Raw genomic sequence first — 72089 nt, forward strand, 5'->3', positions numbered from 1 at the left:
TGGCTTCTACAGGGGGACAACAACTCTGCTTTTTTTTCATAGAGCTTCTAATGGATGCAGGAGGAAGAGGACAATCTTCTCCTTAAACAATGGTGATTCCATTGTGCAAGGTGATGCTGCTTTACTAGAGCATGCTACTTCCTTTTATAAGGAATTGTTTGGCCCTGTAAATGATTTAGATATTAGACTGAGGGATGAGCTTTGGACAGAGGAGGAACAACTCAATGATTTTGACAGGATGGACATGGATAAGTGTTTTTCCTTAGAATAAGTCAAGGATGTTATTGACCATATGGAGAAGAATAAAGCTGCAGGTCCTGATGGTTTTCCCATCAAATTTTATCAGCACTGTTGGGAGATAATTAAGTTTGATATTATGAAGGTTTTTGAGGACCTGCATGACCAAAAAATTACCCTTGATAGAATTAACTATGGGATCATTACTTTAATTCCCAAAACTGATGATGCTGATATCATTCAAAAGTATAGACCTATTTGCCTGTTGCAAGTCTTTTTTAAGATTGTAACTAAGGTTTTGACTGTTAGAGCAAATCCTGTGATGAACAAATTGTTGCTTCCTTGCGAGACTGCTTTCATCAAAGACAGATATATCACTGATGGTGTGATGTTACTTCAAGAAATTCTGAAGGACTATAAGTTCAGAAAAAACTAGGGGGTGATATTGAAAATTGATTTTGAAAAGGCTTATGATCAGGTGAATTGGGAATTTCTGTTTGATTGCAGTAGACAGAAAGGGTTCAACAACAGTTGGTTGTCTTGGATTAGAGGAGTGGTTACTGGTGGGACCCTTAGTGTCAAAGTTAATGACAAGGTGGGCCCATATTTTACTATCCATAAGGGAGTGACACTAGCAGATCCCTTTGCCCCTTCCTTTTTAATATGGCAGCAAATAGCTTGGCAAAAATGATACATCTGACCCAATCAAATGGTTTGATTTTAGGACTGGCTGATAATTTGATACATCAAGGGATAGCAGTTTTGCAGTATGTTGATGATACCATTTTGCTAATTCAAGATGTACCTCAACAAGATGTCAATCTAAAGTTACTGCTGTACATTTTTGAATCCATGTCTGGATTAAAAATCAATTTTGAGAAAAGTGAGGTGTTGATGTTCCTGGAGGATGATACTAAACAAAAGTTCTATGCTGAGTTATTCAACTGTCAGAGAGGTAGCTGGCCCATCAAGTTCCTGGGAACACCAGTGTGTTCCAGAAGAACTTCTGTTTCTGAGATGAGGTTCCTGGGTGAAAAAACTAAAAAGAAGATGAGTAGATGGATTGGCAATTCCATGTCTATTGGTGGAAGATTAGTGAAGATTGATGCTTGTCTCTCCAGCACTGCGGTATACCAGATGTCTCTGAGGTTGTTACACAAAACAAATATTGAGCAAATAGATAAACCCATCAGATCTTTTTTTTGGGCTGGTAGTGCTGACAGAAGGAAATATCACTTTGTGAAATGGAAGTGGATTTGTAAACCAAAACAGAAAGGTGGATTGGGTGTTAAAGACTTGCTCAAGTTCAATATCAGCCTGATTTGCAAATGGTGGTGGAAATTGGAGCATGACACTGGCCCCTGGCAAGATTTCATGAGAAGGAAATATTTTAAGGGTAAAGGAATCTATTACACAAAAAGAAGACCCAGAGACTCTGCATTGTGGGCTGATATGATGCAAGTGAGAGATATTTATCTTTGTGGTAGGTGGATGAGAGTTGGGAATGGGACCCTAACTAGTTTCTGGGGTGATTCTTGGTGCAGTATTAGTCCCTTGAAGGATATGTTCCCTGTTCTCTTTGATATCTACAATGATCAGAAAATTACTGTGGCTGAAGCAGCTATCCTGGGATGGAGATTCACATACAGGAGGTGGCTGACACCTGACCTTATTATCCAAGAAGCTGACATACTTCAGAATATGAACCAGGTGAGGTTGTCCCAGGAAAAAGATTCACCTCGCTGGAAATGGTCAAAAAACGGCATATTCACTATGAAGTCAGTTTACAAGCATCTGTGCAGGAATGGGAGAGACAGATCTTTCAGGCATCTCTGGAAAAGCAAGTTCCCTCTCAAAATCAAAGTCTGGCTATGGATGATCTGGCATAATGCCATTGCTACTAGAGATAATCTGATTAAGCGCAACTGGTCAGGGGATTCTACCTGTCAGTTTTGCAACGAACAAGAAACCATCAATCACTTATTCTTTGGTTGCTCAGCTGCTAAATTTGTCTGGAGCGCTGTCACCACTGCTATCAACTCTCCCACTCGCCCTGGGAGCTTTTCGCAATTTTTCTGGTGGTTCCCACAATATGTCCCTAGGAGCCGTAACACCCAAATAGCTGGTTTGACAGCTATTTGTTGGGCTATTTGGAAGATTAGGAGTAGAGCTTGCTTTGAAAAGAAGCTCATTAGTTCTCCTTTTGACTTGATCAGTTACGTTGTTGTCTTCATGAATTATTGGGCAGGGCTCCACGGGGAAAAAGATGCAGCAGATATTCGTGCAGGAGCTGTTGGCCTCATGCGACTGGTTGCGGCTGGAGCTGGAACTTCTTCATCAGGAAATGCTGGACGTGTTGATCTGCCTCGCTTGGGTGACAAGAATCCTGAAGATGCTGATGATGGGAATGCCTCCTGAAAAGATGAAGCTCTCTCTGTTGCTGTTTCAAGAAGCAAGTTGAAAATTTGGAAAAAAGCTCGTTTTGTTGTTGTGTGCCTCTTGTTCTAGTTTGATACTTAGCTCTCCTTATCTTCATGCTGGAGGTGCTTTTTCTGGTGTTGCCGGGTCTGTAATTAAACTCTCTGAAAGTTAGCATTAGGCGGCGCTCCTCCCCTTGCTTTTCTCTTTTGCTGAACACTTCTGTATTTTCGTTATCTCTCTGATAATGGAAATTCGATCCCCCTGGTGGATCGTGTGGGAAAAAAATAGGAGACTCTGGAAAATGTCTTTGTGTATAGCTTTCCCCCTCGCAGTCCATATCACCCATAGGGTGACTTTCAACCTCGTAATTGGTCAAGTAAGACTTCCATTTGCATGAAAAAAGATTTTGGAGAGATGGGTATTCCAAACCTTCAAGACCTGAACATTTGTTTGATAGGATCTTGGATTAAGAGGTATATCCAGACTGAAGGAGCGTTGTGGAGAAAAGTTTTAGATGTTAAATATAATACTAAAAACCCAAACATCCTGTCCTGCCATGATCTTCAGCCTTCCACCTTTTGGAAAGGTGTGATGTGGGATTCTAAGGTAGTGAAATTTGGATATAAATGGCATGTAGGAAATGGTAAATCCATAAAGTTTTGGGAGGACATTTGTTTTGCTAACTCTCCCTTGGCCACTCAATTCTGGGACTTATATTTTTTTTCTAACCAACAAAACAAAACTATCATTGACATCTAGGATGGTCATGAGATCAGAGGTACGTTTAGGAGAACTTTTACTGAGGATATGATAACTCAATGGTATGAGATGCTAGAGATTGATTAAACTATTTCTTTCTCCCAGGATGAGGATCAGCTTATCTGGCAATATAACTCATCTGGGGTCTATTCTTCTAGTTTTTTATATGCTATTATTAATTTTAGAGGTGTTACACCCATTTATCTGCCTGCTGTTTGGAAACTGAAAATCCCTCCTAGGATCCAAGTTTTTCTGTGGCTTTTCTCTCAGAATAAGATCATGACTAGAGATAACTTGAGAGCTAGAGGTATCCCAAAACCCATGAATTGCAAAATGTGCTCTGAATTTGAATCAGTTCATCATCTTATGTTTGAATGTGTGGTAGCTAAATCCATTTGGAACCTGTTTGAAGAAGTTTTTGAAGTGCATGTTACTAGCTTTGAATCCATTGCTTCAAAATGGCTGTGTAATAAAAAAATCATGCATTTTAATGTTGATTCTTCTGCTGTTCTTTGGGGATTATGGCTTAATAGAAATAGTCTTGTTTTTAATAAAACTACTTGGATAAATGTGAAACAGGTGTGGCGAAGGGTTCTATTCCTCCTTCGAGATTGGATGAAACTATTCAAAGATCTAGAGTCTGGAAGAAACGGTCAATTTTTTGACCTGCTGCTAGTCAGTTTAAAAGCTCCTCTCTGCCTCCCAGTGGGGTGAGATGCCCTTCTTTCGACTGGATTTCCACCTGGAACTCAAGCTACGAAGGCAGGGCGACGCTAACCTACCTCCTAGACAATCCTGGCGAATCCCACAAGATCCATGTGGTCACTTGATCGCTCTCAGCGTGGGAGGAAATGAAAAAGGAAACCAGGATTGATGAAGGAGAAGTTTGGCGAGTGTCGAGAAGAAAAGTTTCTGCCTGTTTAGGGCTTCAGTAGTCCTTTCTTCCTTCTGAAACCTATAATGGAACTAGTCGGCTTTAGTTTTACTTTCCCTAGTCATCGTTTTCCCGTTTTTAAAATCCTTCTCAGGTTTTGCTGGTATTTCGGAGCTGGCTGGGATGGCAGCCATACTCCCCAGCAAAACCTGTTTCGTTTTCTTATCTTTGGTATTGTTTTCTTTCATGTAAGAACTTGGCTTCTTTCTATGAAATGGAGCTGGGGGTGTGACCCCTGTTGATCTAAAAAAAAGTAAGAATTCTATAAGGTAGCGCTAATGCCAAGAACCGGCTATTCCACCTTTGGAAACCTTACTTCATGACCAATTTACGAGGTTGACAATCACCTTTATTGATTTTTCCATATTTTTTTAGTTAGCATTTTATGAAATAGTAGTTATTGATTCCACGGCCCAAACTGATGAGCTTATATACCGGGCTGAATTTACTTGTTGTCTTAGCAGCTCCAATCTTTCTACGTTTCCTTTTTAATCAAAGCTCGTGTAACCAAATGGTCATGGAGTGTGGGCCAAGGAAAACCTAACATTTTCCTTTTTTTCTGAGGAAAGCATAAGGTTGTTTCGGAAAAAGGAAAAAGAAACTGTGCCAGAGGAAACAAAGGAGCGATCACACAACTTACTGGTAGTCGACTGAGACCCATACATTAAAACACATATATCTACTACCTATATCAAACCTGCAAGGAAATGGAGCAACACACTGAAAATTCTCTACCGTATTTTTGGCAGTAATTACCCAATAATAATTATTTAAGGGTAATTTATTGATGGTTAATAACGTGATGAACAGTGACCCCGTGAACATTAACAACGCACTAGAAGTTTTTTACAGTATTTTTTTGGAAGTAATAACCAAATGAACATTAACAAGGCACTAAAAGTTCTCTATGGTATTTTTTGGCAGTTGTTAGACTAGCCCCAATAGAAGTATCATAAGTAGTATCATGCATGCCATATTGACAAAAATCTGATGTGTCACATCAATTAATGAGGTGAGAGATGAGAGTAGTATCATAATATGATACCGTATCATGACACATAAACCTAGAAAACTTCATGATAAATACATCATATACACACATTTGCATTGAGATTCAACAAAACATTAAATATGACATAAGCATATTATGATATTATGCATTGTGGAGGTGGTATCACAAACTAGTATCATATCATAATATGCTTATGTCATATTTGTTGGATCGGAGGTATTCGGTCGTGGGCACCCATGTTTTTATTTCGACCGATTGGTTCTGGAGGGAGCGGCGCGAAGCTCTTTTTCTTTGATTGACATCAAGTGACTATGGATACATGATGAAAATCGAAAGAAGAGAATTTCATGAAGACCGGAGGGGAGGACTAGCTAAGGGAGGTTCAAGTCTCTGCGATGTTGAGGGACTTGCTTGGTGTTCCGGACTTCACAGCAACGGTATGAAAGTGGGGGCGACAACACAGGTGAAGTGCAGAGTCCTACCTTTCAGGGTGAAAACCCAAGGTCTGGCCTTAATTGGTTGTGTCTGGCAATGTCCTTGGTGGAGGCATTGTTTTGAGAGCGGGGACTAGCCTGTAATTCAGGTGTTGTCTTGGCGGTGGATGTATTGTTGTTGTTAGGCCCTAGATACTGTAGCGGGACTTTTGTTTCTTAGTTTTCTTTTCTTGTTTTTGGTTGCGTGCATCCGTAGTGCCACTAGGGTGGTGCGTTGTTGCAGAGGCTGGGTGTAATTGGTATATTCTTGATATTAATATATTTCCTTTATCGAAAAAAGTCTTTACTGGTGGCAATTTCGCAATATTAATTCTTCAGCAGTGTACAAACGGTATCATTTCGCATGAACAGTACCCCATGAACAATAAAACCCATTCTAAGTTATCTATTGTATTTGTTGGAGGTAATTACTTGATAGTAATTATTCGACGGTAATTTTTAATGTTAACTAACGCGATGACGACCCTAAAATTCTGAAGTAGTTTTCGATAGTTTTTTCTCCAGTCCATGGCATAAGGTGCACTATTACAATCGTCGGCGGAGCCTTCCGGAAATCACCACGTCGGCCAAATCAAGAAGAAACGGTCTCAGAAAGTTCTCCATCTTCGCACAAGACAAACCCTAGGACAACCACTATTATTAGGCAGATCGGCATGCCCCCACAGTGCCGCCCGCTGGCCAACCCTCTCCGGCGGAAGAGGAGGCAAGCCATAGCACGAAGCACGCGCACGCTCTGGGCCAAGGCCGGCGTTGTGCACCACGCCACCTCCCCACGCACCTCCGGGCGACCAGGTAGCCGCACCGATGACGGATCTAGACGGGAGCCTAAACCTGTGACATCGACCTCCTCCCCATGCGTGGATGCCCAAAGGAAGCTGCCGCTGCAACATGGCATTGCCCCATCTACCGCAAGAAGCCATCCCACACGGGTGTCACGCCCGAGGGAACGTCGACGTCATCCCATGGCTAGGGGCGCAGCCCCAGCTAGCGGGCGCAGCCGACACCTTGTGTCGTCTCCAGCCGCCGCCAAAGGGACGGCCATGCACAGTGAAAACAAGTGACATCATACATCTACCGGAGTTGACCATTTGATTAGGGAAGGCCATGCACACTGAAAAGAAGTGACACCAGGCATATACCAGAGTTGATCATTTTATTAGGGATCTCATCGTCATCAAGTCTTATCGTTTTCGTTGAGACACTATTTATGCTTATGTTTAAGTTGGCAGGTTTGTCAGGGGGACGACCCCCAGTGGGTCGAGAGCTTGACTAAATGGCTAAGTCATGTGGCTAATTACCGGCTTACACGGATAAGCCGGATGAGCTTGCTTATCACTTAATATGAGGTTGATCGGATTAAAGGTCATTCGGTTGAGTAATCCGGAATACCGGCGTAGCCATGCCGGAATAGAGTTGCCAGCACACCGTAAGCCGGAAAGGTCAAGATATGCCAGATCATAGAAAAATGATCGAAGGATGAAGATCCGGCTTACTTTATGCGGAACCGGAATAGCGGTCCGGCAAAGGCCTAACAGTCATGTGTCTATCCCCAAAGTCCAAGATCCGGTCGTTTCACTATGGACATGAAGGAGATACGTAGGATCTCTTCATGACGAAGGCGAGCGCTCCATTCCAAAGGAGGCCAGAGCACGCAGATGAGGAACTGCTACAGTGGCTAGCGCCAAAGTGGTCAGCGCTACAGTGCTAGAAGGCCAAGTCAAAAGGTACCTCATGGGAGAGGATATGAGCTACAGGCCAGAGGCAACGTAATCAAAGATCCTCGCGAGATGCTCCTTCAGCACATGCTAGGGTTTCATCCTTGTAACCTGCCTCCCTCCTATATAAGGAGAGGCAGGATTCCCTTGCACGTGACGATCCCATCATCCCCCTTAGCGATAGGAGTTCATCTTCTACATTCGCCATACAGCTTATGGAGCGTCATTGTAGCTTTCATATACTGCTCTATACATCGCAGACAAGCGGGAGTATGGGCTTTACGTCGTCACGAGGACCCTGAACCTAGGTAAACCTTGTGTCGTATGTGTGTTCTTCCATCTCCCCTCATTCAGATCCACCGGGGCACATCGGCCCCAACTTAAGCCTACCTATGGCATATGTTTGTTCACCACGACGATAAGGTTGAAGACACAATTCAATCTCATGTGCATTTGGACATTCACAACTTATGAACAAGATTGATCTGACCTTTATTTGGTCGGCTAAGGATACTACCACTAGCGCCAAATATAAAGTGAACTGGGAACTGGTGTGTCATCCCAAAAAGCTTATAAGTTTAGTGTGATGAACTTGGACTAAGTCCCGATGGAGTTTCGCTTGTGGTAGCCATGGCTTGACTGGAAGGACCCTGGATAGGTGAGATTAGGAAATCTTTTTCCCAATGAGGATATGAACATTTTCTACGCCGCCACAACCACTGCGATTGGGAATGGTTGCAGAACCACTTTTACATGCGCCATGGTTGGGTGGAAATTTTGGGGTTTCCCTATTATATTGTGATCAAAATTCATATAAAAGCTAATTTCTAAGGAGTTGAGCAAGAGGCCCACCGCTGGAGGCTTGGACCGCTCGAGTTCCTGTGGTATGGATTGTCATCTAGGTCACAACCACTATATATACTTTGTAAGCTGCTACACGAGATAAGTTGAATATGTGAAATTTTCGGCGGCGTGTGTAAACTCCTCCCACAATAGTGAAGTTTTTTTGGTTGGCACCCGTGGCTTTCCTCTTCTTGTTTGAGGGGGTTTTCACGTTAAAAATCTCTTGTCCTTTGCGTTTGTTCGACCTACCTCCTCACTTTTTCTCGGCCGTGGTTGTAACATTCTCCAAAATGTAGGTCTTGATGAAATGGAAGACTACAATAGTTGGAAGCTGATGGAGAATGGCCAATATTCCACAAGCTCGATCTATGAGATCCAATTCTTGGGCCCTACCACCTCCATTGGGAACAAGATAGTTTGGAAGGCCTAGGCCTGTCCAAAAGTAAGGAAAAATCGCTTGGCTTTGCAACACAAAATAGAATTTTGATTTCTGATAGGTTGAAAAAAAAGGTGGCAAAACTGCGGCTTGTATCCACTTTGAAGCAAACGAAGGATTCGGCCAATCATCTATTTGTCGCTTCTCAATCCACATTTTGTGCTACATAAAATATTAAATAGGTACCCACGATGTTCACTCAGACAATTTTTACACCTCTCAATCAAGAAGTGGTGGATTATGATGACGGACAGCTCAATCCATAACCCGTTTAATAATCTTTTGAAAAATTTGGAACGAGTGCAAAGCTTAGAGTGTTTCACAATAAACATGGCCCGTCCGCTGAAATATTAGAAAAAATTAAATGGGAAGCCACGTTGTTGTGTTATCGACAAGTACGCCATAGAGTGTACCTCACGGCGTGGAGAGAGAGTGGTGGGCAAAAGGCGGGGAGCTACCGGGACGGTGAGACACGAGCTACCCACCTTCAGATGCTTAAATAACAATGTCAAAAGGTTTATGAACTGAGATGTTGTTCATGTGCGGCGTCCGCGGCGGAGCAGGTTGCCGGCGGGCGGCGGCGAGGGGGCCTGCCATTCTGCCTAATAAAGGTGGCAGTCCTAGGGTTTCTCTCGCGCCAAGTGAAGATCGTTCGGAAGCTTCTTCCCACCGAGGTTGCTGGATTGTCGTGTTCCGGAAGGTCCTGCCGGCGAAATTCATTGTGCGATCAATGCCTGAAGATTGCTGGATTGGGTGTTTTCGGTCGAGCGCACCCATGTTTTTTATCTGACCGTTTGGTTTCAGATGGAGCGCTTCGAAGCTCTGCTGGCTGTTAATATCATGGAGCTTGTTTTCTTTCCATGGTGCTGGCGGAGAAGGTCATGAAAGTCAAGATTGGTGGAAGAGCAATAGTGGTGGGATCTTGGTGGTGAGATGGAACTGGCTTGGTGTTCTGGGCTTCACAGCAGCGGTATGAAAGTGGGGGCGACAACACATGTGAAGTTCAGAGTCCTACCTTTCAGGGTGAAAACCCAATGTCTGGCCTTAATTGGTTGTGCCTGGCAATGACCTTGTTGGAGGCATTGTTTTGAGAGCGGAGACTATCTTCAGGGTGAAAACCTAAGATCTTTGATCGGGCGACGACGGTGTTAGAGCACTGTTCCCTTCTTGAAGCCGTCGTTTTTGGAGAGTCTGTATTTCAGGTGTTGTCTTGGCGATGGATGTATTGCTGTTGTTAGGCCCGAGATACTGTAGCGGAACTTTTGTTTCTTAGTTTTATTTTCTTTTTTTGGCTGTGTGCATCCGTAGTGCCATTATGGTGGTGCGTTGTTGCAGAGGCTAGGTGTAATTGGTATCTTTTGATATTAATATATTCCCTTTATCGAAAATGTAGAGGGGAATACGAGGGCATCTCCAAGATTATGGTTCTCACTTATTTTCAATATTGCTCAGCGTGGCGCTCCTTCATTTGCTGAAAGAAAACTTCACCACTAAAACACCCCCATTTTTTCTAAGGATACATTAGTGCCATATAAAATAGGCCTGTCTTATTTAAAAAAGAATGATAAGGGTTTGTAAATCTTTTGCGTTCGTTTTTTCTTTTTTAGGATGCTGGTCTCATGTTTGATCTAAGCGACTGCTGAAAGCTTCAAAACAATTATTTTGAAAGTACAGAAGTATTCACTAGTAGAAAACCTCTCATCCATCTAAGCCTTTAGTACCGGTTCCCTTACGAACCGGTACTAAAGGGGGCATTAATACCGGTTCCGTGTGTGGGACATCAATACCGGTTCGGTATGGACCTTTAATACCGGTTCGTAACACGAACCGGTATTAAAGGGTTTGGGCCCGATTTTCAGGTGGTGGTGGGGCCAGGGTTGCACCTTTAGTACCGGTTCGTGTAAGGAACCGGTACTAAAGGGTCTGTGCCCTATATGAGCGCGCGGCAGCGCCCGAGCTCCCTGCATATCTCATTCTCACTTCTCTCACATTTCCAAATATTTTGCACCTCTCACACTCCAATAATCTTTATTTTTTTCCACCATTTTAACAAGATTAACGGCATACATCTATCCAAGGGTTAGCAATATCATCCTTCCTTCCAGCGTTCCTAATTTAGCTCAGTTCTTTGGTAGTTTTAACTCGTACTATTTTTGTAGTGCAAGCAAGGTGTTCGATGAAATGCCTAAGTTAGTGATTTTATTTTTTATATGCAATTTGAGCTGAAATTATGGTATGTTTTGTAGGTTTTAATTGTATCATCCCCGTCCTTACCGCTGTCGATCGCCAGCGTTGTCCCCTAGCCGGCACGGTACCACCTCGGTGTGCCCCTCTTCTTTTTTATAAAAAACAATTAGTTTTATGTGATGAACTTGAATATTAATTAAGTTGGTCACTCATATATCCATGATGTTGTGTATTTAATGATTTTTGATATACATATAAAATGCAGATGAGTCGACAATGGATGTACGGTGACCGGTGCCATCCCGAGTTCATTACTGGCATGCATTATTTTCTCAACGTGGCTGAGGCAAACAGGCGGTCGAATGGTTTCATGTATTGTCCATGTAGTTCCTGTAAGAATATGAAGGATTACTCTACCTCGAAGACCCTTCATGTCCACCTGCTGGAGAACGGTTTCATGCCCAGCTATAATTGTTGGACCAAGCACGGAGAAAGAGGGGTTATATTGGAAGACAACGAAGAAGAAGAGGATAGTGACAACTATCCCTTATTCACTGAAGACGGTGGTAGTAGAATGGGGGAAGACGAAGCTGAAGAAGAGCCCATTTTCGATGAGCCGATTTTTGATGACCCGGATGACGATTTGGGTCGGGCCATTCTTGATGCGAAGATGAACTGCGGAAATGAAAAGGAGAGGTTGAAGTTGGAGAAAATGTTAGAGGATCACAACAAACTGTTGTACCCAAATTGCGAAAATGGTCAGAAAAATCTGGGTACCACGCTGGAATTGCTGCAGTGGAAGGCAGAGAATGGTACTTCGACAAGGGATTTGAAAAGTTGCTGAAAATAATAAAGAAGATGCTTCCGTGGGAGAACGTGTTGCCCTCTAGCACGTACGAAGCAAAGAAGGTTGTCCGCCCTCTAGGATTAGAGGTGCGAAGATACATGCATGCATCAATGACTGCATCCTCTACCGCTGGGAGTACGAGAATTTGAATGCATGCCCGGTATGTAGTGCATTGAGGTATAAGATCAAAGTAGATGACCCTGGCGATGTTGAGGGTGAGTCCACCCCGGGAAGAGGGTTCTGCGAAGGTGATGTGGTATGCTCCTATAATACCACGGTTGAAACGTTTGTTCCAGAACAAAGAGCATGCCAATTTGTTGCGATGGCACAAAGAGGACCGTAAGAAAGATGTGATGCCGAGACACCCCGCCGATGGGTCGCAGTGGAGAAAATCGACAGAGAGTTCAAGTCATTTTCGGATGACGCAAGGAACTTAAGATTTGGTCTAAGTACGTATGGCTTTAATCCTTTCGGGGAGCAGAGCTCCACCATAGCACCTGGCCGTTGACTCTATGTATCTATAACCTTCCTCCTTGGTTGTGCATGAAGCGGAAGTTCATTATGATGCCGCTGCTCATCCAGGGGCCCGAAGCAACCCGGCAACGACATTGATGTGTACCTGAGGCCATTGGTTGAAGAACTTTTAGAGTTGTGGCGTGACGAAGGTGTACCTGTGTGGGATGAGCACGAACAAAAGGAATTTAACCTACGAGCGTTGTTATTTGTAACCATCAATGATTGGCCTGCTCTTGGCAACATTTCAGGGCAGTCAAACAAGGGATACAATGCATGCACACACTGTTTAGGTGAGACTGACAGTAATTATTTGGGAAACAAGAATGTGTACCTGGGGCATCGTCGATTTCTTCCAAAACAACATCACGTAAGAAAGAGAGGAAAGCATTTCGGAGGTGAGGCAGATAACCGAACGAAGCCTACCCGCCCTACTGGGGAAGTTATATATGATATGGTCAAGGATTTAAAAGTGATCTTTGGAAAGGGTCCCGGCGGACAATCTGTTCCGCATGATGTTGACGGACACGTACCCATGTGGAAGAAGAAGTCGATATTTTGGGAGCTACCCTACTGGAAATTCTTAGAGGTTCACTCTGCAATCGACGTGATGCACGTGACGAAAAATCTTTGCGTGAACCTGCTAAACTTCTTGGGCGTGTATGGGAGGACAAAAGATACACCGGATGCACGGCAGGACCAGCAAAGTATCCACGAAGGAAACAACCTGAATCCAGAGAAGTATCAAGGTCCTGGCAGCTACGCTCTTACCAAAGAGGAGAAGGAGATATTTTTTGAAGTCCTGAGTAGCATCAAGGTCCCGTCTGGCTTCTCGTCGAATATAAAGGGAATAATAAACATGTCGGAGAAAAAGTTTCAAAACCTAAAGTCTCATGACTGCCACGTGATTATGACACAATTACTTCCGGTTGCATTGAGGGGGCTTCTGCCGGAAAATGTTCGAGTACCCATTGTGAAGCTATGTGCGTTCCTCAATGCAATTTCTCAGAAGGTGATCAATCCACTTACTCTACAAAATTTACAGAAGGATGTGGTCCAATGTCTAGTCAGCTTCGAGTTGGTGTTCCCACCATCCTTCTTCAATATTATGACACATCTCCTAGTTCACCTGGTCGAAGAGATTGGCGTTCCCGGTCCTGTATTTCTACACAACATGTTCCCCTTTGAGAGATTCATGGGAGTCTTAAAGAAGTACGTTCATAACCGTGCTAGGCCAGAAGGAAGCATCTCCAAGGGCTATGGAACAGAGGAGGTCATTGAGTTTTGTGTTGACTTTATTCCTGACCTTAAGCCGATCGGTGTTCCTGAATCGCGCTATGAGGGGAGACTGCGTGGAAAAGGCACGCTAGGAAAGAAATCAGCAACGTGTATGGACGGACATTCTTTCACTCAAGCACACTACACAGTTCTACATAATTCCATCTTGGTGGCTCCGTACAAAGAGGAACACAAGGAGATCTTACGCTCTAAATACCCGGAGCAACGTGAAGATTGGATTGATGGAGAACACATGAAGACTTTCGGCGGTTGGTTGCAAACACGTCTCATGAATGTCACCGATGAAGAGCAGCTGTACTTGTTGGACAAGCAACCATCTTCTACTATATCGACTTTTCAAGGGTACGAGATTAATGGGAACACATTTTACACTTTCGCCCAAGACAAAAAGAGCACCAACCAAAATAGTGGTGTCCGCTTTGATGCAGAAGATGGCAATGGGAACAAGGTCACATATTATGGGTACATAGAGGAGATATGGGAACTTGACTATGGACCTAATTTCAAGGTCCCTTTGTTCCTGGCAAATGGTTCAACCTGAAAGATGGGGTACAGGTAGACCCGCAGTACGGAATGACTACAGTGGATTTCAAGAATCTAGGGTACGACACCGAACCATTCGTCCTAGCCAGTGAAGTGGCTCAGGTTTTTTATGTGAAGGATATGTCTAGCAAACCGAAAAAAAGAAAAGAAAGGCAAGAGGACACATCATACGATGAGCCAAAGCGGCACATAGTTCTTTCAGGAAAAAGAAACATCGTGGGAGTAGAGGACAAGACAGACATGTCAGAAGATTATAATAAGTTTGACGATATTCCACCCTTCAAGGTAAAAATTGACCCAAGCATCATCTTAAACAATGAAGATTGTCCATGGTTGCGTCGCAGTAAGAAGAAAGGGAAACGGGCGAAGAAAACTCAGAAGACTAGCTAGCTACATATAGGGATCATAACTTGTGTATCTCAATATGGAAATCACTTTTGTGTAATGATGTTACTGTATGTAAGATATTAACAATCGAGATGGTTGGCTTGTTTTACTAGTTAAGTAGCTTTCACGGGCTTGCAGGGAAATTTTTCCGAGGCGGAACTTCCGAATATGCCATATATAGGGCATGTGCACCAAGGGCATATTCGAGAAGTTCCGCCACGGGAGATTTCCCAACCCTTTCCCCAACATTGTTAGAGGAGATGGAGTCTTCCACGGGCTTGCAGGAAAAAATTTCCGAGGCGGAACTTCCGAAGATGCCATAGGGCGTGTGCACCAAGGGCATCTTCGACAAGTTCCGCCACGGGAGATTTCCCAACCCTTTCCCCAACATTGTTAGAGGAGATCGATGGAGTCTTCCACGGGCTTACAGGGAAATTTTTCCGAGGCGGAACTTCCGAAGATGCCATAGGGCGTGTGCACCAAGGGCATCTTCGACAAGTTCCGCCACGGGAGATTTCCCAACCCTTTCCTCCATCCATGGTGATGAAACTCTCCATCCATGTTGGCTTGTTGAGCTGCTTCCCATGGTGTATAGATGCTCCTTTTATAGGCACGGCGCCGCTTCTACTTTGTCTTCTTCTTCCTCCGACAGGGCGTCATGCGCTACATACTTTAGCTCATCGAGCAGAGCGTCCTTATCCCGCAGACAGCTTTAGTACCGGTTGCACCCACCAACCGGTACTAAAGGTTACCCACGCGTCCTTATCCTACCGACAGGGCGTCATGCGCTACATACTTTAGCTCATCGAGCAGAGCGTCCTTATCCCGCAGACAGCTTTAGTACCGGTTGCACCCACCAACCGGTACTAAAGGTTACCCACGCGTCCTTATCCCACCGACAGGGCGTCGTGCGCTACATACTTTATCTCATCGAGCAGGGCGTCCTTATCCTGCCGACAGCTTTAGTACCGGTTGCACCCACCAACCGGTACTAAAGGTTACCCACACGTCCTTATCCCACCGACAGGGCGTCGTGCGCTACATACTTTAGCTCATCGAGCAGGGCGTCCTTATCCTGCCGACAGCTTTAGTACCGGTTGCACCCACCAACCGGTACTAAAGGTTACCCACGCGTCCTTATCCCACCGACAGGGCGTCGTGCGCTACATACTTTATCTCATCGAGCAGGGCGTCCTTATCCTGCCGACAGCTTTAGTACCGGTTGCACCCACCAACCGGTACTAAAGGTTTGCCTCTGTCTTCCCGCCTATTTTTCTTCCCGCACTTTCCACCGGTTCCCGCCTCTGTCTTCCCGCCATTTTTTCACTATATATATGTAGGCTTGGCCACCATTTACATATCACATCTAGACTCATATCTGCAAACCTCATCATTCTCTCCCATGGCTTCCATCGCATCTCTAACCCCCCGGGAGGCGGAGGCGCTTTGCGCCTCGAACTACCCCTGCCCGCCGGGCTACCGCGTCCCGACCGGCTGGTTGCTAAGTGTCGGAGGCGTACCGGTCCCTCCAGTCCCTCTAGGTGTGGCGCGCGAGATGGCCATCACGAACCACTACTACTTCGAGCTCACGCCAGAGCAGCGGAGGAATCCCCAGTGGCATCCCGACTACAGCCCGACTTGGGAAAGCTTCTTCATCAATCAGCGTGAGAGGGCGCTTGCCAGGCACGAGGAGGGCGGCCCGCCTCCTCCGAACTTCAACGAGGCTGGACGTCGGCTGTGGTGGCGCGGCCGGACTCTCCAGGGCGTCATGGCCTACCGTGGCCCCCGCCTGCGCTACCCTCAGTCCCAGCCCACGCGTGCTCACCCGCCGACGTTCGAGTACCGCGACCCCGATGCCAGCGACGATGATGACGGCGACTACGACGATTACAGTGGCGACTACTACAGGGCTAGGCACGAGTATGACTGAATGACTCCAATAGTAGAATTTGGCCATGTATCTTTAATTTTCAGTTAAGCTATGTACTTTTAATTCGAGTTCACTCGTAATAAAATTTTATTCCCGCCCTTTCTTTCCCGCCTTTTTTCTCCCACGCGCGGCGTCGTGGCGGGAAAGTTTCCCGCGCGACGTCGTACGTGGCGGGAAACTTTCCCGCGCGGACGTCGTCGTGGCGGGAGTAAAGAAAACAAATAGAAAAGAAATATAAAAGAAAAGGAAAGAAAAGAAATAGAAAAGAAAAAGAAAAGCAATAGAAAATAATAAAAAGAAAAGAAATAGAAAATAAAAGAAAAAGAAACAGAAAAGTAAAAAAGAAATAAAAGAAAAAAGAAATAGAAAAGAAAAGGAAATAAAAATAGAAAAGAAAAGGAAAGAAAAGAAAAGAAAAAGAAACAGAAAAGTAAAAAAGAAACAGAAGAAAAAAAGAAAGAAAAGAAAACAAGAAAAGAAAAGAAAACAGCAAAAGAAAAAGAAAACAAAAAATACCTTTGGTACCGGTTGGTACCACCAACCGTACGAAAGGCCTTTCGTACCGGTTGGTGGTACCAACCGGTACCAAAGGTCGATCCCCTTGTTTAGGACTTAGCGCGGGGCAATTTCCCCAAATTTCTTCTTCTTCCGCGCGCCGCAGACCTCGCAGACGCCGCTCCCCGTCGCCGTCGCCGTAGCGGCCGCTGTCGCCATCGCCGTCGCCGTCGCCCTCGGCGTAGCCGCCGCCGTCGCCCTCACCGGCCGCCGCCGTCGTCGCCGCGTCGCCCGCGCCGCTCCACCTCTCCCCGCCGCCGTCGCCCTCACCGAGGTGAGCACCCCTCCCTCCCTCCTCGCCTCGCCTCCTCGCCTCGCCTCCCCGGCCGCCGCGCGCTCGCCGGGAGGAGCCCGCGCGCGCTGCCGCTGCCGCGCCGCGGTCGCAGCCGGCCTCCTCACGCACGCGCGCTAGGTGTTCGAGGAAATGCGGTGGAAGAGCTCGGCGACGAGCATGCAGGCGGTGGCAATGACGGCGTCCTTGGCGGCGCATCGCTTGTTGCCGAGCGCGGGGTCGTCCGTCTCGGGGCCATTGGACCAAGACACGTAGCTGAGCAGCTTCTCCCCTTCCTCCCCGACGAACCTGTCCGCACGAACTCCTCCGGCCGGTCGAACACCGCCGGGTCGCGCATGGCCAGCGGCTGGTACCCGCACAGCATCTCCCGGCGGACACCGCAAAGCCCTCGCCGCCGTGGGAGCGCAGCACGAAGTCCTGCCGCGCGCGCCGAACTGCAGCGGCACGGGCGGGCGCGTCCGGAGCACCTCGTACACCGTGGACCGCACCAGCTGCATCCGGCCCTTGGCCACCGCCGCGAACCCGACCTCGCCGCCGGTCTCCTGCAGCGCGGTGCGGACCTCGTCGCGGAGGCGGGTGCGGAGGCCGGCCGCGTCGGGCTTGCCGATCTCGAGCACGAGGAAGGGGAGGAAGACGGAGAAGCCGCCGAAGGCGTTGAAGCCGAGCACGAAGAGGATGTTGTTGACGGCGTCCTTGACGGTGAGGCCGTGGCTGTCCACGCCCACGGGGACGGCCTGATCTTCGCCTTAAACTCAGCCTCGAATTGCTGTTCTTATTTCAGTAATCAAGTATATGTTGTGTTAGCAGCTCCCACACCCAAATGTCGATTTTAATATTCATTCAAAAAAATTGACCGGCTAATATAAAGTCAGATGTACAAAGGCCTTTGGACCTTCACATTCGTACTGATGAGATATTTTAAAAAGATCATTATTTGATACTTTAGGAATTTTAAATTTCAAACTTCCGGAACAGGATGAAAAACATGCATGAAACTCTTTGGACCTGTGAAAGATATAGCGACCACGTATAGTTCAGAAGGATGTTTCAGTAAGTTCTGTTTATGGGCAGAACAAGTTCCAGGATTATATTTCATTTGGTTTCTTCATGTTTAAAAGGGTATTACAGTACATTGTTTCATTATGTGCAGGTGCGCTTTAAACTGGTTTCGGTAGAATTTTAAAAGCTGCATGACGATAGGGTTAGGGTCGAGAAGAGCGAGAGGGGCGCGCCGCCGAGTAGTGTTAGGGTCGAGAAGAGCGAGAGGAGGAAGGGGAACGCCGAGTAGTGTTAGGGTAGAGAAGAGCGAGAGGAGGAGGGGAACGCCGAGTCTGTGACCGTGGCGCCGCGACATCGAGTCAATTGTTATCCATCTAGCAATCTGTTATATGATCATTACATGATGAATGAAATACAATTGCTTTCTTAATTTTGTAGTGACATTGAGGTATGGAGGACGGCAGCTTCGTCCGAGATGAGGAGGGGGAAGAAGCGGTGCAGAAATTGATCTATGAGAGTGCCCGTGGTCCGGAACCCGACGATGGAGATGACAACGAGTACCAAGACTTTCTGAATGATTTTGGCGAGGGACTTGAGTCTGAACAAGTTAGAAAAGACAATGAAGTGTCCATCACAAACTCCGGCGAGGTGTATATCTATGTATCAATTAGTCTGTGTTCATCCCTAGATGCATTCATTTATTTGTATTGCACTTATTAACGAATAATTTTTTCTTTTAGCCTTCTGGATCATCGAGCAAGTCTGTTAGAACAAAACGAGGCCCGACGCGGGTGCTAAAGGGCGAGGGCAGGTTAGCCCTCACGGCATTCAAGGATAATGGTGAACCAGTTCATCCCAAGGAGTTTTGCCGCAAATTTACAAGTCAATCCGGAGTTATTGTTAGGGACCATGTACCGATCAGCATTCAAGAGTGGCATAAGCCGAAGAACCCAGAGAGTGGTGCTAGTTATGTCAACGACACGATGAAAAATTTTCTTTGGGACACGCTACTGACAAAGTTCAGCCTACCAGAAGACATGACGGAAGGCCAGAAGAATAAAGTCAAGGAATGGACATTGAAGAAGATGACCATACAATTCCAGAGCTTCAAGAAAAATTTATGGGACAAATATAAGAATGAAGATCCAGTATTCGATGATAATCTAGTGAAGATAAAAGATCACTGGGCCGCATTTAAGGAGTATAAGAAATCGTCTACTTTTGTGTCCCGATCGAAGAAAAATACCGAAAATGCTGCAAAGAAGAAACTTCCGCATCATTTGGGGTCAGGTGGCTACAAGAGTGCCATTCCGAAGTGGACATCGTTTGAGAATAAACTGATGGATCATGGAATCACTCCACAGACATGGGACTGGCCCGAACGGTCCAAGTTCTGGTTGTTCGCTCATGGGGCAGGGTTGGACCCAAAGACAGGGCTGATCGTTGCGAAGGGAAAATGGAAGGAAAAAATTGAGGCAATTGTACCGAAGCTTGTAGATGCAATTGAAAAGGTCAGAAAGGGAGAGTACATTCCCGATCGAGAGAATGACGAGTGACACTCGCTCTGGGAACCCCGAACATGTTGGACGGGTACGAGCTCGCCTGTGTCTCACCATGAAGGAAGCGTGGCCGGACAGCGCTGACACTTATAGAAGCCGTTCGCGAAAGAAGAAGAAGGACGCCGACATTGTAACGGAATTGTTAACTAGGGTGGAGGCTCTTGAGAGAAATCGTAGGGCACCCGATCAGCCGTTTCTACAGATCCACAAGCCGATGCTGCCCCATCTCAGCGAAGAAGCAGTGTCGGTTCCTCGCATCTTGACGGATGTGGAGGAAGCTACCCCGTGGATTATGTCACGGAGAAGACAGATTGCGAGCTACATATGTTATTCAGGACCGCGTCCGTTAAGGTGGCGGTCGGCTATGTGTACCCAAGTGAAGATGGAGCAATGCACCATCATATGCCCATTCCACCTGGCTGTGTTCGTGTCGGGGTGGATGAAGTTGTTCCGGGTTTTGAAACAGTGGAGCTTGATATTCCTAGAGGTGAAGATGAGAGGACACTGGCCGATGTCAAGCACGGTTTCGCCCTATGGCCGAAGAAGTACGTCGTCCTTTTGCAAAGGCCACCGACTCCTACACATGAGCAGCAAATGCCATCGACTCCTCCTGGTGGCAGTCCTGGTGAGCAGCCAAGTCCACACCTACATGAGAGGGACCCCAGCGTGAGTCCACCATCTCGAGATCCTCCGCGACGTAAGACAGCGTCCGTTAAGCGGAACGGTACGCCGCCTAGGAAGAAAGCTAGAAAGGAGAAACAATCGCCGCCATCGAGAAGTTACCTTGGGAAAAAACTCCAGAGGAAAACGCGGAGGCCGTTCAGGCCGAGTTGAAGAAATGGTTTGCACCGAAAGTGCCAGAGATACCTTTCAAGAAGACACTAGATCCGGTGAAAGTTGTGCGTACCGTTGACAATCTATATGACCCTGTACCATCGCCGCCATCTGACTATGCGCGTTCTATTGAAAGGTCGTATGACAAGATGATCGAGGCAACAAAACCCGTTCAATCGGGTATCAGGGAGATAAAAGAGATACACAGTGTCTACCAGCTCGGACAACAGCCCGTTCAATCGGTCGCCCCTCTCAAGGTGTTTGACGGGAAGACCGTTCAAAGTTCTCGACAATACGCAACTGATTACGCCTTCGCTGAACGAGCATATCAGTTTGTTCAAGGGAAAGATTTGGTCGAGAATCTCAGGAAGGTACCAACATGTATGCGTAACTTGCATTCGTGCTACCTAAAGGCATCAAAGGAAGGGATCGAGACTAACATGGTGCGAGTTAGGGAAGAGCACAACTTCCAGGAGTACTGTGTGAACGTTGACTTCGACGAACTCTTTCAGTTATACAATCTCCGGGCCCTCGACAAATCAATCATCAGTTGCTATTGTCTGTAAGTGATTTATTTATTTAATTTGAGAAGTCTTTAGCTCAGCTCGTTCATTGTCTGCAGATTATAATCTTTTGTGCGCTATATTATGCAGATCGAAGATGCTCGAATGCAAAAGGGACGATATCACAGACATTGGGTTCATTGACCCGCACACAATGCATGTTAAAACCATAGAGAATCCCCTCTATAACAAGGATACACCGCAGACTTTGCTAAGGTTTTTGAAGCGACAACGTGACAAAAAGCTAATAATTTGGCCTTACAACTTCGAGTGAGTCTTACTGTCTTATAACACATTATATTTTGCTCACCGTATGTCAAAATTTTAACTAATGACTTATATATATGACACTACATATTGAAACGTGCGTAGGTTTCACTTTATTCTTCTCGTCATCAATTTGGAAATTGGAGAAGTTGAAGTCTTTGACTCACTAAGCAAAAAATCGGAACTATACGTGTCTTGTTTTTTAATGCTCAGAAGGTAATTTTAATTCTTATCGGTTTGTTTCGTTAATTTCCTGCTTTGAACTAATTGATGACTCTTTTATGCATTTTCTTTTGTCGAGCAGCGTATGGCAAACTTTCATCAAGGAAGATACGTCCCGTGAATGGACACCGAAGCTGCGATGGCGTGCGAAAGTAAGTAGTACTACCTAGGTCCACACACCTTTTAATTATCATACTTGACTATTGTTTGATTGAATTATATTCTTGTAAAGAAATGCCCGCAACAACCTCCGGGGACCGATCTCTGTGGATTCTTCGTTTGCGAGTACATCCGCAGAATTGTCAGCGAGAGAACGAATAATGAAAGAAATAAAGAGGTACAAAAACAATCTTCACAAATTTGTTTTGTTATCATAAGTTGTGCTGAGTTTCAGTAATAGTTGTTTCATGAATTCATTTGTATCTTATTCTTTTATAGTTGGCAAGAAAGCGGAACAAGCTCTCAATCGATGACCGCTTCATAGCAATAGGCGAGGAATTGGCGGGATTTTTCCTTCGGGACATCATACCACCACTCGCAGAGTACCACTATGAATGAAGATGCACATGTTACATATATAGTTGACTCGAAGAGTACCACTATGCTACATGTAATAGACATATATAGAGTACGCCTCGGAGAGTACCACTATGCATGAAGATCGATCTTCATGCATAGTGCTACTTAATTTGCGATCTTATGCAATAACATGTGTGTTATATTATATGCACCAATTTGCTATGCATCATCTTGATCTTCATGTACTACCTAAACCCAAACGCGTTTCTGGTGCATCGACGCGATATGAAACAAACCGATATCCCTAAACCCCTCCAAAAACCCTAAAAAACCAATTCTCTGCCGCGGCCGAGATTTGGGCAAATTCCCTGCCGCGGGTGGGAACCTTTGGTACCGGTTCGTATTACCAACCGGTACCAAAGCTCCTTGGCCCTGAGCTCTCCTGGTGGCCCACGTGGAGGGCCTTTTATACCGGTTCGTAAGCAACCGGTACGAAAGGGGGGGGGGGGGCTTTAGTGCCGGATAATTAATACCGGTTGCTCAACCGGTACTAATGCCCCTCTGGAACCGGTACTGATGAGAGATTTTCTACTAGTGATTGCACCAGTGGGTAACATCCAAAAATATATAATAAGATCCAAAAGATTCAAATTTAATCATCAAAAACCGTCTGTTGCAACAAAATACATATTTGGTTTTAAAAAGCGATAGCTAGAAAAATGTTTTTTTTGGAACATAATAATGTCAAAGAATCTGGGAAAAATTGCATGCATATGACAAAAATATGTTCATCCCGTGTTTTCTAATGATTTTACGAGCTTCTAGAAAAATGATAAATCATGCAGTGAACAGTAGCATGCTAAAAACAACAAAACCAAATATTGCTGAACATCCAATAAGACACAAATGGGTGCAACTTGGCACTTTATTTTTTGAAAACGGTAAATGAAATATAATCCTTATATTACAACAGATAAAAGAGCTTGGAAAATAAAGTGCTAGAAAGAAACAAGAAGAAGCAATGCTTTTTTGGGTGTTGTATTTTTCTTTAACAAAACAACACATCGCAGCGCTCATTCCCCCCCTTCTCTTCTCTCACCTCTCTACAGTACCTGAGGGAGAACCGCTCCTCCCCGGGCCGAACCAAAGCTGACCTCGCCGGCGATGCCGGCCGAGGGAGGCGGAGGGGAGGCGCCGGACTTCTCTCTGTAGATATTAGGGTTAGGTTTTGGCATCTTGCCAGTAGTTGTTTTAGTTTAGGTGCAGCTCCGGATTGGTTCGGCAAGATCTGGAGGCTAGGGTTCTTCCTCGCCTTGATTCAGCTCCCCTGGCCAGAGCTTGGATCGGCGGCGGAGACCACTACACGGTCGAATAAAATCGCTAGTTGCTAATTTCTCTTGCAGGTACAGCCTGGTTCTGCTGTGTTCCCCTCTCTGGCCGGCCGAGGAGGCGGGGGAATCCGGGCTTACACAATAGCGGCTGCTCCAGCGGTGGCGTACCGAGCTACAACACCCTCTCCGGCCGGCCATGGAGGCGAGGGGAGGTGGTGCTGCGGTTCACGTTCGCCCAAGCCAGCAAGGAAGCGGGCTGTTCTTAGCCCTGATTCGCTGCATCCCTCCTCTCTTCTTCCTCTGGACGGCCATGGTGGCTAGGGGAGATCTAGCGGAGAGGAGATGCAGGAATCAGAGCCACGACAGCATTGGGATGCCTTGAAGCTCGGTCTGCGGCGGATCCCAAGCGCCGGCGACTTCCGCCGCCGCTTTCTTTGGCCAAGGGGGCCTTGCCGTTCCTCGGCAATTTTTGCTCCGGGGAGTGTCAACTTCCTCCACGCCTTAGGGCTGTGGTGGAAGATCTGCAAGCTCAGCGCGGTGACCCATCCTAGCGGCGAACCAAGTGGCGTAGTCCCCGGCGTCGTCGCCACCGACCGTGGTCTGAGTTTGATTCAACGATGCGGTGGAGAAGGACTTGATTGCTTTTTCAATTTTCTTTTTGAGGTCCTTCTTGTAATTTTTCAGGACTCCTGTGCTATTACTACTAAAGCCAAGGTCCTGCTTGTAATTGTGCCAACCGATTAATGGAGCTTCTCGGCCCTTCGGGGCCTTCCCTCAAAAAAAAAATTTCTTTAACAGAAAGGGCATAGATGAAGCAATACGAGAAAATAAAGAAATAAAAATATTTTTAGGTTTTTGTTTTTTAGAAACAAGAAGAAAACAATCATCAAATAAAACAAAAAAATGGTTTTCTCACATGCAGATGAGAAAGAAGAGATTGGAATAATAGTTTCAATCAAGAAGCAACATTCATTAATTCTTGATCAGGACCCTCTGAAATTAGGCAATAGTTGAACATTTATGTCTTAACAACTCCCTTGCTTTCTCATGTACCTGATCTTCCGTTCAAGCATTAGGTAGGGGTGTAGTTCCTCATGTAACTACAATTTTAATAAAAGGCCGTGTGCATCAATTGATGCAGAGGTTGGAGCTGTTGCTCCTTGATCTAAAAAAAAAGTTCCTCATGTAACCTGATTTAAATTTTTGGTTAATTTCAATTGTTTTTTGGATAATTTTTTATCCGCATGCTATAGCACATCCTACACCATATCCTGCTGCCATTGTGGGTTTGTATATCTTTGTTTGCCGAGTTCTTTGAAGTTGATATGAATATTTTATAAAACCGAGAGCCCGACTTAGTGAAGAAATTATTCTACTCCTCTGTCCAACCAAAAAAATTGTTGGCCAGAAGGAGCTGTATATATTCCAACGTGAGTATAACAATGGCCAATCAATTTAATGGATGTGTGGCAAATCTGTAGACCTCACACTCACAAAAGATATTTTGTGGCATGATCAACGAAGGCCACAACTTCTTCTAGTACGGAGTAGTACTTCTTTCTCTGCTATAAATAGAGCTCGGTGCGGACCTTGTCAGTTGTCACACAGGGCAGTACCCCTACTGGTAATTAAGCAAGTGAGCAAGGAACTCAAAAGAAAGCAGTCACTTCTCGTTGCTTGGTTGGTACCACTCTCGATCCATCGATGTGGCGGCTAAGGACCGGGAAGGCCATCGGCGACGAGCCGTGGCTGCGCACAACCAACGCGCACGCCGGCCGCCAGGTCTGGGTGTTCGACTCCACAGCAAGCGACGCTGCCACCGCTGAGGTCGACGACGCGCGCCATGAGTTCACACGCCGCCGGCACCAGCAGAAACACAGCGCCGACCTCCTTATGCGCTTGCAGGTCTGCTTGCTCGTGATTTCTCCTCTATGCTGGTGGTTCTCGCACGTATGGTCAATCCATTTGCATATACACATACACGAAGTACTAGAAAGAGGGTCAATATGAAAAAGTATAGTACAGACTTCTTGCGGGGGGCTCTTGCGACCATGGCGACGCGGGGTGAGCTGCCGCCGCCGGCGGCCTGATCTCCCCCGTCCGGCCTCCTCTTCCGCAGCTGAGCCCAGATCCTGCATCGCCTGCTCCTCCTCTCCCCTCCGAGCCAGGCTTCATCCCGGTGCCGCTCCTGAAGCTCCGCCCCGACGTCCGCCGCTGGAGCTTGTCCTCGTGCGCCGCCGGAGCTCGTCCACGTCGCAGATCCTCGTCGGCCGCCCGTCCTCGCCCTGCACGACTGCTGGCCGCTCCATCCGTGTGCGGCATGTAGCTGATGGGGCTGCCCACGGAGCAGCCGAGCAGCTGCCTTGGAGGCAACGGTGGACGTCACGCCGTCGCCGCCGCCCTGTTCTCCCTCCGCCGGCCGTCTCTGCCTCTGCCGCGTCAAGCGTCGGCCTCACCTCGACGTCCTCGCCCTGTGCTCGCTCCGCTGCCCTCGCTGTGGAGGCGTTCGGGCCTCAGGCAACCCTGTCCACCGGGCCAATATCTCTGCCTCCGGAGTCCGCCGCCGTGCTTGCTGCAGCCGCCCTCGCTCGCCGCAGGTCAGACCCAGCCGTTGGTGGACAGATGCATCGTGCTCGTCGCTTCCGCAAGCCTGTGTTGGCGTATCCCCTGTGTTGGCGTATCCCGTTGCTTCTGGCCCTCCATGTGAAGAGTTGCGTGATCCTGCCGTGGTGGTTGAGGGTCTCGGATGCCTCTCGCTGCCGCCGCTTGAGGTGTTTTCCCACGCTCCCTCACCGTCGTTGCCCGTCATGAATGACGATGTCTCCGGTGATGCCCAATGCTCTGTCGGTGTGTGCGATGGGGAAAGGGCGCCGGAGAAGGTGGCGGGTTTCAGCGATATGCGCTCTGATGAGATGGCGCCTGAGAAGATGGACGATGATGAAGAGTTGGCCCCGCGGACGCCGTCGGTCTCCAGCAACGGTGTTGTCCCTAGCTCGGTTCGCGATGTCGCTGATGTGCGCCATGGTGGGAAGGCGCTGGAAGAGCTCTGTGACGGCCTCTCTCCTGCAGCTGCGACTCTTGGTGTTGAGGAAGGTTGGGTGCAGGTGGGTCGGGTAACCACCCTGGTCATGAGCCATTGTCGTTGCTTCGCAAGGAAGGTCTTGAGCGCAGCCTCGCCTTCAAGCGTTGGGCTCGAGGGAGATGCTTCCGGTGCCTCGAGCGTGGCCACCAAGTCAGCTCATGCCGTGAGCCCTTCAGATGCATCCGCTGCCGTCGTCCTGGTCATCGAGAGCCTTTCTGTCGTGCGCGCTTTCCTGCCGCTCGTTCTCGCTCTCCGGACACTCGTGCTCGCTCTCCGGACGCTCATGCTCCTCTCCAGCGGAGCCACTCTCCGTCCGCTCAGCTTCGTCGTCCCTCGTCGTCCCGGAGTTGGGCTGAGGTCGTGTCCCAATCGCCATTGTGTGCAGCGGTGCCGCCTAGTCACTCTCCTAGGTGTTGCGGGGAGTTCAAGGTCGACGCCAGTTTGGACTCCCTTTTTCAGTCACAAGTTGCATTGATGCGCTTGGAGCTCCTTCAGCTGGTTGATGTCCGCATCGAGGAGGTGGTCCGTCCCCTTCGTGAGGAGATGGCAACGCTTAAGCGGTTGTTAGCACACGATGGTGTTGCTATGAAGCCGACGGATGCACATGCTTTAGTTCCGCCTGATTCCGCCGAGCAGAAGTCGTCTGTAGTTGATGATGAGCATCTCTACGGTTGTTTCTCTCCTCGTGGTAGTTTCTCTCCTTGTGCTGGTGCGAGCTCGACAGTCACGGCTCCGACAGATGTTGACGCTGCAGTCTTGTCTGGTGGTGTGCTTACGCCTCCTCCCATCGTGGAAGTGAGGCCCGGCACACACGAGTTCTCGGATGTGGCTTCTCCACCGTGTCAGGCACTTGTCTCTGAGAAGTGTGGTGTTGTTGACGCTGTTGTCTCTTCCTCGGCTGAGTTCGACAGACAGGTGGCTCATATTGATGATATGGTTGCTAAGTCGGGGTTGTTGCCAATGGTGCCCGGAGCTATCGTTGCCAGAGAGGTTTCTGAGTTTCTCGCCACCTTGGCCGTTGCCTTCCAGGGATCCGAGGTTGGTTGACGGGTGCCTCCCATTGCCATGGCATGCATGTCTTCTTCGACGTGGTGTTGGAGTGTCGTGTTGAGTGTTTGTTGGGGTCGCTTTGTGGCCTATGTGGGTGTGTTGTTTGTGCGAGCTTGGTCTGGTTGTTATAGGTTTTTGCCCGGTTTTCTCCTAAAAACCGGACACCATCTTCTTAATTAATAGATGAGGCAAAGCTTTTGCCTCCGTTATAAAAAAAAAAAAAGTACTAGAAAGATACATGTGTATGTTCAGTTTTATCCATTGGAGTTTTCTTCGTTTCAAATAGGTCCGAAAAAGTTAGGTTTCTTAAAATGTACAATTGACACTTTTCTATTTAAAAACTGATACTGCTAGTACTGAACTGGACATGCTATTTTACCTTCCAAAGCGATGGGACTTAAGAAAGACGTACCAACAAAAACTAGGCATGCTAGTCGTAACCACACCATGTTTGATGTTACTGCACAGAAGGAAGAGCGGGATGCTATGCAACATGATGCGCGGATCAACTAGTTGTTGATTCTAGTTTTCCGACAAGACATGGGGTTGTGGTGTTCCCGCATCGACTCTATTATAGTAATCACAAACATTCATGAAACTGTGCCCTGCAACCTGTTATTGTCCCTACAATTTGACTCCATTCATCAGTATTGTGCATTACATGTCTTACTAGAAGCTAGGATATCTGCACGTTGCTGGGGCATCTCCGTAAAAACATAATCATTAAACTAATGGTAAGAGTAAGACGCATGAAACATGGAGTTCTCTAAACCAAACTGTGAGAGAAAATCGTCGAGATGGTAAATTAATCATGTGAAATGGTTGTGTATTCGATGAAATGAAAGATTGTCAAGGCACAAGAATGTATCTCTGCTTAATTTGCATGAAAATAATTGAAGATATTGATAAGAAGAATCAATGAACTAAATAAATCAATGATGTGAATATCTTGCATGAAAATGTGGACTATTAGTCAGTAAGAGGTTTTATTTTGTAAAAATTATACTCCGACGCCAGGCACCAAGCCCATATACGACAACTAGCAAATTGTGAGAAGAATCGTGTAACATGCAGCGGAAGTGTTTGCATAGAGCACGTTTCTAAGTGGTCACACTGACAAAGACCAGATGCATATATCTGAACCACACGACACAAATTTTGATAGCGACAGACCTAGACGCCGTTGAAGGTGTTCCAACCTGCAAGGTAACTTATTGCAAAACCTCATGTTTTCTATTTTTATTTTGGTTCCTTCTATCATATCTTATCTTATCCTATCAAAACTTCTTCCAAGGAAAAAAAAAACAAGATAACATCATTCTTCTAAGCTTTTATAGTACACGAAAGATCACTCATATAGTGGTAGATCACTCGTATAATTGACTAAGTACTATCCTAATTAGTTCTCAGGCTTCCTGTAAGGTTTTGCATTTTTTTTGGTATGACGCAAAAACGAAACTTAATTAACGTACCCTAAAAGAAGCTATTGGACAAAACTAGGGAGCAAGTCGCATATTTTCTTTCCCTTTCTCTTTTATGCGCATATGCGTGCAGCATATTTAATAAAGTAAGAGAATAGTCTCTGCAATAATGCCATCGCTAAAAAAATATTGATTCTAAATCTAACATTTAGTCTCAAACCGTTAACCGATTGATAATCTGCTTAATCTGTTGGCATAGTTGCACCAAAATGAAATCTGTATCAGCACGTTTCAATATTTTTTATCGGTAATAGTCAGGTTATTGTCACCTACTTACCAATAATAGTTAGGTTATAACTACTTAGTTGCCAAACTATAGTAAGTTGGTACTACGTTTGTCCAGCTGTAGCACGCGGGCGTGGGGCTTGTGTCGTGCCAATGCTGCTCAAGGGGTGGACGCGCTGCACAGGGCCAAGAGTCTCTGCTAGGGACTTCCTCATCTTTGCACTCTTAGAGCATCTCCAGTCGCGTCCCCTAAAACGTCCCTCAAACCGCGCCGGATTGAACGTTTGGGGATGTGTTTTGTTCGTGCCGCCTTTGGGGGACGTCGCTCTCCAGCCGCGTCCCCCAAACGCCACCCCAAATGAATATTGGTGCACGAAAATAAAGGTTTTCATTCAATTTTGATTATATATTACAAAGTTTGAATGAAAACGGCTAGATTTCATCTAAACCTACACTACTGACCGCCCGGCGGTGCGTTCGACGGCCCCGTCCCGTCGTCGCCTCCCCTATGCCGCAGCTCCTCCTGCGCGCGCCTCCTCTCCTTGCGTTCGGCGGTGGCCCGACGGCTCCGTTCCCGCCGCGCGTCCTCCTCCGCCCTCCCCTGCTGCGCCGCCTGGAGGGAGAGCTCGATGGCGCGCAGAACCTGCGCCTCTTCGCGGGCACGGGCGTCGTCCTGAAGCTTCTTCTCCGACTCAAAGGACTCGACGAGCGCGCGTTGCTGATCGGCCGTCTCGTCCGGGTGCGGCCCGTCGTTGTCGGACCACTCGAACTCGTCGTCGTCGTCGTCCTCCACCTCGGTCTCCTCCGCCTCGGCCTCCTCCTCCTCCTCCATTGGCGCATCGTCCTCCACATCTGTTGGCGCCTCCATCATCGCCGCCGCCAACACGTCGGCCTCCGCCGCCAACTGGTCCGCTCGCCTCCCCCAGATCGCCGCCAGCGCCGCCTCCCGCTGCCGACGCTCCTCCGCCGCCAGTGCTGTTGGCGCTGATCGACTCCGCTGGCCGGCGCTCGATCGACTCCCGCCGATCTCGGTACAGCGCATCCCGCTCAACGCGCTGGCGCCGGCGCTCGTCAGCCCACCGCTGCTCCATCTCCGCCCGGTACCGGCGTCCTCATGCTAGGGACTTCCTCATCTTTGCACTCTTAGCGGCGTCCTCATGCTCACCAGGTTCTTGCTACATGAAAGAAAAGTGGAAATGAGAGAGGAGGGAGACTATTTTCTGAGGCTGACATATGGGCCACACGGCTGACATAAATGGACAGGTCGGCCACGCGGACCTATCCGCCTCGATGCAAATCTGACACAGTTTTATTCTCGAAATGGGTTGCATCCGAACAGACGGATCATTTGGACCGCCCCGTTGGACAATATCTTTTGTGTCCGTCTGTTCAAACGGACAGAAAAGAACACGGAAATGTAAAATGGGTCTCCCATGCATTTAGGGCGACCAGTTGGCCATGCCCTCTTGTTGTGATTTTAGGACACCTTTTCATGTTTTGAGTACATAGAAGTGTTGTAGGAGGACTTGTTTATTTCAATTCAATGGAATTTGGAGGGAAACCCTCTCTTAATACAAACTGGAAGCATCAGCATCATTTTATTCAGGCCTTGGTTGATTTTCGAAATTCAGTAACCACACAAACAAGAATAAAAACGTCAAAATTGGGCATCATGTCACCTAACGCTCTCCTCGAAACTAATCTATTTTTTTTTTATGTTTCTATGGATAGCGCACCTTTTTTAACTATCACAACATGGGAGTTCTCCGTAGGATTTACTGGTTAGTGAATTTCTTTTAACAAGGTTATCTACAGAGTTTATTTACGAAGGAAAACTATTCAAGATCGCCTTAAGCATATGATAGAAAAGGAATATGGGGGGCAATGACTTTAAGGGTTGATTCTTTCACTTGTAAATGAAGCTTTTAACATGGAACATACGTGGTTTGATTTAATCTAGAGGAATTTTCAAGAACAATGAAAGTAACTCAGGTAGGTTAGAGCAAGACAAAGACCGAATAACAGCCTAAAAGTGGAACTTGTGAGTTTTCAAACTGAGGACCAACTGTGTCGTGAAAGTGAGAGAACATATGCACTGTGTTGCATGGTTTTTCAGCAAACCTACCTGAGTTAGATGAAAAAGTAGGCTTCTTGGCTACCCATTGTTGAGTTTTTTCAAAATGGAGACTCTCCCCCAGCCTCTGCATCGAGTGATGCATACAGCTTTTATTGATGATTATTAAGTTTAAGTGTATGTTTTACAAAATATTACATCATGGGTCACACAGGGTTGAGACATGAATCAACCATCTAAAGACAAGAGAAAACATGTGGCGACTCTGCGCTACCATGTTAATCTAAGATCAAAACGCCAGCTGAACTGGTTGTATATATCCCGTGCAACCCATTGTTGAGTAGTCTCCTAACTTACAATCCCTTTTTTTTCTCCAAGGTAAGGTCCTTCAAGACAGCTAAAAAAAGCAGGAGTCAGTTGGAGCAAACTAAGGACCAGGTTCACATTCATGCCAACAAATGACCTTGTTTCTGTCGCGCCATGTATTGCGAGGCGACCATTCTAGTTATAGTCTTCAGCTTCACCTAAAATGTGTTGTGCTCGAAAGGCACCTGTAAATTAATTGACTAATCCAATTCCAACATTTTGAAGGCAAGTGAAACTAGTGAGCTGTATGATGGGCAGCTATCTCCTGCAGTTTGGAGAGGACTCAACCGTTAGTTAGTACCCTCTTGGTTTCGGTCTTTCTTTTTCACTCTTGCCCCATCACACAGGATGTTTTTCTGGCACAAACCTAGAGCGAAGCCTGGAGGCTTGCGTTCATTTCTTCATTTACTCACAAGTTTACTTTCCCCAGTAGCCCAGGGTCGGGAGATACGATTTCAGAGGTTGTACATGAATTTTCTTCAAAGATTAGGTGTATGACATAGTTACCAAATAAATAAGGGGCATTTCCATGAGGTTGCCGGTGCAATTTTTTTCCATATAACTTAGTGCAGTAGAATCATTAGAAAAACTCTTTCCCTTTATTTTGTGTAATTTACTTTACTTATATAAGTACTGGCATGTGCATGTTGATTTCCTAAGTGTATTCATTTTGTTTTGAGTTCATATTATCTCTAAATAAGTGCACATGTCATCGCAAAATATTTGCACTTTTTGCAGTTCGACAAGTTGACTCCTCCCAAGTTTGGCATTAGTGATAACAAGTTTGAGGATGACAAAGATGTAACCGAAGAAGCTGTTTTTACCTCTTTAAAAAGGGTGATTGGACGAGTATCTAATCTCCAAGCACATGACGGACACTGGACTGGGGATATCGCCGGTCCTATGTTTCTTCTGCCGGGCTTGGTACTTACTTCTTCTCATGTACACCAGTGAATATTTTAACATCCCATGATAGCATTGTAATCATTTGATCGCGCCACCATATCTCATAGTATACCAGTTAAGTTCTGAACAAGTCGCTTCGGAATTATAAGAAATATATCGAAGTAGAGAACCACACCAATAGGCACTTGCAAAGATAGTATCCTCTGTTAGCATCTTTGTTTAGAAATTCCGAGAAAGTAGTAAGCCTTGTTGCTTGGTTAATTGCTTCTTTTGTAGTTCCCGAGATTTCGTGTTTCGCTTCCCAGTGTCTTTCGGTTTTTCACTTCCAGTGTCTTTTGTATTGTGACTTCCTTTTGATCAATTGATCCATCACTCCATCGGAGATCCTGCTTCCTTTTTTTAATTAAGAAATCTATTTCAGTTATCAGCCAGCTGAGCTTCACTTTTGCCACTTGCTATACTGCGCCATTTTGTTCTAGGTTATCCAAAAATTTGCGCTACTTTTTGTACAAGAGGAGTAAGCCATTTGGTTTCTTCATTTATTTTACTCAGGTCATATCATTGCATTCGACTGGTGCCCTAAATACTGTCTTGTCGTCGGAGCATCAGAAGGAGATACGCCGGTATCTATATAACCATCAGGTAAGGACATACTAAAAAAATGATTTTCCTGTGATAAATTAACTTACACTACAAACTATGAAAAAATTATGCTACAAAATTTTCTTCGCAATCCACATGCCGTGTGTTTCATGTCTTTCTGTTCATTGCACACCTCATCATTACTGCCCAAACATATGTCATTCTTAGTTTTGTTTATGCTTTCCCGAGAAAGGGGACTAAATCTCTTTTGATGCAAGTGCAGAACAAAGATGGAGGCTGGGGGTTGCACATTGAGAGCCCAAGCACCATGTTTGGTTCTGTCCTGACCTATGTTACTTTGAGATTACTTGGAGAAGGACTTGATAGTGGAGATGGAGCCATGGAAATGGCTAGAAATTGGATTTTGGATCATGGAGGAGCAACCTTTACAACATCATGGGCCAAATTTTGGCTTTCGGTATGGGGGTTATGCATTATCCACTTTCTGTCGGCTGCTTTGGTCACACAAATGTGAACCTGGAGAGGTACATCTGACGTCTTAACGTTCTTAAGGTCCTTGGTGTATTTGACTGGTCTGGTAACAATCCATTGCTTCCGGAACTATGGTTACTGCCATACTGCCTCCCATTTCATCCAGGTTTGCTCCCCGCTTCATTCAAATATCTTTTCGCTTTCTCCTTTAACCTGTATTTGGTCGTTATCTGGAAATTTTATCAGTTAATGATTACTAGTTCAACACTACCAAACTAGCTGGAATGCATCTTAGCCTGCTAGTGCAGGTGATTAGCAGTGCACACTGCAAGTCTGGTTCCTCGTGCAGCTGACTCCGGGGAAGTGTGCAGTCGTATCCTTCCTGGGGTTAATTGGTAAAGAAATCAACAGTGTGGTCATGAAAATATGTTGTGACGTGCTAGTATGGTGGCACATCTTCAGTAAATTTATTGTATCTTATTTTCTGTCCCAATCTTTGTCCAAATATCTTCTGAGCAGTATTGATGTCATACTTAAAAAATATTTTTTAAGTAAAAATGTAAAATGGATGGGGACTTGGACTTTACAAAAATTGGTACAACCGAGAGAAGAAATGAGAGAAATATTAGATTTTCCAACATTTTTGGAACATATTGATCTTAAATATGATTGATCATACGCCTTATTCTTCAAACCTAGATTATTTGATAGATAGATTGGCAACAACAAAATTTGGTATCATCACAAACTCTATAACAATGCAATTATCATAGCATATGTTTCTTTTCTCTGAGAACATTATAGTCTGTTTGATGTATTCACAGCTAGTACTATACCCTCCGTTTCTAGATATAGGGTGTATAGTTTTTGGAACGGGAATTAAGAAACACACATTAAGAGCAAGTTACACGCGTTTTTGGAAAGAGTATGCCTGAATTATTGATGTGAGAAAATAGAGGCGTTTGCATGAGCTACGAAAATGCAATCGAATCCGCAAAAAAATGTTCGAATGAGTGGTTCAACGCAAACACCTTATATTTTGGAGCTTTTCTCGGAAAAATTATACACCTTATATCAAGAAACAGAGGGAGTATATGATAATAGTAATAATTTTGCTAACTTATTATCTTTCTTGTCGTGGTTTTAGTTCTAGTTCAAATCTCCGTTCTATAATTCTTGTCGTGGTTTAAAACCACGACAAGAATTATGGTACAGATGGAGTACTAAATAATATTGGCTTCACATACAGGGCGCATGTGGTCGCATTGCCGAATGGTATACTTTCCCATGTCTTACGTATATGGAAAGAGGTTTGTTGGTCCAATTACACCAGTTGTATTGAACTTACGGAAGGAGCTCTATAAAGTACCCTATGGTGAGATTGATTGGGACAAGGCCCGGAACCAATGTGCTAAGGTCTGTTGGGTCTTGAATTGATCTTTTTTTTATTGTACATGTGCCAAACTAATAACAATATAAACTAACTTCATATTATGATGCCATCGAGGATCTGATGCATTGAGGAGTTCTACATAATTAGTGATGTGTACACGGACATGGCTCCTATTGAAAGAAACGTAACGTATGCAAGTATGCCGTCCCGACGTACCTCGTCGGGTAGGGACCTTCTCATTATATAGGTGTATAATATAATATACAAAGAGTTCTATAAGTATACAAGTGGTATACTTTACATATTCTAAAACCCTCAATTTCAACTAGTGAAAGATTGAGATAGCCCTTACAATACTCATGTAAAGATAAAGGGAGTGGTTTGGTAAAGATGTCAGCAACTTGATCCTTTGATGAGATGAACCGAATATGAAGTTGTTTTTGAGAAACACGCTTACGAACAAAGTGAAAATTCATTTCAATATGCTCTGTCCGTGAATGAAAGAATGGGTTAGATGATATATAAGTTAAACCATTGTTGTCACACCATAAGACTGGAGGTTGAGCTCGAGTCACACCAAGCTCCTGCAACAAGGATTGTACCCAGACAAGCTCTTTATACTTAGACTCTGTGTTTGATCTTGAGAGAGTAGACTGCTTGCGAGCACTCCACGCTATAATATTTCCTCCATAAAATATAGCATATCCCTTCGTGGATCGCCGATCATCCATACTGCCAGTCCAGTCTGCATCTGAGAACGCTGAAAGCAATGTAGAGGAGGAAGATCGAAGGTGCAGGCCACATTCAATAGTGTAGCGCACATAGCGAAGGATCCGCTTAACATCAGACCAATGGGGTATACGAGGCTCATGAAGAAACTGGCATATCTTGTTAACCACAAAGGATAAATCAGGGCGTGTCACTGTGAGATACTACATGCCACCAACAATGCTACAGTACTGAGTGGCCTTCTCAGAGGAAAGAGCATCACCATCTATGACGCATAGACGTTCAGAGGGTGCCATAGGAGTCGTTATTGGAGTATATTTCAACATGCCAGCTCGAGCAAGTAGCTCCAAAGCATACTTTCGCTGCCGAAGAAGAAGGTGACCAGAAGGGGGTGATGACACCTCAATGCGTGGAAAATAAGCAGAGCACCAAGATCCTTCGATCCTTCACAGGGAACTCGGGCCGAAGATGACTGATTAACCTAGGAATAGCAACATCTATGGAACTGGTAAGAATGATATCATCAACATACACTAGTAGGTAAATAGTCATATCCTAGCGGCAAGAATGAACAAGGACGTATAAGCCACTGAAGGAGAAAAACCCAAGGAGCCAAGAACAGAACTGAGACAGGCATGCCAAGCATGAGAGGCCTATTTCAATCCATGTAATGACTTGACAGCTTGCAATAGTGAGTCGTCTTGTCAGGATCAACAAAACCAGGTGGTTGCCTCATATAGACCTTCTCATCAGGAAAACCATGAAGAAAATCATTCTGAATATCGAGATGATGAAGGTACTACTTGTGGGAAAGGGCCATAGAAGTAACAACCGAATAGTAGCCGGCTTGACGAAAGGAGTGAAGGTCTCATCATAATCAAACATACGTGCCTTGCACTGCTCTATGGAGCCATCAGCATGAAGCTTGACCTTGAATATCCACCGGGAATCAATCAAATTAACACCGGAAACAGGAGGTACGAGACGCCAACTACAATTAGCTTGTAATGCAAAAAACGTAGACTCCATAGCATTGCGCCAGTGAGGAATGCGAATAGCTTCTTTGTAATCCCGAGGATCATGTGTGTGATTCGACGCTACATGGGCCTGAAGAACACGTGTCCAATCGACTGTACCATCCGTGCGTTGTTTAGGTTGTTGAATACCTCAATGCAAACGTGTAATAGGACTAATAGGCGGTTGAGGGGCAGCATGAGGCGAAGGAGCAGCACCAGGCAACATGGTCGCTAGAGAAAAGACCGGTGGTGCAGCCTCTAGAGAGAGAGAGAGAGCCCCGGATGTTTCTGTCACGGAGATAGGAAATAGCTGTTGAAAGGTGACACCGCGTAAGTGTCAACGCTGGGGGGATGACCCGCGCGGTGTGAGGTGGATGGGAGCAGGACGGGTCACGGTGGGAGCATCCGTGGTGGAGCTCAGCGGCTCAGTGCATGGGGGCATGCAACCCGAGGCAGACTCAGCCGAAACAACACATGGTTGCACGCAGCCCGGAGCAGAGCCCACTGGGGTTGTAGAGGAGCATGGCTGCACGCAGCCCGACGAGGAGCCATGCATGGGCAGAAATGCATGCATACTGGGAGGATATTGATTGACGTCACGCGGAGGGGTGGGCGGGATCAGAACCTCTAGACAACCTCCACGCCCAGTTTCTGCACCATGGTTAGCAAGCAACGGCGAGGCATGTGCAACATCCATAAATTGGTTAGCTAAAAGTAAAGATGACTCCGAGGTAGATGGAAATGTATGTGAGTTGGGAATGTTAACAAAGGGGAACACATTCTCATAAAAAATAACATCCCTAGAGAGATAGACTTGATTTGACGAAACATGGAAACATGTGTATCCCCTGTGAAGAGAGATATAGCCCAAGAACACACGCTTTTTCGATCGAAACTCAAGTTTATAATTATTATAGGGTCGAAGATGAGGCCAACAAACACATCCAAACATCTTAAAAAGGTGTAATCATGTGTTTCTTTAAGAAGTTTCTCAAGTGGAGTATTCATGTCAATAGTGCGACTAGGAAGCCTATTGATAAGGAAACAAGTTGTAGAACAATATCATAATGGGATAGACCCATGAGCAAGTAAGGTAAGACTGTTTTCTACAATGTGACGGTGCTTACGCTCTTTAGTGCCATTTTGTTGGTGATTATGCGGACAAGACACACGGTGTGAGACACCTAGGCTATGAAAGAAAGGATGGAGTTTCTACATGAATGATTTTGCTATTTAGTGAGTGTTCAACATGTTTTTGAAACTGAAGAATCACATGATAGATATCAATTATGTTTAAGCAGATAGAGCTAAGTAAAACGGCTGTAAGCATCAACAAAACTTACATAACAAATATGTGCACTAATAGACGTGTGAGCAGGACCCCACACATCAGAATAAATAATCTCTAATGAAAATTTTGTTACACGTGTAGACAAGGCGAAATGTAACTGATGACTGTTCCCTTGCTGACAAGCATCACAAACAGACTCAATTTTGTTGGACTCATGTAGGGATGGTAACTCATGACTACGAAGAACATGTTGAATGCCTTGTAATGTTGGATGTCCTAGACAACAGTGTCACATATCACGAGACACCTTGACGCTGCTAAGTGCTTGCTTGATGATAGAAGCTTTAATCTCGTAGAGACCTCCACTGCAACGAACTCTAAGAATGGGTGCCCTCGTGCCCCGGTCTTTAACAAAAAGATCATGAGGATGAATTTCAACGAACACATTATTGTCATGAGAAAGTTTAATCATAGATAACAAGTTACGAGTTGCACTGGGAACATGAAGGACACAATTGATAGGTAGAGATCTAGAAGATGGAGTAGGTAAAATAGCATGAACAATATTATGAATGCGCATACCTATTCTATTAGGTGTGTGTACCTGGTTAGTGCCATGGTAGGGCTCACGTGTGGTGAGCTTGTCCAGCTCATGAGTCATGAGTAATATTGTGTGTGGCACCTGAGTCCGCATACCACGCTGGGTATACGGTCTGAGCACCCGAAGAGCCATGAGAAGCAGTCATCGCTATGGAAATTTGTTTCTCAGTGGTGCTCCCATTATTGCCAATGCCGATGAATTCGCGGGTAAACCTCTTGTAGCACTTGGACGCAGTATGGCAAGGAATCCCGCACAGTTGACAAACTATGCTGCCACGCCACCATTCGGCGTAGGTGCGGTGGGTGGGGTCGCCGACTTGGGCAGTAGAGTTGGGGGCCAGGCCCACCGCGCGCAGCCCCAAAGGCGGTGACAGGACCGGAGGGGGCAGCAACATGTGCCACAGGGTAGTGAGGGATGCCTCCTTGAGTGCGGCGTTGCGTCAGTTTGCGCTGCTTGGTAGTCTGGAGCTGCGAAAATAGGTCGCGAATCGGCATGGCAGTGGTGTGAGCATTGACCACCTCAAACAGAGCATCGTACTCATCACCAAGACCAGCGCGGACGGAGGAGATAAAATCATCGTCGCGAATGGGCATCCCGATACTTGTCAATGATTCCGAGAGTGCCTTCATCTGATCATGAAAATAGATATTGATGGACTTGCTCTTCTTCTTCAAGTCAGCCATCTCCTGCCAAAGAGCCGAGGAGCGGGCAATAGAGGTGGAGGCGATGATGAGACAAAGCCCGAGAGGATAGCATGATCCTGCTGAGTCCAGTGTTGGTGTGCCGGGGTTCGGCTGTTGGTGAAGGCTTCCAGCATGACTGACGACAACATGTGGGTCGGGGCAGATGAAGGATCCATCAACATATCCCATAAGGAGATGACTGCAAAGCATCAGACCAACATGCGCACGATAAAACTTGTAATTATCGCTGGTTAGCTTGATGGTTATAGCCGGTGCAATTGTGACGATGTTGGGGAGCACTTGACGTGGAAAAAATCCGGCATCCTATGACTGTGCAGGCTGCTGATATGGAACGCTTGAGGAGGAGGCAACACTGTATGGTGCTGCACCAGTGTAGGGCAGCGACGACGCCCTCGGCAACAACTGCTGATGGAACCCGAGTGCAAGCGGGTATGAGCCTTGAGGAGAGAACCCGGCCATGGACTGGTAGCCGTCCATGGGTGCGAACAGCTGCGGTGGCTACTGGCGCATGGTGGCGGCGATGGCGTCGGAGTATAGCACAAGATCAGAGAAGATGGCGTTCATGGTTGTCGGGAGAGATGGCGGCATGTCAGACGCGGCCGATGGGAGTGAGCTGGAGGAGATCACGGGCGGCATCACGCCAAGCCGGAAGATCGGCGGCACCACGCCAGGTCTGGTGCCCAGAGGTGAGGTAGAGGGCGGCGCGGAGGCGGGTACAGACGAGGAGGATGATGCGGTCGTCATGGCCGTGGAGAGCGCGGACGAGCCGGTTATCACCGGTGACAGGCGGCGACGGCGGAAGGCAGAAGGCGCAAGCGAAGATGGCTGCGCGACGAAGAAACCCTAAGTCAGGTCGCGGGTTGTGATACCATGAAAGAAACATAACGTATGCAAGTATGATGTCCCGACCTACCTCGTCGGGTAGGAACCTTCTCATTATATAGGTTTATAATGTTCTGTACATATAGTTCTTACATATACAAGTGGTATACGTTTACATATTCTAACGCATATGTCACTCATTTTAGTTTGTTACTTGAGATAAAGATTTCCATGCAGGATATAATTCTAAATGTCTGGCGGATTTTGTTATATTTGTCCTGTAGGAGGATCTGTACTGTCCACATCCAATAGGACAAGATATCATATGGGCCACTCTTAACAAATTTGTTGAACCAGTTCTGTCGCATTGGCCCGGAAGCAAATTGAGGGAAAAAGCTTTGAGAAATGCCATGCAACATATCCATTATGAAGATGAAAACACTCGATATATTTGTAGTGGTGCTGTAGGGAAGGTAAATTTAATATAAGGATGATTCACACAACGCTTTTTTTTTATTTGTAGTTTTGACAACCTTTGATGATTGTTGTAAAATCTAAATATAACAAATTGTGCAGGCATTAAATATGCTCTGTTGCTGGATAGAAGATCCTAACTCAAAGGAATTTAAGCTTCATATTCCTAGGATCTATGACTACTTGTGGGTTGCTGAAGATGGCATGAAGATGCAGGTTATTTTTTGTACTGTCCTTCACTCTATTTTTCTTTACTTTCAGTTGAGGTGGCTGGTCCAGCAGTATACTTTTCACACTGCACTTGGTTAAATAGCACTGTAAAACTACTTTAGCATTTTCAGTTGGCGCTGTACCTGTTTGCATCAGTTTATTATTTCAATCCAGGCATAAATTCTTCAAACGTAGCAGTAATCTGGATTCTGGAAAGAAACTTACAGTATGGTGATCGTTTCTCTTTTGTTCGATATGCTAATACCAGTGTTAAGAATAATCCTGTCAGTGTAGGGTTACAATGGCAGCCAACTTTGGGACACAGCTTTCACAGTTGAAGCTATACTGGCTACAGAACTCACAGAAGAGTACGGCTCTACTCTTAAACTAGCAAACGACTACATAAAAAATTCACAGGTAAACTCTTGATGCCTATTATTTCTGGCCAGCTTAAGTGATCATTTGATTTGTTTTCGATTTGATAGGAGAATAATCTGTGTTGTATTACTGGGGGCCAAAAGGCCACAATATATAGTACAATGTACAGGTGCAATATGCAAAAGGGCCCCTAACATATGGGCAAAATATAATACACACATATCTACTCTAACACCCCCCCTCAAACTCAGGGTGGATCCACAACACTGAGTTTGGAGAGTAAGAAGTCATGTTGCGCGCAGTCTCATGCCTTTGTAAAGAAATCCGCCAACTGTAAATCAAGGCACATAATGAAGCGCAACAACCTGATCATGCACACGAGCACGTGTATAAAAGGCATCAACACCAATATGCTTGGTCAGCTCATGCTTGACCGGATCACGTGCAATCGATAGCACTGTCTTTGTCACACAAAAGTGGAGTGGGTGTCGTAATGAGACCCCAAAATCTGCAAGCAACCACCGTAACTGTGTCACCTCAGCAATCAACGAAGCCATAGCCCGCAGCTCAGCCTCAACACTCGAACGGGAAACCGCTACCTGTTTCTTCGTCTTCCAAGCAACAAGCGAACCACCAAGAAACACACAGTAAGCAGAAAGTGAACGACGATCCGTAGGATCACTCGCCCAAGTAGCATCCGAGTAGCACTGGAGCTGGAGAGAACTGGAACTAGGAAAGAAAAGGCGACGAGTAATCGTGCCACGGAGATAACGGAGGACACGAAGGAGATGACTGTAGTGAACGGTGGTAGGAGCTGAGACAAACTGACTCAGAATATGAACAGGATAAGAGATATCAGGACGAGTGACAGCAAGATAAACAAGACTCCCAACAAGATGGCGATAGCGTGTGGGATCGAGAAGAGGATCACCATCAGTAGGACGAAGCTTAACATTAAGCTCCATAGGAGTCTCAACAGTGCGCTCATCCACAAGAGCAGCACGAGTAAGGAGATCGTGAATATACTTTTCCTGGGAGATATAAAAACCATCAGAAGTGGAGGAAATCTCAATCCCAAGAAAATAGCGAAGAGGACCAAGATCGGTCATAAGAAACTGATCGCGAAGACGAGCCTTGACAAAGGCAATATACTCAGGATCATCACCAGTAATGATCATATCATCAACATAGAGAAGGAGAAGAGTGCGTCCACGAGGAGAAGTGTGAACAAATAGCGCTGGATCATGAAAACTAGGAGAGAAACCAGCAGCAGTCACCACAGAGGCAAAGCGCGCAAACCAGGCACGAGGGGCCTGTTTCAGGCCATAAAGAGAACGTCGAAGACGACAAACCATCCCATCGGGAACAGAATACCCAGGAGGAGGTTGCATGTAAACCTCCTCACTCAACTCGCCATTAAGGTCGCTGAGATACAGACGCACTGGTAGGATAGGGAAGCTGAATCTGTTTGCCTAACCTACAACCCTGACACGAATGTAAAGACACATCTCCTGAGACAGACCCCAGAAGACCACGACGAACTAATGACGATAAACGGGAGCCACAAAGGTGACCCAGCCGATGATGCCACCGCTGAAAAGAACCAAGGATGGCAAAGAATCGCAGAGAGCCGGCAGATGAAGTGTCGGCGGAAGGAACGCGAAGCCGCCTAACTCCAGAGGCCGGGGACTCAAGGCTGCGAGGGCCAGCTCCAACCAGGGCTCGTGTACGGCGGTCTGAACAAGACAAGAATCAGCGTCAAGAATGACGCGACAACCAGAATCGATAAGTCGACTAGCGTAAAAACAGGTTCATCTTAAGGCTAGGAACATGAGAAACATCAGAACAGAGAAAGATGAAGTAGAAAGGGTGCCTCGATCGGAAACAGAAGAGAGGAACCATCAGCCGTGATAACACGGACAGGAGAAAGAAGAGAGCGAAGAGCGGAAAGGATAGAAGACGCAGAAGTCATATGAAAAGAAGCTCCAGAATCCAGATACCACGGGGATGACGTACCTGACTGTGTAGAAGGTGGTGGTCGCGCGGTGCCGAAGAGCTGCATACGTAACCAAAGCAGCATTCGTCGAAGAAGAGCCTCGTAGCAAATGACGGCACCACGAAGACCACGGATAATGTCCCGATCGGACAACAACAATGAGACGAGCTCGAAGAACCAGCTGCCGACGAGCAAGCTTATCAAGGTACTCACGACGTGGTCGGGGTCCCTCCTCCGGCAGCCGAGACGTCGTGGCCAGCCTTGCCACGAGAAGGCGCAGGAGGACGAGGACCACGAGGCTGCCGAGATCGACTACGGCCCTGGACCGGCGGAGGAGAGAGTAACGGCGGTGCGAGACCGCAACGAAGGGGACGGCACAGAGAACCACGAGCGACGGCACAGAGGACCACGAGCGGCAAGTGCGTAGGGAACCGCAAGAAGACCGGACCACGAAGACGAGTCTCCTCTGCGCGCAGCCTCGCCGAGTACCTCGTAGAGCGGAACACGACCACGGGCAAGCAGCCGGGCACGACGCGGCTCAAACTCCGTGCGGAGCCGCGACAAGAACTCAAAAACGCGGCTGAAACTCCAGATCCGCGCGCACGGTCGAACAGCGAGGACAGTGCCACACACAGTACGAAGAGAATCAAGCGACGCCAAATAGCGGACTCTACGAGTATAGAACTCGTCAATAGTAGAATCACCCTGCTGAAGATCATGCTCTGACGAACCACGAGACAGATAAAGAGCATCCCCGCACGGCCGATAGCGCCGACGAAGAAAAGCCCATCGAGCAGCAGCGGTGGGAAGACTCATGAACTCGGCAAAGATACCGAGGCAGAACACTGGAAGTGAGAACGGCGAAGACGAGCATCATCATCGATCCACCGAGTGTAGTCGATCAGATCCGGCCGTAGGTCGCAACGAAGAGAATACTCCTCAACCTTCCGGTCATAATCAGCCGTGACGATATCAGCGGCACTCTTGGCTGCATCCTTGTCCTCCCGAGAAGCATCGGGGCAAGGGAAACGGGCGTCGGTGCGGAGGGCGCCGTAGGAGCAACGGGGCGCGACGGACAAGGGACCTCGCCGTAAAGCACACCCCAAAGACGAAGACCGCGCATGTGGACGGGCATAACGGCAGCGAAATCAGGATAATTCGGGCCAACAAACTTCACGGGGCCGCGTGTAATCGCAACAAAACCCGACGTGTAAAAAATTCCTCTGTGTTTTTTTTTTTTTTTTTTTTTTGTTTTTTTTTTTTTTTTTTTTACTAACCGACGGAGCCGAGCCGAGCCGAGCCGAGCCGAAGCTCAGATCGAGCCGATCAGAGCCGAGCCGAAGGAGCCGAGCCGAGCCGAGCCGATCAGAGATCGATCGATCTCCAACCGATCGGAGCAGAAGCTCATACGGGCGGCCTGGAGGACGAGCAGCCGGCGGCCCGGAGGCGGACGGACGGCCGGGCGGCCTGGAGGCGGACGGCGGCCTCGGAGGGCGGGCGGCGGAGCAGCGGCCGGCGAGCAGTGCCGGCGGGCGGCCGAGCAGCCGGCCGGCGAGCAGGGCGCTGGAAGTGCGGCCGACGGAGGCGGCCGGGAACGGCGAGAACAGCCGGCGGGAGGCCAGAAACAGCGGACGGGCGGCCCGGAGGCGGCGGCCTGGAGGGCGGGCGGCCGGAGCTGGTGAAGGAGAGGCGCGGCGGCGACGCGCGGCGGCGAGATGCCAAGCGGCGGCGGCGGCTGCGATGCGAAAAAAGAAGCCTTACGGCTCTGATACCATGATAGGAGAATAATCTGTGTTGTATTACTGGGGGCCAAAAGGCCACAATATATAGTACAATGTACAGGTGCAATATGCAAAAGGGCCCCTAACATATGGGCAAAATATAATACACACATATCTACTCTAACACGATTATTTATTTTGCGAAAGGTTCTTTACGATTGCCCCGGAGATCTAAGTTACTGGTATCGACATATATCTAAAGGTTCGTGGACCTTCTCCACCGCTGATCAGGGTTGGCCTGTATCAGACTGCACCGCTCTAGGATTAAAGGTATTACAACCTGTTGGTGTCCAGGGCATCATTTGAATAATATTTTCAAGTTTTGAAACTGTTGCAATTTGCCCTTTCCATCAGGCCTCATTGTTGATGTCAAAGATTTCTCAAAAAATTGTTGGCATTCCATTGGAAGCCAATAGACTTTATGATGCCGTCAATTGTCTGCTTTCTTGGATGGTACGCATATGATATTTCGAACTTCGAGAAGCTATGAGTTGATAGTTCTCTTCTGCTATATGTTCTTATAGATTTATCTATTACTCTTGCATATATATGTATCTTTTTGTTGCGTGCAACTATTCACAGAACGGGAATGGTGGCTTTGCGCCGTATGAACTGACTAGGTCTTACGCCTGGCTGGAGGTGAGTAGTAAATTTGTTTGGGTTACAACTGTATTGTAAAAAGATTTCTACAGATTCAGTTTTCTTTTGTAAACAGTGTTTTACAATCTGACATGCTTTTAATACTATTCAGTTTCTCAATCCTTCTGAGACCTTTGGGGACATAATGATTGATCATCCGTAAGATGTGTTAACCCTATTCTTGTTGCTATATTGATTCGTCATGTTCAAGAGAAACTGAGCTTAAAATGTTATTAAACTTGATTGGCAGTGTTGCCGAGTGTACTTCAGCGGTGATCCAGGCTCTGGTATCATTCAGAAAGGACTACCCCGGACATCGAAGGGAAGAGATAGACAAATGTATCCATAAAGCCGATGGCTTCATTCAGAGTATTCAAAGAAGTGACGGTTCATGGTTAGTGCTGAAACTCTATTTCGAGTTCTGTGCGTGTTTGGAGTCTCCACTCAAACCTAGAAACTGGTGTACTCTTAGTCTAATATCTATGTCAATTCACAACAGGTACGGCTCCTGGGGTGTTTGTTTCACACATGGGACATGGTATGCAGTGAGGGGATTAGTTGCCGCTGGAAGGACATTCAAGAACTGTCTTGCTATCAGGAAGGCATGCGACTTCTTGTTGTCCAAAGAGCTTCCTTCTGGTGGTTGGGGAGAAAGCTATCTGTCATGCAGGGATAAGGTACATTAATTTTTTCCTAGCTAGTGTCTGTTGGTGGATGTCCTTATACAGGCAATGCAACCACGTATCCTGGAGATCAGTCAGTCCTATGGTGATCAAATGATCATGAGATATGAACCCCTAGGCTTAGGATGGTATGGAGTTTACTGTTGACAATGAAAACAGAGTAGACATAGGAAAGCAGTCTCTGGTTGTACCAATCTCCTGGTTGTATTTACAAGGAATGATAGCCCTTTAAATGATGGTGTTTATTTTTTTTAGAGAGAACTATCATATGGGGATCTCAATGTATAAGAAACGTCTTAGCAGTTGGAAAGGCAAGTTATTATCCATTGGAGGAAGATTGATTCTTATTAATTCAGTACTAACGAATTTGGTACTGCATATGGTCTCTTTCTTCCTCTTGCCGAAAGGAGTCTTACAAAAACTGGACTACTGCCGGTCAAGATTCTTTTGGCAAGGAGATAATGAGAAGAAGAAATATCGATTGACAAAATGGAGTGTTGTTTGCTGTCCTAAAGACCAAGGAGGGCTGGGTATTCATGACCTAGAGGTCAAGAATACTGCCCTCCTAGGTAAGTGGTTGTTCAGGCTGCTTACGGAGGAAGGGACCTGGCAAACAATGCTTAAAAGGAAATATATTGGCACAAAAGCATTATCACAGGTTACTTGGAAACCAGGTGATTCTCATTTTTGGGCTGGACTAATGGCAACGAAGAATCATTTCTTCTGTCATGGTACATTTTCCATTAAGGATGGATCGGAAATTCGTTTCTGGGAGGATAGGTGGCTTGATGGCACACCCCTCCGAGAACAATATCCCGCTTTGTATTCTATAGTGCGTTACAAAAATGAGACCATCGCTAAGGTGATGGACAATTCTCCTCCAAATGTAACATTCCGTAGGGATTTGTTAGGACAGAGGTTGTTGGACTGGAACGCCTTACTTCAACGTTTGGCGAATGTTCATCTACAACCTGGTCATGACGAATTTCGTTGGAATCTACATGAAAATGGTAAATTTTCGGTAGCTTCCATGTACAATGCACTAATTCATCCAGATGTTCCAATCGATACACCTAATAACAATAAACTTTGGAAGTTGAAAATCCCTTTGCGGATAAAGGTATTTGGATGGTACCTCCGCAAAGGCGTTATTCTCACCAAAGATAATCTAGCTAAGCGGAATTGGCAAGGGAGTAAACAATGTGCTTTCTGTCACCAGGAGGAGACAATAAAGCACTTGTTTTTTAATTGCAGGTTCGCTAGGTCTATATGGTCAGTCATCCAGTTAGCTTCGAGCTTGTATCAGCCACGTAGTGTTACCAATATCTTCGGGAATTGGCTAAATGGCATTGATCCTAGGTTTAAGAAGCATATTAGGGTGGGAGCGATTGCCATTATTTGGTCGCTTTGGCTATGTAGAAAGAAGAAAGTCCACTTTTAGTCCTCCAACTTTGCTGAAAGTTCACATTTAGTCCTAAAAGTTTTATCTGGTTTAAGTTAGACCTTGAACTTTCATAATTGTTCAATAGGATGGTTTTTCGATTTTTTTTTATCTAAAAACCGAAGATTGATCCAATTGGACTGAACCAGGCTGAATCTATATGTGTCTAGACCAATCTAAAATCAGCAAATTTGAGGTCAAAATAACCCTCTCAATCTCGAGCAGCTTTGGCACTCAACTGCAATGCATCCTTGGTGTTCTCTCGTGCTATTTGCCGCCCTGCTCGTGTGCATAACTCTGGTGCTCCTCTAGTCCAACGGCGCCGCGGTCCTCCTTGTCGACTTGGCGTCGTTCCCCTCAACCTGACCGTGGGTATATGGCTCGTCCTGTCATCTGTTACCAGCCAGACGACGCGGCAGCCCTCCTCTTCAATGCCGCCATCACGATGGCAACCGCCTTAGCATCTCGTCTTCCTGACCGTGAAGCTTGTCATCCACCAAACTGATGGCGACGGCCATGCCATTCGCGCATCGTCGGCCACCATCCGTCCATCCCGCCATCCAAGCGGCGGTTCTCCTCGCGAGCCCTCCCGTGGCCAGTAGCTAGAGTGTAGAAATAGGACAGAAACGGCTCTTCTTCTCTTTTGCTGCGTGGGAGGGAGTTCGGCGGCGTGCGGCGCTACAAGGGGCGTGGGAGGGAGACGAGAGGAGACCACGACTTCATGATGGAGAGCGATCAGATGTGGATCCTTTTTTTCTTGTGGGCCGTTTAACACTTGAACCGTTTCGTTGGTTTTTAGCAACCGAGGTCATGTTGACAGAAAATCAGCAAACTTGTTGAAGTGATCAATTTAAGAAGTTTAAGGTCTATTTTAGACCAAAAATAGTTTTAGGACTAAAAGTGAACTCTTAGTAAAGTTGAAGGACGAAAAGTGAACTTTCTTCATGTAGAAATGATAAATTGTTTAATGGTACTAATTCTTCTCTGTTGCAGGTTATATACCGGTGTACCAACACCCTCCGCTTATGGTCGTCGCTCCAGCGTGTGGAGCACCGAGACCTATTTACGGAGGTCTGTTCACGGTTGGAAGCTACGGCGAGGGATACTTTCTCCCTACATGGATGGCAGCATAATCTAAGGATCGAAGCTCCTCCAGTTTAGGCGTCTTTACATTTTATCAATATGATATGTAATCTCGCCTTTTTTTGTGTCAAGACTAAACAACGGCTGTGTGCATCTAAGATATGCAGAGGCCGGGTGTAATGGCTTAAAACTCTTAAGTAATAAAGCGCCCCTTATCGAAAAAAAAAGAATTAACACACAGAACACCAGATTGAGATTAAAATTCATCCCATGAAAAAATCATTATTGTATTTTAAGTATTTAAAAGTATTGTAGCTGTTTCATCTCTTAAGAGTTTCTCAAATCTGAACATTTTTATAATTTATACAAACAGGTTTACACCGAACTTGAAGGAAGGCACCCCCATGTTGTCAGCACTAGCTGGGCCATGCTGGCTCTAATTGATGCTGGACAGGTTTTTATGTTTTTCCTTAACATTCTCTAAAATGTTGGCATGGTTTAGTAAGGTATGTATCATGCTCATTGACATTTGCACCTCAATTCTCGTTGGAGCAGGCCGAGAGAGACCCAGCACCTGTGCACCAGGCAGCCAAGGTTTTGATCAACCTGCAATCAGAGGATGGCGAGTTCCCTCAGCAAGTAAGTCGTAATCGACCTCCAGCAAACAAAGCAGTGATAAACTTTCTGAAAAGAATTGTCAAAACCCTTTGCTGTTCTAGCTACTCTGTTTTCCTATGTTTGATATATTTTTTCGGCACACATAAAACAGGAGATCATCGGAGTTTTTGCCCGAAACTGCACCATCACCTACTCCCAGTACAGGAACATCTTTCCTATGTGGGCACTCGGAGAGTACCGCTGTCGAGTCCTGCACACCACCAGATCCCCAGATGAACATGGAAATGCTAGCTGATCATCGTCAAGCTCGAACTTTGCTACTGACAACTACATAGATTGGTACCTTCTCAATGCAGAAAATGCTACTCCCTCCGTCCATAAAAAGGACGTCTTAGATTTTTTTTATCTAAGACATCCTTTTATGAAGGAAATAAGTAGCAAGAGAAAAAGAACTGTACTCCACTAGTGTGTTTTGTTTACTCTCCTAGTCCGGAATAAACCATGGGTGTAATCATCTAAAAATAAGTCTGTGAAAAGATAAAAGCTAAAATTCTTTATATGTATTCATTTATGTATGTCTTGGAAAGGTAGTAGTTATTTTTGCAAAAGGGGGTCTACCACTTTCCCTCCTTGGCTCCAGGCACACATGATTTTCTTTCAGAAATCCCTATATCTTTCCTGGATTCTTGCCACTCCGCCTCCTAGAGAAATCAGGGGCACCGCCGTTGATGGGACAGTGTGCTGCGGCGAGAGGTCGTACTCGAAAGCCAGGACCTCACCTCAGGCATTGCGTTCACATGCATGGAGTGGTAGGGAGGTAGGCATTGCGTTCATGACTGGAGTGGTATGCACTGGTGGAAAAAGAGGCTTTAATCCCGGTTGGCAACAGCCATTAATACCGGTTGTGCAACCGGTATTAAACATGCGGTTCTTCTGGCCAACCGCGACTAAAGGCCGCCGCAGGTTTAGGGTTTTAGCCCCTCCCCCCCCCTAAACCTCTGGTTTCTTTTTAATTTGTATTGTTTTATTTCTTTTGTGTTTTATTTTAATTTTGAAGGAGTTTTACATATTCTACGGTACTACATACATGCATATGAATGTACAATTTCAAACAAATTTGAAATTAGAACCAAAAAGAATTCAAGAGGAATATACAATATATAATCAATATCGGATGACCATATATATACAATTTTGAACAAGTTTCCATACATAATTTAGTGCATATGAAGTTCTACGTCCTCTACATAGTGTTCTCCTTTAGGATGGACGACTTCCCTCGCGAACCATCCAGCTAGTTCCTCTTGAAGTGGTCGGAAGCGAGTTTCTGGACTAAGCTGTAGGGATTCGTTGCAAAGAAAACAAAAAATTTCCTACCGCGAACACGCAATCCAAGCCAAGATGCAATCTAGAAGACGGTAGCAACGAGGGGGTATCGAGTCTCACCCTTGAAGAGATTCCAAAGCCTACAAGATGAGGCTCTTGTTGCTGCGGTAGACGTTCACTTGCCGCTTGCAAAAGCGCGTAGAAGATCTTGATCACGATCGCTTCCGGCGCCACGAACGGGCAGCACCTCTGTACTCGGTCACACGTTCGGTTGTTGATGAAGACGACGTCCACCTCCCGTTCCAGCGGGTAGCGGAAGTAGTAGCTCCTCTTGAATCCGATAGCACGACGGCGTGGTGTCAGTGGCGGTGGAGAACTCCGGCGGAGCTTCGCTAAAGCTACGCGGGAGATATGGATGAGAGGGGGGCGGCTAGGGTTTGGGAGGGGGTGGCCGGCCACTTCAATGGGGCGGCCAGCTTGTGGTCTTGGGGTGGCCGGCCCCCTCCCTTGGCCCTTCATTATATAGGTGGAACCCCAAGTGTTGGACTCCAAGTCTTCGAATAAGACCCGAAACCAAAACCTTCCATATGAAAAGGAAACCTACCTAGGGTGGGAATCCCACTTGGGGTGGGATTCCCCCCTTCCATATGGGGGGTTGGCCGGCCCCCTAAGGGGGAGTCCACTTGGGACTCCTCCCCCACTAGGGTTGGCCGGCTATGGAGGTGGAGTCCCACCGGGACTCCACCTTCCTTGGTGGTTTCTTCCGGACTTTTCTAGAACCTTCTAGAACCTTCCATAGAACCTTCCGCATCATTTTAATTCACATAAAATGACATCATATATATGAATCTTATTCTCCGGACCATTCCGGAACTCCTCGTGATGTCCGGGATCTCATCCGGGACTCCGAACAAATATTCGAACTCCATTCCATATTCAAGTTCTACCATTTCAACATCCAACTTTAAGTGTGTCACCCTACGGTTCGTGAACTATGCGGACATGGTTGAGTACTCACTCCGACCAATAACCAATAGCGGGATCTGGAGATCCATAATGGCTCCCACATATTCAACGATGACTTTAGTGATCGAATGAACCATTCATATACAATACCAATTCCCTTTATCACGCGATATTTTACTTGTCCGAGGTTTGATCTTCGGTATCACTCTATACCTTGTTCAACCTCGTCTCCTGACAAGTACTCTTTACTCGTACCGTGGTATGTGGTCTCTTATGAACTCATTCATATGCTTGCAAGACATTAGACGACATTCCACCGAGAGGGCCCAGAGTATATCTATCCGTCATCGGGATGGACAAATCCCACTGTTGATCCATATGCCTCAACTCATACTTTCCGGATACTTAATCCCACCTTTATAACCACCCATTTACGCAGTGGCGTTTGGTGTAATCAAAGTACCTTTCCGGTATAAGTGATTTACATGATCTCATGGTCATAAGGACTAGGTAACTATGCATCGAAAGCTTATAGCAAATAACTTAATGACGAGATCTTATGCTACGCTTAATTGGGTGTGTCCATTACATCATTCATACAATGATATAACCTTGTTATTAATAACATCCATTGTTCATGATAATGAAACTAATCATCCATTAATCAACAAGCTAGTTAAGAGGCATACTAGGGACTTCTTTGTTTGTCTACATATCACACATGTACTAATGTTTCGATTAATACAATTATAGCATGATATATAAACATTTATCATAAACATAAAGATATAAATAATAACCACTTTATTATTGCCTCTAGGGCATATCTCCTTCAGTCTCCTACTTGCACTAGAGTCAATAATCTAGATTACATTGTAATATACCTAACACCCATGGCATTCTGGTGTTGGTCATGCTTTGCCCTAGGGAGAGCTTTAGTCAACGGATCTGACACGCTCAGAAACGTATGAATTTTGTAATTCATTTGCGTCTCTACGCATCACTCATTTCCGAATGAGTTGGCATTAAATATGTTTGATCTTCTGGTGGAACCTTATTTCCGCGGTCTGAAATAAGTCACTAATATTGTCACATACAATATAGCTTCAAAGTTCTGACACTATCGGAACTACACCAAGTTCTCAAAGAACTTTTTGACTCAACATCCTCAGTCATTTGTCAAAACAATGACATACTCTGCCTTCGTTTGTAGAATCCGTCACAATATTTAGAACTCTTCTAAATCTAACATAGACAACTTCTAGCTCATTGTGCTACCTTTAAAACAACACTTAGTCTAATTTGAGATTGAAATTCTATTTTTATATGTGACAAAACAAATATCGGTGTAATCACCTTACAGCGATTTGTTTGTCATTTCTCCATACAAAACTATATATATATATCCTTGGTTCTTCTAAAGTACTCAAGGATACTCTTACTGTCGTCCAATGATCATCTCATGAATCATTCTGGTATATACTCATAACATTTTAGAGCACATGACATCTGATTGTGTACATATTATTCGTGATCCATAATCACTCATGTGTTTTTACTCATTGAGTATTAGATACACTCAAGTCTTGTTAAAACTTCACATGACAAGAACATTTTCTTAATATTTCTATATTGAACTATTTCAATATCCATTCTATGTACTTTGACTTAAACTTATTTTGTGTTTCAATCTATCTTCATAGATCTTGACACTAGATATGTTTCAGTCCATATCCTTTCATTGAAATTAATTTCTCAATGAAACCTTTTAATCAAGTGTATAATTACATCATTTATAACCAACTATATGTCACCTACATAAAGTATTATAAATATGTCTTAGCGCTCCCACTTAATTTTTTGCAAATGCAAGCCTCTTCATCGTCTCTGATGAAATCAAAAACTCTTTGACTATTTCATCTAGTGAAGATTCCAACTCCGCGATACTTACTTCATCTAATTGAAGTTCGTATACCTATCTAGTATTCCACGGACCAGCAAAACTTTTGGTTGTATCTTGTATACACCTTTAATACACACTTCTGATAAATAATGTATTTTGCCATCCTACTAGCATATCTCATAAAAGAAATATGTAGTGATTACTAGAATAATCTACATAGACTATAAGCATTGCTACGGAAGATCTAATCTTATCGTAGTCAACTCTTTGAATTTTGTCGTAAACAACTTTTCGACAAGTCGAGCTTCTTCAAGGATATTTCATCCAAGTCTATAGATCCATTTACTTTCAAAAAGTATTCATCTATCATGGATTTCATGGCGTATAGCCATTTTAACAGAGTTAGGGCCCATCATAACTTCTTTGTTTGTAGTTGGTTTATCATTGTTCAAAATCAATCCTTTGTCCACAAATCATTTATTTGATCACAAAGTAAACCATACCTACAAGGTTTAATATGTACTTCGATCTCCATGGCTAAAAACACTTTGTAGTCATGGGAGCCATGATCGTCGTGGTCGCTTCCGAAACCAATTCCGATGTTGCGCTACTCTGATCATTATGCTCAGGTTCATAAACCTTATCAAATTATATTGTCCTCCCACTCAAATACTTCACTAGAAACAATTTCTCGAAAATAAGAAACATTGACAAACACTTTTGTTTTTGTCTCGTGGGAAGAATAATTAAATCTCTGGGATAACCAACAAAGACATTCATCCGATTTTGGTTGTAAACTCTTAGACCAAAATTTAAAGAAAAGACTATTAGGGTTTATACCCATACCATAACTTGTATGGTGTCATTTCAACGGATCATGATGATGCTCTATTCAGTGTAAAAGCGGTAGTCACTAAAGCATAATCCACAAAAATATAATGGCGTCATAATATTTTATCTCATCATTAATCCAACAAGGTTTGGATACATCTCTCGGATAATATATCATCATTATGATACTCCAAGAAATGTGAGTTGTAGAACAATTTCATGACTCTCTTAGATGTTCGCTAAAACTTGTAATTCAAATATTTTCACCATGATCCAATCATTGATATTTGACTTTTCTATTACGATGATTTCTACTTCATGCTGAAATTTATTTGAATCTATTCAAATGTTTCAAACTTCTTCCTTATCGAATATATCCACATATATATACTCAATTCATTGTTTGAAGTTTTCATGAAGTAGAAGAATCTCCCGCACACAACTATGCCCAGTGAACCACATACATCATCATGTATTTTTCCACTAAGTTTGTTGCCCGTTCAACTCTTGGCCTATGAACGGTATTTCAGTCATTACTTTTAGAAAAGTTTTTGCAATCGCCAAACGATTCAAAAAATCGAATGACTCCAAAAATCCATTTGCATGGAGTTCCTTCATGCGTTCCTTTCTAACATGACTTAAATGGCGGTTCCACAAATAAGCGGAATTCAAATCATTTGCCTTATGGCATTTTAGCGTTAGTATTATGTGTGTGTGTTTCACCATTAAGATTTATAATAACTTATCCATCGTACATGGAGTAATGTCATAATTTGAACAATTCATTGTTTTTATTTGACCAGAGCAAAATAACAATTATTAAGTTCTTTATTATAAATTCTAAGGGCTAGATAGAATGCTAACGACGAACATAATAACATTTTATTTTGTTCCAGACGTGCATTCCTATCATATTCCTTGTCAGTCATTTAGGCCATTGTATTCTTGTATTGCGTTGTTTTATATGACACTTCATACCAACCAATATAGTACTAATACTCAAGAATTTCATAGTGTGACTTTAACTAGGAATACAACCATAACATGTATATCATTTATATACACCTGAGCTAGACTTTCTAGTCTTTTCTTTTTCTTTCTGCCAATAATCTTTTGTAGTTTCTCTTTTAGCTTTCCTCATTATTCAGAAAGACACTTCAACATCAATAACTTCTAGGTTTGTTGGTCAAATACCAATAACCTTGAGGTTCTTACTTTGAAGTTGATCATCATATGACAAGTGTTTCGGATTTCACTATTAGTAATCTTGTAATATGATGAACAATTTCACTCATAGTTTTATCCATTGTATCATGATGACTTTCCGAGACCATGTCTGTACATGCTAGGCTCGTAAAGTTTTAACCTTGGTATTCGCATGTGCAAATCTGGCTTGCACCCGTTGTATGCACACGTAGAATCTATCACACCCGATCATCACGTGATGCTTCGAAACGACGAGTCTTAGCAACGGTGCATACTAAGGATGATAACTTCATGGATATGTGAATATTATTAGTGCCCCAATAGTTGGAGGATTGTGACGCCTGGCGTCTTCAACCTTCATACATTCCCATAAAACTTATGAGTTTATGTAGTCTCACCAAATTTATATTCTATCATCTTGCAATAAGGTCTTAGATATCACATATATCTCATACCTTGATTATTTCTGAAAACTAAATTTTCAGCTCCTTACTTTTCAAACAGTTTTGAACTTCAAGTTTCACGGAGACAAGATAACTTTAGGTACTAATTGAAACCATAGCTCTTTGAATTAACAATGTGAGGTTTACTAAAAGTTTGCAATAGGACTCAATAAATTCTTGATTCTTTAACAATACGGTACCAATCCGTAAAGTTTCTTGTCAGATTTTAACAGTATTTCTATCTCAATAACAAGACTAGCGCATGGTAGAAAACGGATGCCAATACTACAAAATTAATTCAAAATACTACTCAGACTATGTTTATGATAATTAGTTCATGTTTTAATCTAATTACTAATGAACTCCCACTTAATACAACATCCCTCATAGTTGTTAAGTGGTACACGATCCAAATCCACTACACCAAAACCGATCATCACGTGAGATGATGTAGCTTCAATGGTGAACATCAACATGTTGATCATATCATCCATATGACTCGTGTTCAACCTTTCGGTTTCCGTTGTCCCGAGGCCATGTCTGTACATGCTAGGCTCGTCAAGCAAACCCAAGTATTCCGCGTGTGCAACATGGCTTACACCCGTTGTATGTGAACGTTGAGTCTATCACATCCGATCATCACGAGATGCTTCGAAACGACGAACTGTTACAACGGTGCATACGAGGGGAGAACACTTTATTATCTTGATATTAATGTGAGGGATCATCTTATAATGCTACCATCGCGATCTAAGCAAAATAAGATGCATAAAGGATTAACATCACATGCAATTCATATGTGATATGATATGGCCCTTTTGTCTTTGCGCCTTTGATCTTCATCTCCAAAGCACGGACATGATCTCCATCATCAACGGACATGATCTCCATCATCGTCGGCGTAGCGTCAAGGTTCATGGCGCCGTCTTCATGGTTGTTCACCTCATGTAGCAACTTATTACAACTACTTTGAAATACTACTCAACATGAAATTTAAAGACAACCATAAGGCTCCTGCCGGTTGCCACAATACAATAATGATCATCTCATACATATTCATCATCACATTATGGCCATATCACATCACCAAACCCTGCAAAAACAAGTTAGACGTCTCTAATTTGGTTTGCATATTTTACGTGGTTTAGGGTTTTCGAGAGAGATCTAATCTACCTACGAACATGAACCACAACGTTGATACTAATGTTTTCAATAGAAGAGTAAATTGAATCTTCACTATAGTAGGAGAGACAGACACCCGCAAAGCCTCTTATGCAATACAAGTTGCATGTCGAACGAGGAACAAGTCTCATGAACGCGGTCATGTAAAGTTAGTCCGAGCCGCTTCATCCCACTATGCCACAAAGATGCAAAGTACTCAAACTAAAGATAACAAGAGCATCAACGCCCACAAAACCATTGTGTTCTACTCGTGCAACCATCTATGCATAGACACGGCTCTGATACCACTGTAGGGATTCGTTGCAAAGAAAACAAAAATTTTCCTACCGCAAACACGCAATCCAAGCCAAGATGCAATCTAGAAGACGGTAGCAACGAGGGGGTATCGAGTCTCACCCTTGAAGAGATTCCAAAGCCTACAAGATGAGGCTCTTGTTGCTGCGGTAGACGTTCACTTGCCGCTTGCAAAAGCGCGTAGAAGATCTTGATCACGATCGCTTCTGGTGCCACGAACGGGCAGCACCTCCGTACTCGGTCACACGTTCGGTTGTTGATGAAGACGACGTCCACCTCCCGTTCCAGCGGGCAGCGGAAGTAGTAGCTCCTCTTGAATCCGACAGCACGACGGCGTGGTGTCAGTGGCGGTGGAGAACTCCGGCGGAGCTTTGCTAAAGCTACGCGGGAGATATGGAGGAGAGGGGGGCGGCTAGGGTTTGGGAGGGGGTGGCCGGCCACTTCAATGGGGCGGCCAGCTTGTGGTCTTGGGGTGGCCGGCCCCCTCCCTTGGCCCTTCATTATATAGGTGGAACCCCAAGTGTTGGACTCCAAGTCTTCGAATAAGACCCGAAACCAAAACCTTCCATATGAAAAGGAAACCTACCTAGGGTGCGAATCCCACTTGGGGTGGGATTCCCCCCTTCCATAGGGGGGGTTGGCCGGCCCCCTAAGGGGGAGTCCACTTGGGAATCCTCCCCCACTAGGGTTGGCCGGCCATGGAGGTGGAGTCCCACCGGGACTCCACCTTCCTTGGTGGTTTCTTCCGGACTTTTCTAGAACCTTCTAGAACCTTCCATATAACCTTCCGCATCATTTTAATTCACATAAAATGACATCCTATATATGAATCTTATTCTCCGGACCATTCCGGAACTCCTCGTGATGTCCGGGATCTCATCCGGGACTCCGAACAAATATTCGAACTCCATTCCATATTCAAGTTCTACCATTTCAACATCCAACTTTAAGTGTGTCACCCTACGGTTCGTGAACTATGTGGACATGGTTGAGTACTCACTCCGACCAATAACCAATAGCGGGATCTGGAGATCCATAATGGATCCCACATATTCAACGATGACTTTAGTGATCGAATGAACCATTCACATACAATACCAATTCCCTTTGTCACGCGATATTTTACTTGTCCGAGGTTTGATCTTCGGTATCACTCTATACCTTGTTCAACCTCGTCTCCTGACAAGTACTCTTTACTCGTATCGTGGTATGTGGTCTCTTATGAACTCATTCATATGCTTGCAAGACATTAGACGACATTCCACCGAGAGGGCCCAGAGTATATCTATCCGTCATCGGGATGGACAAATCCCACTGTTGATCCATATGCCTCAACTCATACTTTCTGGATACTTAATCCCACCTTTATAACCACCCATTTACGCAGTGGCGTTTTGTAAGGGTACATTGCCCCTATGTGTGGTTTTGGTAATTAATGACAACCCCTATGGACTAATGTTTTCATTGAGTTTATATGAAGGAATATTCCATAGGTACTACTTGTTCTCCATGTGTTGGATTCAAGTATGGATGCCATGAAGATAAAGGTATACCTTGTGTATTGGCATCAAGATCATCGGTTTGAAGATACATATGTGATATGATCAAGAAGAAGAAATGAAGATGGAGTTCTTATGTGGAACTCAATATTAGCCATGCTCTATCTTATGAGAGTATGAGAAGGTACAAGGTTAAGTCGGGCAAGTTCAAGATGAGCATCTCAAGTGGATCACATGCTTGAAGCTTGCCGTCCATTTGGTGATAATGGACATGTGAAGATGTGCATCAATAGAGCTTTCCCATCATGGTGTATGGGGGAGCATTTGTGAGTCTTCACGAAGCGATGATGATCAAGTGAGGCATTCCGGCTTGAGTGGAGCTTGAAGAGCTATCATCAAGATCAAGCGGGATGCGCAAGGCAAAGGTATGGCCTTGCTAGGTTTTCCTTTTACCGGTCTCAAGGTGGTTGTTGGGAGACCGGATTATAGGATAAATAGCCGCACTATCAAGAGGGGCTTTCGGTTGGGTAACTTGATCGCATCGTCTTAGAGAGCTCAATCCTTTGCATACTTTGCATATCCCTATTGCTTCTTGGTGTTTCTCTGTGTGAGGTTCTTGAGCTTGTTGCTAGCTTTACAACAAGCCCAAGTTCATCGAAAACGGAATCCGCATGCATCTTCTATTGCGTTTTCGAGTTTGGACGTCTTTACCGTTTCTTGACGGTGGGAGACTCCCTCTCTAAAATCATCTAAAATGTTCTGTGAGGAGTCTCCATATTTCCAGTTTTTGTTGGGGTTCTATTCGTTGTTATCTTTCCAACAAAATTGGTTTCATGTCAATCGGGGTCCGGACACAAAAGTTATCACGGCTTTTGTATAACATGATTTCCTTGGCCCGGTTTCTAGCCAGCGTGATCGGCCGTCTGACCGGATGGCCCGGTTCAAACCGGCCTCTGGACCGGTGCCATCCGGGCACTATCCAAGAAGCTTTTAATCTTGGTCCGGTTTCTAGCCCGGCGTGACCGGCCGTCTGACCGGATGGCCCGGTTCAAACCGGCCCCTGGACCGGTGCCATCCGGGCACTATCCAGTAAGCTTTTCAGCTTGGTCCGGTCACTAGCCCGGTCGACCGGTCTATGGACCGGATGTCCCGGTCTGTGGCCCGGTCTGACCGGGTCCTGAACCGGACGGCCCGGTCCCAGGCCCGGTTGACCGGCCTCCTCGACGGCTGACTCAGCCCAACTTTTCCCCAACAGTTATATTTGCTCTTGGGCTATAAATAGCCCTTCTTCCACCTTGGGCTCAGTACTTCTTCCCTTTCTCTCACCTCAATTGTTGCATTTGAAGAAGTTGCTCTCTCTCTTGTTCCCCCCATGATTCTTGCTCATATTTGAGGATTTGAGAGAGGAGATCTAGATCTACACTTCCACCAAACCAATTCTTCTCTAAGTGAGGGAATCTCTTGGGATCTAGATCTTGGAGTCTTTGGTTGACTTTCCCCCTTGTTCTTCCTCTCCAATCTCATCCTAGCATTCGTTGCTTTGGTGGGATTTGAGTGTGAAGGACTTGGACACCTCCGGTGTTCTTGCTTTGCATCATTGCATAGTGTTGAGCTCTCCACCACGATTTGTTCGAGTGAGAGACCGTGAGCTTGTTACTCTTGGAGGGTGACCTCCTAGTTGGCTTGGTTGGTGTCCCGGTGATCTCTTCGTGGAAGATTGTGAAGGGGCCCGGGCTTCTCCTTCGTGGAGCTTGTGAAGTGGTTGTGGAGCTTGCCATCTCCGGAGCGGAGGAAAAGCTAACCATAAGGAAAGGGCCATAATCCTTCGTGGGTGTGGTTCGGAGAATAGGGTGAGCCTTCGTGGCGCGGGGAATCCTTCGTGGGACCTCCACTCCTCCAAACGTGACGTACCTTGTTGCAAAGCAAGGGAACACGGGAATACATCCTCGTCTCCGCGTGCCTCGGTCATTTCTATACCCGAGCTCTCTTTCCTTGTGATAGCCATCGTGCTTGAAGTATTTATATCTTGCTATCACTTGTGCTACATATATCTTGTGCCTATCTTGCTTAGCTCTAGTTGCTATTGTTACACTTAGTTGAGCTTAGCATATTTAGGGTTTGTGCTTGTAAACTAAACGATAGTTTAATTCCGCATTCTTACAAGACAAATCCGCAAGAGTTTGTAATTGCCTATTCACACCCCCCCCCCCTCTAGGCGACATCTCGATCTTTCACGTTTGATGTAATCAAAGTACCTTTCCGGTATAAGTGATTTACATGATCTCATGGTCATAAGGACTAGGTAACTATGTATCGAAAGCTTATAGCAAATAACTTAATGACGAGATCTTATGCTACGCTTAATTGGGTGTGTCCATTACATCATTCATACAATGATATAACCTTGTTATTAATAACATCCAATGTTCATGATAATGAAACTAATCATCCATTAATCAACAAGCTAGTTAAGAGGCATACTAGGGACTTCTTTGTTTGTCTACATATCACACATGTACTAATGTTTCGGTTAATACAATTATAGCATGATATATAAACATTTATCATAAACATAAAGATATAAATAATAACCACTTTATTATTGCCTCTAGGGCATATCTCCTTCATAAGCATCTTCCGGAGGTTATTCCTCTTGACATTGTTATCACACGGAACCCGCTCAGAGGTGTATCTCCGGATCATCTCACAAACATAGTATCCACATAGATTGGTCCCCGGTGGCTGAATATCCCCAGTCTTAGCCACTGACCTTTTAAATTGTAGCTCTTTTTGGAATTCACCGACCTTTGTATCTACGAACCGTCTCCAAACCCTACGAGGCAAAGAAAATTAAATGAACAAGAGAGTTATCAGTTACTTGATATTAGGAAATGAACGAAATAGACCGATCGATATAGAGCGCAAATGAATGAAAATAATTACTTCTGCACCATTCTTCTCATGTCGGCCCAAAGCTTTGCATCCAGAGTCAGAGAGCCGTGGACGAGAACTGTGGAGGTGTGAAATTGAATTACTAGCAGAATCCAGTGGAACCTGCGGACACGATACATGCACAGTCATGCATAACTCATCGATTAGCCACATACCATGCATGGAATAAACAAAAGAGAATGTGCTCAAGACAGAAACACTCACCCAAAATGGTAAGAAAATAGAATATCATTTTTGAGTTCCTGCTTTGTAAGAAACCGCCACAGGTCTTGCTCCACGTCGGCGGGGAATTTTTCGAACACATATCCATCAACGATGTGTGGGTCAATGAACCCAACATCAAGGATGTTCCTTATTCTGCATTCCTTAATCTTCATTCTGTATAATAGCGTACACAACAATATAGTTAGGACAATATATATATATACACACATATATATATATATATATATGGGAAATAGTGGGCTACCATGGGGCATAGCTATGCATATAGATCCAACCATTAGATCTTCTATAGGGAGCACAAGAGGAGCACACGGCGGTAGCAAATCCGGTGTATCCCCTATATGGCCACATGCAACACCGTTACAAAGTAGCACAAATAACCAACCACAACCATACAATATCTAAACTATTATACCAAAACGACAACCAAGCATCGGTCACGGTTGATTTAAAAACTGACAACCATACACCATGTAAACTATTATACCAAAACGACAAACAAGCATCGGTCACGGTTGATTTAAAAACTGACAACCATACACCATCCAAACTATTCTACCAAAACGACAACCAAGCATCGGTCACGGTTGATTTGTGCTTCAAAGCTTCGCAGCATGCAAACCCCGTGGACCAAAATTAGAACCACACCACGGAAAATGTATATCAAAACGACAACGAAGTATCGGTCACGGTAGCTTATTTTTAAACTTTAGGAGCAGGCAGATTTGTTGAGCAAAATGACAACCATACGTGCATTGCTTGAGCTGCTGCTGCTGTACACGCTCGGCTAGCGCATGGCTGCCGTGACGCCCTTCGACTACCTCCCCTGCTTCTCCTCCCGGCTCGCCCGGCATGGTGGCAGCAGTGATGATGGCGATGACCTTGCCCGAGTCGCTCTCAAGTCCATCGGGTTCATCTTTGCCACAACCAAAGGTTCATCTTCGTCTACTTTCACACATACAACAATCTTATCTTTTCTTCCATTTTGTCTGACTAATTTTTGCCATGTCCATGCAGCCGGCAGTGTGCTGGATTACAAACCATCCATTGTGGCTGCAGCTGCAGCAGCGCCACGGCCAGCTCGACATCCTCTACAGCAAGGGTCCTCGGCGCATGCGCCCCTGGCCGCGCTCAACCTCGCCGACTTCGACCGCGTCATGGCGGCCAACACGCGCTCCACGGTGGCCGGCATCAAGCAGGCCGCGCGCGTCATGGTGCCGCGCCGCAGCAGGTGCATCCTCTGCACGGGGAGCACCACGGGCACGCTCGGCGGGGTCCCCGCGCTCCCGTACAGCCTCTCCAAGGCCACGGTGGTGGGCGTGGTGCGGCTGGTCCCGGAGGAGCTGGCGCGCCCCGGCATGCGCATGAACGCAATTTCACCGCACACCATCGCCACGCCGCTCCTGGTCCGGTCGCTGGCGAGGGCGAACCCGGACGTCGGCGACGAGACGCTGAAGCGGATGGTGGAGAGGGGCATGAGCAAGCTCCAAGGGGCCGTGATGGAGCCGGAGGACATGGCCAGAGCCGCCGTCTACCTCGCGTCCGACGAGGCCAAGTACGTCACCGGGCATAACCTCGTGGTGGACGGTGGCTTCGCCGTCGGGAAGCTGATCAACGTGCGCCCGGCGAGCTGAGGGGAGCCGCAACTTCAAAAGTTATTTCATTGTTAACCCGACAAACGGTGTTCGTGCCAATACAACGTAACTCTCTAAAATACTGGCATAGACCACAGGGCGTAGGCACAATTGATTCCATGCACGCCTCCCGTTTTCAGGATCGTTTTGTTCTGCTCTAATAAATTACTTTGCAAAACACATTTTTTGCAAAGTGTCAGAAATACTCCCTCCTTCCCAAAATGTAAGGCGTCTAAGAATTAGTTAAAAGTCAACGTTTTCTAAGTTTGACCAAGTTTATACACAAAAATATAAACATTTACAGTACTAAATCAACATGAATAGATTCATCATAAAATATATTTTCTTAATATATCCATTCGATATTGTAGATGTAAATATATATTTTTAAATATTTGGTCAAAGTTAGTAAAGTTTGACTTTTGACCAATCCTTAGACGCCTTACATTTTGGGACGGAGGGAGTAGATCATAATTTTAAAGTACCAAAATAACACCACTTGCGAGGCTGGCAAAGGGGCCTAGCTGTGTGTACCGTCGGACACAAAAATGTCAAAACCATTCCAAAACCAGAACTTAGAGTCGGAGCATAATTTTTGCGCGGAAAACAACGACCAGATCCACCATACCGTCGGTAATTTGTAAAAAAAAACTAACACCGCATGCGACGGCTGAAAAGGACACAGCTCCATGTGCCGTTCAAAACACAAATGTCAAAATAGTTCCAAAACGACAAGTTATAATTTTCACCGTACCGTATGCAATGTGTGAAAAATAAACCAAAACGACAACCTAGCTTCGGCATGGCACCATACCATGCGCAATGTGTGAAAAATAAACCAAAACGACAGCCTAGCTTCGGCATGGCATCCGTGCCGTAGATTTTTGTCGATTTGGAAAAGTAAATATCAGCACTAACACTAGTGAGAAGACAGCTACCAATGCTACCGTTCAACAAGAAAATGTCATAACCATCCCAAAACGACAAGCTAACATCGGTATGTCAAACAACCGTTACATGAGATGACAGACGCGTTTTTGATCTGCACCTGGAAAGAACTTAAGCCACACTATCCAACGGTTTTTACCCTATGCATAGCTATCACCCTAGGTAGAAAATCCGCGTCGATATATATATAGTGCAGGCAATGAACGAGATGGGGTAGAAATAAATCACTTATAGAACGTAGCAACTGATGATAGATTTGTCGAGCTCGCGCAGATTGAAAAGCTGAAACAATTCACTCAGATGAATTGTTACATAGTAATGTTTGAAGTGATGCTCATGTCTAACTTCCGCATAAATATATTCTTTGGCGTTTTTATTTTTTATGTTACCCTTGTACCAATTTAGCAGACTTGTCATTTGTGGAGGTAGATCCTCTTCCTGCGCAGGCTCGACGAGAGGCCCATTCAGCACATATGTAATTACTACCTCCTTCACTGGCGCCTCATCAAGGCCTAACAGTGCACGAAGAGTCATACCGATCAGGGCCGCTTGTTCTCTGGCACCCGTTACGGTCATTCCCTGTTCTGCCGCAGCTGCTATGATTGTGGGGTCCATTAGTTCAGCATCCGGACCGGCGGCTTTCACTATGAGCGGGACGATCGATTGTTTACTTTTTTCCCCGAGCTGGGCAACTTGTTTCCCGCTTGTTTTACTTGCTAATTCTTTCTCGGCATCCTCCAAGGCTTTCTTCTCCTGCTTCTCCGCCAGCTCTTTCTTCTCCTTCAACATGAGTGCATGCCTACGAAGTTCACGTGCATAGTCGTCAGGCAGATTCTTCGCGGCTTGGGACGGTGTGCTCAAAAATGACTTAGCCCACTTCTTTTCCTTGTCAGAATATACTGGCTTGGGCTCGGGCTCTCTTCTCGCCTGGCATTCCGCCCTCCATTTCTCATGGTGAGCAGCCGCGGCCGCGTCGACTTCCTCGGCACTACGTTCCCAAGGCCTTGTGGGGAGAGGCTTCAGTGATGGCTCCGGTACCTTTGTGGTCTTAGGTACATAAGGGTCCGGGTTAATAGTCCAGGACTGCTTCTGCTTCTTCAACGGATGCGGACTGGGGGGCGGCGGCTGCTTACCCGCCGGAGGTGAATTGGGGGGCGGCGTCGGCTGACGTGAAGGAGGTGTAGGTGAAGCACCACCACCACCACCACCACCGCCACTGCCACCACCACCGTAGGGGGGTGGACTTGTTGGCCTTGGCGCCTCGCCTGGAAACTTGATAAACTTCTTTTGCCATAGAATGAACTGGCGCTTGACATCTCCAAGTCTTCTCTGCTCTTCAGGTGTAGCAATGTCAATCTCCAGTTCCTCAAACCCATGTACTATGTCCTCCACCGTGACACGAGCTTAGCCATCTTGAATGGGCTTGTTGTGGTGGAGTGCTCCAGGTTCACATGGTAAAGCACTGCCAATGGCTACCTTCATGGACATGTTCCCCATTGGATAATACAGATGACATTCTTTCATCTCCTTTACACCGTCCACGGGGTAGCGAGGAGGCTCCGGTGCAGTAATTTTGATCGCCGGAGGCTCCGGTGCAGTAATTTTGATCGTCGGTGCATGTGCATTAGCACCAGCCAGTGGGGGCTCCGTGGAAGCCACGCTGCTTCTCCGCTGCTGGCTTCCGACATCCGGTGGATGATCTTCATGCGTCCGAGCTGCCTCTCTTTCTTGTACCAGACCATCCAGGGTTTTCTTCATCTCATTGAATTCCGATGCCAACCGCGCCAGCTCATCTTTTTTCCGATCCGCCTTTCTCTTACGGCTTCTGTAACTGTAGGGGTCATTTTCCTGGGAAAACCCTTCTTCCCACGAAATGACGCCTTTGCCTCGTACACGTCCTCCGTGTTCAGGATTCCCGAGGGCTTTTGTCAGCTGGTCATTCTCTCTGTTGAACTTGATCTTCCCCTCTTGAGCATCCCTCATTGCGTCAATAAGGGCTTGGGTGGGTTTAAACTTTGTGTCTCGGTGGGTACACTCCCCTGTCACCGGGTCTAGCGTTCCCCCATGCCCGTACCACCAACTTTTGGCCCTAGGGTCCCATCCCTCAGTACCTAGAGGGATTCCTCGCGCCCTTAGGTCATCCTCCATCTTCTGCCACTTAGGCTCCGAAAGGCGGTATCCTCCTGGCCCCATAATATGATTGTACTGCTTCTTAGCCGCATTTGCCTTATTTTTATCCGATATGGCCTTGAATTCTACTGATTTCTTTTGCCTCACAAATTCGCGCCAATCATCTTTCAGCTTCTCATACTGTCCGTTGAAATCCAGAGTCTTCCCCTTCTCGACATATTGAGCCGCTAAATTTTTCTTGTATGTCCGGAATGCTGTGGCCATCTTCTGACGAGCGAACTCTTTGACCAACCTCCTCCTCTTATGTCCCTCCGGATCGTCGTTACCGAATTCATCTTTTTTGTTGTATTCTGGAGGTAGAACGAAATGCTCCATAAGCGTTCTCCAGCATTCCTTTTTATTTCTCTTGCTGACGAAACTGGAACCAACACGTGCCTTCACTGGCTCATGCCATTGCTGGACGGTGATCGGGACGCTGTCTCTAACAACGACTCCGCATTGGTTGATGAACTTGGTGTACGCCTCTTCGGGCTCCAGCGGCTTGCCTTTTGGACTGATAACATCAATGGTATATATTACTCCTTGTTTCAGCGTCTTGGTTTGCCACGCTTTGTCTTCACCGATTTTTTCGACGATCCGCTGGCCGAGGGCTAAAATAAGAAAGAGAGTCGAGTTAATACACATATTTATTGAAATCGGTAAATTTGTATCACCAGAGGCTCAATGTATATATATACCTCGCCGGAGGTGGTGCTTTCTAATTGCTTATCAACATCGCCGGAGGTGTTTGTCGACGGTTGACCTCCATCAACAGTGCCCGTTCCTTCGTCATCACCTCGCTGACGACCTTCATCTTCACCGCCAAGGTTCAGATAAGAAGAGATATCCTCTTCTTCATCTTCTTGGGCCGGCACATAAGGAATGTCGCCATTTATGATGCCGAAAAGATGTGCCTCGGCTTCCGGATTATAGTTATCCCTAATCGGGTCGGCTCTATCGTCCGCCATATGTGTCACTCCTGAAAACATGTAGTAAAAACTAATTAATTGTGTATATGCCAGCATTATCACATCTCTTCTACATTAAAGAGAGAGGGCGACGAGGGAGGCGAGAGGGGGGACGCGTATTAGATGTGTATATGCGGACGATCGATCTCGCCTCGCAGTGACCGCGTGACCGAGAGACCGGTGGCGGTGGCGAAAGGGCGGTGGCGAAAGGGCGGCGGTGGCGAGAGGGCAGTGGCGGTGCCGACGACAACACACATAACCCTCGCCGCCACTGATACGTCTCCGACGTATCGATAATTTCTTATGTTCCATGCCACATTATTGATGTTATCTACATGTTTTATGCACACTTTATGTCATATTCGTGCATTTTCTGGAACTAACCTATTAACAAGATGCCGAAGTGCCAGTTCCTGTTTTCTGCTGTTTTTGGTTTCAGAAATCCTAGTAACGAAATATTCTCGGAATCGGACGAAATCAACGCCAAAGATCTTAGAATCCCCGGAAACATCCAGAACACACCAGAGAGGTCAGAGGGGGGCCACAGGCCCACCAAACTACAGGCTGGCGCGGCCAGAGGGGGGGCCGCGCCGCCCTATAGTTTGGCCCCCCTGTCAGCCCTCCTGCGCCGCCTCTTCGCCTATATAAAGCCCCTGGATCAGAAACCCTGGGGCGTTCGACGAAACCCACAGAAACCTTCCAGAGCCGCCGCCATCGCGACACCAAGATCTGGGGGACAGAACTCTGTTCCGACACCCTGCCGGGACGGGGAAGTGCCCCCGGAAGGCTTCTCCATCGACACCGCTGCCATCTCCACCGCCATCTTCATCACCGCTGCTACTCCCATGAGGAGGGAGTAGTTCTCCATCGAGGCTCGGGGCTGTACCGGTAGCTATGTGGTTAATCTCTCTCCATGTACTTCAATACAATGATCTCATGAGCTGCTTTACATGATTGAGATTCATATGAGTTTTGTATCACAATTCATCTATGTGCTACTCTAGTGATGTTATTAAAGTAGTTCTATTCCTCCTGCACGTGTGTAAAGGTGACTAGTGTGTGCACCGTGTGGTTCTTGTCGTAGGCTATGATCATGATCTCTTGTAGATTGTGGAGTTAATTATCATTATGATGGTATTGATGTGATCTATCTGGTTATGTTGATCTATCTTACACTATAAGGTTACTTAAATATGAACAAATTGTGGAGCTTGTTAACTCCGGCATTGAGGGTTCGTGTAATCCTACGCAATACGTTCATCATCCAACAAGAGTGTAGAGTATGCATTTATCTATTCTGTTATGTGATCAATGTTGAGAGTGTCCACTAGTGAAAGTGTAATCCCTAGGCCTTGTTCCTAAATACTGCTGCGTTACTACTGCTTGTTTACTGTTTCTGTGTGTTACTACTGATGCACTACTACCACCATCAACTAGACGCCACAAGCTATTTTACGGCACCGTTGCTACTGCTCATACTTATTCATACCACCTGTATTTCACTATCTCTTCGCCGAACTAGTGCACCTATTTGGTGTGTTGGGGACACAAGAGACTTCTTGCTTTGTGGTTGCAGGGTTGCATGAGAGGGATATCTTTGACCTCTTCCTCCCTGAGTTCGATAAACCTTGGGTGATCCACTTAAGGGAAAACTTGCTGCTGTTCTACAAACCTCTGCTCTTGGAGGCCCAACACTGTCTACAGGAAAGGAGGGGGAACGTAGACATCAAGCACTTTTCTGGCGCCGTTGCCGGGGAGGAAAGGTAAAAGGCACTCATACTCCGGTTCCAGGTAAAGTACTTTTCTGGCGCCATTGTGTTTGTGCTCGAAGCTATTTCCTTTAGATCCTGCAATTGCATCTTTTTGTTTCTTGTTTACACTAGTTAGGCATAATGGAAAACATCTGTGAGCTCTTTGTACTATTTCCTGAGTCAAGACATGAATGGTTTAATGCGAAAATTAAAAAACCCATGGAACATGTTAGCATGAATACTTTGAACACCATTGTTGCTAATGATATGGAAAATTCTAAGCTTGGGGAAGCTGGTTTTGATGAGCATGATCTTTTTAGTCCACCAAGCATTGAGGAGAAAATTTTCTTTGATGATACTTTGCCTCCTATTTATGATGATTATAATGATAGTAGTCTTTTGGTACCACCTACTATGGAGAGTAAATTTTGTTGTGATTATACTATGCCTCCAACACTTGATGAGAATAATAATGATAGCTACTTTGTTGAATTTGCTCCCACTATTACTAATAAAATTGATTATGCTTATGTGGAGAGTAATAATTTTATGCATGAGACTCATGATAAGAATGCTTTATGTGATAGTTATATTGTTGAGTTTGCTCATGTTGCTACTGAAAGTTATTATGAGAGAGGAAAATATGGTTGTAGAAATTTTCATGTTACTAAAACACCTCTCTATGTGCTGAAATTTTTGAAGCTATACTTGTTTTATCTTCCTATGCTTGTTACTTTGCTCTTCATGAACTTGTTTATTTACAAGATTCCTATGCATAGGAAGCATGTTAGACTTAAATGTGTTTTGAATTTGCCTTTTGATGCTCTCTTTTGCTTCAAATACTATTTCTCGCGAGTGCATCATTAAAACTGCTGAGCCCATCTTAATGGCTATAAAGAAAGAACTTCTTGGGAGATAACCCATGTGTTTATTTTGCTACAGTACTTTGTTTTATATTTGCGTCTTGGAAGTTGTTTACTACTGTAGCAACCTCTCCTTATCTTAGTTTTGTGTTTTGTTGTGCCAAGTGAAGCCTCTAATCGAAGGTTGATACTAGATTTGGATTTCTGCGCAGAAACAGATTTCTATCTGTCACGAATCTGGGCTGTTTTCTCTGTAGAAAAATCAGAAAAATATGCCAATTTACGTGCGTGTTCTTCAGATATGTACGCAACTTTCATTAGTTTTGAGTTTTCTGATCTGAGCAACGGAAGTATTTATTAGAAATTCGTCTTTACGGACTGTTCTGTTTTGACAGATTCTGCCTTTTATTTCGCATTGCTTCTTTCGCTGTGTTGGGTGGATTTCTTTGTTCCATTACCTTCCAGTAGCTTTGAGCAATGTCCAGAAGTGTTAAGAATGATTGTGTCACCTCTGAACATGTGAGTTTTTGATTATGTACTAACCCCTCTAATGAAGTTTATGAGAAGTTTGGTGTGAAGGAAGTTTTCAAGGGTCAAGAGAGGAGGATGATATACTATGATCAAGAAGAGTGAAAGCTCTAAGCTTGGGGATGCCCCGGTGGTTCACCCCTGCATATATCAAGAAGACTCAAGCGTCTAAGCTTGGGGATGCCCAAGGCATCCCCTTCTTCATCGACAAATTATCAGGTTCCTTCTCTTGAAACTATATTTTTATTCGGTCACATCTTATGTGCTTTTCTTGGAGCGTCTGTATGTTTCTTGTTTTTGTTTTTGTTTGAATAAATGCTTGTGTGGGAGAGAGACACGCTCCGCTGGTTCGTATGAACACATGTGTTCTTAGCTTTTAATTTTCATGGCGAAGGTTGAAACTGCTTCGTTAATTATTATATGGTTGGAAACGGAAAATGCTACATGTAGTAATTGGTATGATGTCTTGAATAACTTGATATTTGGCAATTGTTGTGCTCTTGTTTAAGCTCTTGCATCATATACCTTGCACCTATTAGTGAAGAAATACATAGAGCTTGTTAAAATTTGGTTTGCATGAGTGGTT

The 72089-nt window shown here is 45.4% G+C and overlaps 2 protein-coding genes, 1 long non-coding RNA gene and 1 pseudogene across 4 annotated transcripts; 3 read left to right on the forward strand and 1 right to left on the reverse strand.

Annotated features, from left to right (window-relative positions):
* Nucleotides 1-17520: 17520 nt before the first annotated feature.
* On the reverse strand, nucleotides 17521-18596 carry LOC127309933 (probable inactive linolenate hydroperoxide lyase; annotated as a pseudogene).
* A 3147-nt stretch (nucleotides 18597-21743) lies between these two features.
* On the forward strand, nucleotides 21744-22408 carry LOC139832172 (uncharacterized). Its single transcript, XR_011746848.1, has 3 exons — nucleotides 21744-22000; nucleotides 22081-22185; nucleotides 22287-22408. It is a non-coding gene; the product is annotated as an uncharacterized lncRNA (long non-coding RNA).
* A 2903-nt stretch (nucleotides 22409-25311) lies between these two features.
* LOC127305736 (cycloartenol synthase) lies at nucleotides 25312-50129 on the forward strand. Of its 2 annotated transcripts, XM_051336264.2 has the most exons (18): nucleotides 25313-25603; nucleotides 32715-32900; nucleotides 33435-33524; nucleotides 33748-33942; nucleotides 34038-34122; nucleotides 35206-35372; nucleotides 40797-40985; nucleotides 41089-41202; nucleotides 41491-41613; nucleotides 45499-45621; nucleotides 45706-45804; nucleotides 45934-45990; nucleotides 46103-46149; nucleotides 46241-46384; nucleotides 46490-46667; nucleotides 49571-49651; nucleotides 49753-49836; nucleotides 49967-50129. In XM_051336264.2, the coding sequence occupies exons 1-18, from the start codon at nucleotides 25403-25405 to the stop codon at nucleotides 50108-50110; spliced, it is 2307 nt and encodes a 768-aa protein (XP_051192224.1). In that variant the 5' UTR covers nucleotides 25313-25402; the 3' UTR covers nucleotides 50111-50129. The 2 variants fall into 2 exon arrangements, 1 of the variants encoding a protein (XP_051192224.1); XR_007854121.2 differs by lacking the exon at nucleotides 46490-46667 and having other exon boundaries at nucleotides 25312-25603; nucleotides 49967-50020.
* Nucleotides 50130-63406: 13277 nt separating this feature from the next.
* On the forward strand, nucleotides 63407-64432 carry LOC127309253 (short-chain dehydrogenase reductase 2a-like). Its single transcript, XM_051340169.2, has 2 exons — nucleotides 63407-63575; nucleotides 63660-64432. Exons 1-2 carry the CDS (start codon nucleotides 63437-63439, stop codon nucleotides 64274-64276), a joined length of 756 nt encoding a protein of 251 aa, XP_051196129.1. The 5' UTR covers nucleotides 63407-63436; the 3' UTR covers nucleotides 64277-64432.
* Nucleotides 64433-72089: the final 7657 nt, after the last annotated feature.

The sequence above is a fragment of the Lolium perenne genome, chromosome 6, assembly GCF_019359855.2.
Source record: "Lolium perenne isolate Kyuss_39 chromosome 6, Kyuss_2.0, whole genome shotgun sequence".
In the NCBI taxonomy this organism is placed as follows: domain Eukaryota; kingdom Viridiplantae; phylum Streptophyta; class Magnoliopsida; order Poales; family Poaceae; genus Lolium; species Lolium perenne.

Coding starts and splice junctions, on each gene's coding strand:
- LOC127309253 (XM_051340169.2), top strand. CDS start 63,437: ATGGCTGCCGTGACGCCCTTCGACTACCTCCCCTGCTTCTCCTCCCGG. Junction 63,576..63,659: donor CATCTTTGCCACAACCAAAG/GTTCATCTTCGT, acceptor ATGTCCATGCAG/CCGGCAGTGTGCTGGATTAC.
- LOC127305736 (XM_051336264.2), top strand. CDS start 25,403: ATGTGGCGGCTAAGGACCGGGAAGGCCATCGGCGACGAGCCGTGGCTG. Junction 40,986..41,088: donor GTAGTGGTGCTGTAGGGAAG/GTAAATTTAATA, acceptor CAAATTGTGCAG/GCATTAAATATGCTCTGTTG. Junction 49,837..49,966: donor ATGGCGAGTTCCCTCAGCAA/GTAAGTCGTAAT, acceptor CACATAAAACAG/GAGATCATCGGAGTTTTTGC.